Genomic DNA, 72,089 nt, shown 5'->3' on the forward strand with positions numbered 1-72,089 from the left:
ACAGACTCTCCGACCTTCTATTCTTCGTTATGTCTCCAGTGTACAGTAGTTTATGTAGTCAATTAAGAAGGCATCTACCTAAAAACTAAAATGGAGTTACGCATAGTCTGTACATGTATACCCGGTATAACTGTTGAGAATCAGAGACATAATATTCCTCCCTTTTACTTCGATATGTGAGATAGGTAAGAAATGTCAAGATGTTTTGACAAAATGTCATGTTTCCAACCTTTCCGAATATCATTCCATGCGGTGATGTCTACGCCAGCAACAGCCTTGCCCTTCTAGAAGCACTATTTCAAACCTCATGATTCCAGTCAAGATTAATGGTGAAAACCTCTCGTGATGATGTCTCCAAGGCATCTACTGTATCTGAACACTCGAGTGCTTTTGGATCGTGCCACCTACGATGATAGTAGATTACACACTGTTCACTGACTCTTATATGAAAACAGGCTAGAATCACATCTAAAAGCAATTTCCATGTTGACCAGAAGCTTTTTGTACGTTTGATGTAATTTAACATCAAAGGTAAAATGACGTACTCCTATTTGCATCTAACAGAACGTTTCCTGAGAGTTGTGTCTAACCGCTACATGAAATCACCCGCACTTATTATTTGAGGCCATGTTGAGACTCCCCTCTTTCCATTATAATGACAGCTAAATTGGGAATTCTACCGAATGTGTATTCATCATCGTAGTTTGTACAAGACAAGAAATGCACCTGTTGATATAACATTTTCTGTTGGTACTTTTTCAGTTGTTATTCTAACACACACACACACACACACACACACACACACACACACACACATGTATATTGAGATAAATTGACATGTCCTGTTGATCCTTTACGTTAGGCCACCGTGTGTGGACATCTTGACTCATGTTATACGTGGGTGTCGTTTCAAGGAAGGCTCTCAATCCATCCTTGTAATAACGAATGAAATATAGGTACCAAGGGGCCTATTTAGCACAACCCATCATCTGACCCTATTTCTGTACAGTTGATGAGAACTCGTGTTCCATAAGTCTCAGTCACGCATAGCCGGCCGAATATAGCCTACTGAACACCGCCGAATTTACCTCAAACATTGTTAGGAGTTACATTGACGAAGTTTAGACATCCAGGTAAAACAATATTCAAATACAATTCAAACTCTACTACTGGATGGGCCATGGATCAATAACGGAAATAACTTCCAGACGTTTCAAGTGGCATCCGTCACTCTTCTTCAGCGTCACTAAATGAACTGAAAGCACAAGTTGATTGTTAGGAGTCGGTAGCTATTGGGAGCATGGAATGATATTTGTTCTAGAATTCAAGCCAATAGTTACGATGTAATTTTCATTCGTCTCTTCAAGAAAGTCCAGACTCTAGACTTGTTAGATTTCTTGTCACTGTGCCATCACGGTACAGTACGTACAAGCCGTGACTACTAATGTGGGAATGGACAAACGATGTGTCGTATCCGCAGGCCTCAGTCTAATCCTTTCCGATGTAACCTATTTCTGTCTAGCCGCTTTAATAATGTGGGTAAGACGAACGGCTCAACTCTGGGAGTGATGACTCGAGGATTGGGTGAACAAGTGAGGCGTAGTAATGAAAGTCATGCTGTATTAAGTAAAGACTACGTGTTCCATAAGTCATGCTGTATAAAGCAAAGAACTCGTATTCCATAAGTCATCCTGTATAAAGTAAAGACTGCGTGTCTAGTAAACCGTCATGCAATCAGCAGTCTGAACCCTGTAATCATTAAGATAAGGGATATCTTACTAAAGAGAATGAAGAGAGAGTACAGGGAGGAAGAGAAAGGGAAAGAAATGGAGGGCGAATAACATCAGAGAATTGACCAACATGACACTAAGTAAGACGTTAAGAAAACCGATAAGGGTGGAAAAAATTGGGTTGTCAGGTCATTTGGGCTGCCCCAAAAGTCGAATGATGAAAGACTAAGGGATAGATGAGATGCACCGGCTGCCACAAGTTTCTGCTAGTTGATTCTAGTGACGCGTCGACGATGAACAAGAGTGATGGATGTCACTCGAAATGACCGGAAGTAATCTACGGTCTTAATCCGTCAGTAGCATCATTGCACAAATCCTATATTACAGAACATTTTAAAGCCTACGTAAAGGCACAACCGAGTGAAGAAACTGGGCTTTACGCATGGTTTAAGGTGTGCGTAAGGGTAAAGAATGAATCCTGCGCATTGAATGCAAAGAAATGTTATAAATACATGTAATGTAATTGTCATTCGTCTGAACTATGCGATACAGCAGCCTCTAAAGGTCGGTGGCCAGGCTGTTCTATGTATCTTCGTTAGTGTTAAGCACACGTCAATTTACAGGTAGCTTAATGGTGTCTTTGCGGGGAATTATTCCCTGAACACTGATGGAGAGACTGTAGCGTTTCTTGGTACAGGATTAGCACAAATGTATGGGATTATCATGACCTGAATAAAGTGTAAATGGGTCACTGATGTTTTCTACTTACTGACGAGAGATGGATCGAGGTTCGCTGCATTTTGTCATGTTAAAATCCAGGTAAATCGTCTAATGCAATTAGCACATTTTGTTGTCATCACTTCATACTTGAAGCGTTTGAATTAGCACAAAAACAAGCCAAGTAGCAGAGGGATCTTATAGCAAAAGTATTCTTAATGAACCTGCCGAATTATTTTCAGAAATTAGTTCTCTGCAGCTGCAGACTTAACGGAAGAAATGTTGAATTATAATTTGTAGTTTTTCGTTCTTAGCACTTGATGCTCCTCCCTTTTATCACTTGACATTTACTCTATTCTGTTGAGTAGCTCACATGCCCTTTGTTAGTTCGTTGGCCTGCAAACGAAACCACACTTCTTCATTATCCTCTTTCGTAACGTCCATTCATAGTTAAGGCATCCAAATGTCAGCGAACCCTGTGTTGCATAGTGAAGCTTTCTGCGAAAAGCCTCTTTCAAAGGTCATGCCGCTACTACGGACGTCAATTATTAACGAGAACTCCCACGATCCTTTGAACTGAAGTTATGTGCAGGAAATGACAGTAATTCGGGTAACTTCAGAGAATGATTGCAAGGCGGTAATGTGCTACCAGGCGGTCCTTGCGTTTTGAGTGGCGGATACAAACTGGAGCTTTTATTGATTTGGCGGAGCAGAGAGCTTCCTTTAGATCTATAGAAGCTGTTCGGGGAGCGGAGGCAGGTGGTGCGGTGTTTTGTGTCGCCCCCGGACGCAGAAGTGCGCTGTTGATACAAAAGGATCTGGAGTGACTGTTGTTGTTATCCTAAGTGAGTACATGCGAGACGTGCGGCGGTGTGCGCGGGGCTCTTCGTACTGTGTAAGTGTTTGGTCTTTTCTTTAGTACCATCAGCTTCGTACCCAGTGTTGTGAAGTTTTCATTGCGCTCTTAATGTATCATAATCAGCATATGGCATGAGTCTTTATGGCATGAGTATCCCTCTTTAAGTGCGCTCCTTCGAGCATTTACTCAGCGCAAGCTCCCACTGCACGAGATTCTATCGTTCAACACACCCGATATTGTGTACCGGTACTGATAAGTTTGAACTGTTGACTGTGGGAACGTCATTGTCTAGGCGGGGGCGGGTGATGGTAGGACACTGCATGCACAATTCCATGGTGTATCTTGTAAAGGATAACAACTCGTGCAAGCCTTCGTCTTTCCAGTTTTTTTGCCGAGTACAAAGCGTGCGGCACGCCTCTGTATGGCTTCCAGGTTCTTGATGTTTTTCTGGGTGAAAGGGTCCCACACTGTCGCCGCGTGTTCCAAAAGAGGTCTTACAAACGCTTTGTAGGTCCTCTCCTTGATCTTGGTGGAACTTACCTTGATACCTTACCTCAGAAAACCCAATGACAATGTTTGATTGGCTTTATTTGCTGAGTTGTTTGTGTTTTCTTTATTTGCTGTTACTTTGCAACTGTTACGAAGATGCCGGCTTTGGTGAATCATAGAATATAATGATTGTATGTCTGCCGAGTGCCTATAGTTACTGGTGCAGAGTAGTTGTATGAAGAGGCAGTAAGGTGGGCGTGGGGTATGACCTCCATTAGGACAGCCATCATGGTCTTGCGTGATGCCCTGGCTCTGGGTTAAAGAATGGCTACATAGGTTATGAGAAGTAATGGCTTGGAAAAATTACACTGGACAAAAAAGTTGCTACCCACTTTTGGTATGACACTCCAATGAGATATGAAAACAGACTAATTTAGACGAATGTTTCCTGTGGATTGTTCGTGATTATCGGATCCTTTGTTCGTTTTTTCACCAGCTTTCAATGTTCTCTATTTATCAGTTGTCATCATTGCACTTAACTTGTACTTGTTGAGGTCTTCACATATTCTTATGCGTCAAGTAGTCTCCGTCGACTCCACAGCATCCTTAGATCCAACATTCACACCATTACATCTGCTAAGTTCGAAACTTTCCAGTCCACGTTTGTTTACAGTTCTGAATTGTTAATGCTCTCTCGTTTGTTGAATATGAAGATTTGCCTCGATCCGCGTTGTTTGAAAGTTGCCAAGCTGCTTGGGGCACCAAAACACCTGCCTGGGAAAGGGTAATACTTGTTAGCCCCGAGGCTGACCATTCTGGCGCCTGTGCGACATTTCTCCCGGGTTTCCACTGACACCCTTTCTGGGAGATTTACTGGTTGATAGATCACACGATTGGGAATTGCCAGGTTTTCGTAATATAATGTCATACGGTGTGCCTTCGTGATCTGTGAGGCTAAAGATACTCCAAGCCCAAAACGTAGGGGAGGGTAAGAGTGATTGATCGAGTTTTGGATTGCCTCTAGATGGCATACCGATGTGTTTCTCGCCTTATGGATGACCAGGTTTGCTGTTTAGGCAGCACGTCCTTTAATTTATGTTGCAGAATCCGCTTATTCTCAGAGGTATGACGTCTGTCTTGTCATTTTTTTAAAACCTCGTTTGGCCAAAGTTGAAGAGGTCTACACCGGAGCACTGTATGAGAAGTTAGATTCTTTTTGGGCTCTGTCAGACTGTTTGTGTGAATGAAAAATGAATATAAATCTATATATAAATATTTCATATCAACAATATACACAAATACCATACTTTTCGCTCCCGGAAACTGCCTAGGCCGGGTCAAGGCTAGGGCTGGAAATTGTGGCCTTGGTATAATGATAACGTTGAGTATTTCATTATCATGGCGTGACGGACGTTAACAGTACTGCAAATGCCTGCATTCAGGAATGTGACAGTGATCGAGTGTTGAGTGGGTTGAAGACCTTAGACGGACCCAGTATGTGGCCTACATCTTAAGAACATCATTGAATTTCCTTTTGCTGGTCATCCTGTCACCATGAAGACGTCTTCTTATCATCAATGTCCAGGTGCCCTACTGCCACTTCCTCCGTCTCCATATTGCTATTCGCTTGCATAATTCCGCAAATTAGCAAAGTAATGTCAAAATTCATTTTTTTCCGTTAGCTGCTTGGATTGTGATGCCAACAAGGTAATGTATAACTGCTGGTAATTATACAGTATGGGCCGTGATATGCAAAATGTTAACACTTCGGGCCCTATCTATTGTCCCATGCTGTGTTTTACTGTATACACGCACTGAAGCACTCCAGCTGTAATCAGCATGACTACAGCATGCAAGGTAGCTGACCTATGGTACCATAACGCTCGTTAAAAGCCAATAAAAACGACCACCGACTGATCAGAACGAGTTTAATTTAAAACTAATAGTTACAAACCGTTGAACTCTTATCATTTCTTTATATGCACAACTGCACCTTTGACCACAATTATGGCTCAGATGTATAATAACGAGAGTAAACTTAAAATAATGATAGTATTTGCTGTCTTTTTATGAAAGCTTTAAACTCAAAAGTTGTGAAAAGTGCAAAAAGCCTGTCCATAACTTTGAGAGTTCGTTCTTACTTGTTGTACAAGTTTCTTGGCCGTATATCTGTATGAAATATAACAAATTAAAACGGTAGTACAAACCGACGTTTGTTATGTGACATTTGAAACCTGTATGAAAGCAACCTGTATGGACGCTCAAACCAGCTAGTACAGGGCCCAAAAGGGAAGGAAAGGCGACAAAAGCAAACAAAAACTACTCTCTAGTACGAGTTTCAGCGTTATCAATTTAGTCAAGGTGATTAATAATCTGTTCTCCGCTCGAGTTGTTGCAAAGTGAAAATGGACTATACCTTGTATCAGCCTGTAGATACATATTAAGATTTAGTGCCCCGTGGGGAATAAGGCCGACAGCTTGACGCTTGAGCAAGTCTTGATTTAATACCACGCTGATCACGATAGATGGCATGATATGTAGCACACTGTATGCATCGCTTCATCCTCAGTAAGGTGCAAAATATGTAATACTTCAACTAACCGAAGAGTATGTTAACAGGACATTTAAAGCATTGAGGTGTTTAAAATGTCAATATTTGTTGACAAAATGGCCTGTTACCAAGTTTTCCAAATGTTTTGGCTACTACAGACGGTGATTTGTACGCCTGCTACAGCCTTGCCCATCTAGCAACAGTAGTTCAAAGCCCGTGATGATTGGCAAGATTAATAGTGAAACATTGAAATAGCTCGCTACACCTCACTGAAACAAAGATAAGCAGTCCCTTCGTGCTGTCCCTTCGTGCTGGTGGTCCCAAAGGCATCCATCTATCTAACACGCTGCCGTACTTCAGCCATAAATAATTTGGTCTCTGACAGCCACCCAGATGTACCTTCTTCTACATTCGTACCTATAAAGCTAGACGGATGGATCTGTGTTTACTAATGATAGTAAATTACACACTGTTCACTGACAAGATCTCACTAACTTTTACAATATGCAAGAGTCATATTTATTTCAGCACTTTCCAGGTTGAACGGAAAATCTTTCAACGCTTGATGTACTTTTGCATCAGAGGTAGAAGGATCTCTTGGCATCTAATAGAACGTTTACTGAGGGTCGTGCCTAACGTCGACCCATTGCCATTACACGAATACACCAGCACTTAGTGTAACTTTCGAGGACGTGTTAAGAATCCACTCTGGGAATCCCACCAAATGTGTATTCTTAATTGTAGTATGGAGATTTGCATTACACATGTCTCCTCTGTGGCAGAGAAGATGTGTAACTCTACAGCTCCCTTCCACCAATCTCTACAGTAGTCAAGCGCCGTGGGTTAAGCCAAGCCAGCCATGTTACTCGGCATGGCGAACCAGGTGGAAAACTGCTTCTCTGGTCTCCAGAAGCGAAACGGAGAAGAGGCCGTCCATACTCCACATTTAAGGACATATCTATTGAGTTAGAGACTGGTCTGTATGGAAAAGAACTTGTAGAAATAATAGTTGATACAAAACGCTTGAAGCTGAACTACGTTAATGCTTCAACTCTCTAAGTACGATCATGTATGTGTGTACGTATCTCCTCTGAGACTGAACTGAGAATCCCCCGCCCACAGTAATATGTTCACGTCCCTTCTAGGCTTTGTATTTCCAGGCGCCTTTCAGGCAAATTTGATCACGTATTTGCTTGGAGTAACGCCTTCAGATATAGACTTGTGTGAACTGAACTGAACCGGAATCCTCAGCTAACATAAACATATGGTCGTTGCCTGAGGATCATCAAGTCACAGGCTGCATGGGGAATCCTCACCTACGATTTAGTACACCGTCAACATTTGTAGAGCAACGCTTCTCGGCACCATGCAGAATCGAGAATCCATGCGTGAAATTGAAACTATAGATAAAGATAAACTTCTCGTGCGAGTTGTCAGGCTGAACTGACATTTCTAACTTTCAAAAGTTTCTTTATGTTGAGCCGCACCATGTTGAGAATGTTCATTAATATATCAGCAGCTCAACTGGGAAGCCCAGCGAACATCTTTGAGTTCATGCTTTATCTTTATATCATAGCTCGAAGATTTGCACCACGCATCACTTCTGAGGCTGTTCTTAAAATCCCTGCCTACAGTCATATGCTGGCCTCATGTTTAGGTTTTGTACTTCCAGGATCTTTTCAGGCAGATTTTATCATGTGTATTTGGAAGTACTAGACCGGCGCCTTCAGATACTTGTCTCGGTTACATAATTCACAGCTAACTTAAACATATAGCCTGTTACTTTAAGCGATGCTTGCTACGCCTGCAGCAGCTTTGCCCTTATACCTGCACTACTCCAAACCTCATGATGATTGGTAAGATAAATAGTGAAACCTTTCGTGCTTGTGCTCTCGAAGGCATCTATCTAAATACGCTCTCGTGCTACAGCCATAAGTACTTCGAGGTTTGGCAGCCACCCAAATGTACCTACGTCTACACTCGTACATCTAAAGCTAGACGGATGGATCTGTGTTGGCTAATGATAGTGAATTACACACTGCTCATTGATAACATCTCCCTAACTATTACAATATGCATATTTTAGCACTTTTCAGGTTGAACGGAAAATCTTTCAACGCTTGGTGTACTTTTGTATCAGAAGTAGAAGGACTTGGACCTCTAGGCATCTAATAGAACGTTTACTGAAGGTCGTGCCTATCGTCGACCCATTGCCATTACACGAATACACCAGCACTTAGTGTAACTATTGAGGCCGTGTGGAGAATCCACTCTTTTCACTGAAGTTAATATGAAATATCAACACCTAAACTGGAAAGCCCAGTGAACATCTTTAAGTTTATTCCTAATCATACCTTGAAGTTTGCCCCGGCCGACCATTACTGAGGCTGTACTGAAAATCCCTGCCGACAGTTACATACTGTCAACATTTTAGGTTTCGTACTTCCACTTTTCAGTATTTGATAATGTATATTTGGACGATATAGACTGACGCCTCCAGATATATACTTGCCCCGCTGAACTGTAATCTTCAGCTAACATGAATGTATAGCCTGTTACCAAGCTCTCCATCTATTTAGTTACTCCAGACGGTGATTGCTACGCCTGCAGCAGCCTTGCCCTTATACCTGCACTATTTCAAACCTCATGATGATTGGTAAGATAAACTGTGAAACCTTTTCCGTCTTGTGTTCTCGAAGGCATCTATCTAAATACGCTCTCGTGCTACAGCCAGAAGTAATGCGAGGTCTGGGACCCAGACGAATGGAATGTACCTACTTCTACATTCATACCTCTATAGCTATATCTAAAGCTAGACAGATGGTTCTGTGTTGCCTAGTGATAGTGGGTTACACTGCTCACTGACAGGACTCCCTAACGTTTACAATCGGCAAGAGTCATATTCTAGCACTTTCCAGGTTAAATGGAAAATATTGCAACGCTTGATGTAACTTGGCAAACTCGGCAAACTTGGTAAATGCCTGGAAGATATCTACTTGTCACGCTGAACTAAAATCCCCCCTAATATAAAATATATAGCCTTTGCCTAAAGACCGGCCACTATTCAACTTTCCATACTGCGAGGGGAATCCTTGCCTACGGTTTATAATGCATGGCCAACCTTTGCAGAACTGCACTTCTCTGCACCATGCAGAATTGAGAATCCACGCGTGCCGTCAGAACTGGATACATGAAAGCCCCTCGTGCTACTTGCCAGACTGAAATGTTACTTCAAACTTGAGCTTGATAACCTTGACTATCCTTAATGTAACTCCAACCTTATCAGAATTGTGTTTCTCGGCACCGGTACCTTTTAAGGATGACTTAATAGTCCACGCTTACCATTGGAGACAAGTCAAGCGAAGCGCTTTTTGTTCAATTTGTAATTTCCATGACAGAATCGTAAATCCTCCCAAAATCAAATCAAATCCTCCTCAAGCCGTAGCTCAAATCCTACCCATTGTCCTGGCGTGACCCACACTGCTGCCCCGGTATCATCTCATCATTACTGACCTTGATATGGCAATTTCAATAATTTGTCTAGCCTGCTGCGACGCCAAATGATCTTCAAATCTATTGGAGGTGGCTGTGGATCCTTTCAGATTGGAGTTGTCCACATTTCAATATGGATCGGAGGTCGGCATTACCCAAACTACCACAAATTAGATGATGCCCTACCGGATGTTCAGGGTTAATGTGTTTTTTATTGCAACAATCGCGTTGGCCAAAATGATACCTTGATTGAGAGTCGTATTTCGTCCACAAAAAACCTACGGCCTGTGTCATTTACAGACTATGAGGCGCCTCCTTGTCTTAATTTACTACCATCCTTTGAAGACATATACCTCTTACTAGTCTTAGCCTATTCAAGACTGATCTTAGGCTCACTGCCATTGCTTGAAGTCCTGCAGCCCTTAGCACCTTAGCAAGTTGGACGAAAATCCCCGCTAACATTAAGACATTGTGGAGGCACCTCTCCATCACTTTACATGCGGAGCTGCCGATCCACATCCGCCGTTAGAATTGAAGACCAGCTCTTCGTGAGCTTTTCATTTTAAACTTTGAATCCAAGCCGAGCAGACGTTAACATGAAGTCGCGTTCGTATCCTAATAGCATCATCCATCTAGGCTATGAAAGAAAGTACATAATGGGTTGGAGTTCAGGGCTACGTTCGTCCAAGAGCAGAGCTTCAAAGTAGGTCATGAAAACGACTTAAATTTTCAATATTCTATGTCGAAACTCCTAGCTACCCAGGGATGCGTGCCTTCATTTATACAGTTCGTACATAGAGAACGAAAAGAATGTTGGCATGATATTGATTCTGTAAATGACGACCTAATTTATATAATTAATGGGGAAAATGCCATAATTTAATGATGGTGACTGACGAGAATGCCACTATATTTGGAAGTTAGGTGACGATGAGTATCATTAAACATAGCTTATTCAAATCAGGACCTCATTTGAATAATTTATGAAGAAATACTAGAATAGACTTCTATGTTAACTAAGAGTTATTGGCTAGAGAACATAATCAACTCGTCCCGTTGAGGCATATTTTTCCCTAAAGCCGGACGTTTGGTATCTATTTGGTTTAGGACAGAACAGAAAAAACAATTTCCTACCGATGACTCATTCTTCACGAATCTCCAGATCTAAACATGGGTAGGTCCAGGTCTAGAGGCTAAACATGGGTAAGTCTTCCGAGCATAATTTCCGGTGTTTTCGTCCGTTCCTGGACACGATGCAATTTACACACAGGTTTCCAAGAAGCTGACCTCCAGGAGTTCAAAATTTACATGTTCACCCTACAGGAATCGCAGGAACGGACGTGAGCAAGACGATGGCCAGGCCGCGGCTTCTCAGCGTGGTGTGGCTACTTTTACAGGTACGGGGTTTCCTGTTTTTACCAACTGGTCTCCATCTATCTCTATTGACATTATCATAGTTCTCTGTGTATTAATTGTCTCTTCTTTTTATACCAAATGTTTCTTCTGTTCCTGCAATTAGCCCTCGGACATGAATTTGCAATAAAACATACATGTGTTAATTATATATTCATATGTCCATTTTTTACTGTTAGGGGATAACTTCTTTTAGAACATACATCTGTATCTCTCTCTTATATTTTAATTCTATATTGTACTTCATTGTACTTCTATCTACACATACTGGTTGCTAGATTTACAAGGAATGATTGACAAGGAATAGCTGTGATGTTAGTACAAATTTTTGTATTCAAATGCTTCTTGTTACTGACACTAACTATACATGCCAAGTTTTTGCCAACTCATAATCGACAAAAGTTGAATTTTACCACACAAACATACGACTTCTGTCTTATACAGCTACTACGTCTGCTATCATGGGGTTTTACCTCTGTGTAGGTAGTGGATAATAAATAGACCTACATTCTCCATCATGAGTGGGTTTTGTGATCTTGGTAGAAACGTACATGTATTTTAGACCTTTTAGCCTTTAGAGACGATGTCCATTTATAACTAAAGAGACCATACTAAAGACTTATGACGCAAACGTGTGTTTGCGGCTGAACGGTAAAGTTCACAGTAATACATCTCCGTATCCCTGTAGGCGGCCTTATTAACCTTAAGGCGCCGTTTCTAGATCCTTAAGCCCATTTCTCAATTCTGCCTCGATGTTAAGGGATGTGTAAGGAATGGGTGCCAACATTACATACGTCGTGCAAGCGTAAATGTCAATTGAATTTTGGAGTGCGCGAAACGAGAACTGCCTATCGCGACTTTGCAGCAAAACGCTTGATACATTTTGCACGTCCATTTAGAAAGGCATAGATAATTGAATGTGCTCATTTCAGTCTTTCCGCATGCCCTACAACTCCAAATGAACACTTTCTGAACTTTTCAGTGTTACGAAGTACGACGATAATTTTGTCATTAAGTCACACATTGAATTGCTTTCCTCATAATCTTAAGGAGCAAAGCTCTATAGCTCTCCAGCCAGTAATCAGTTGGCGGAGGCTAACTATCACTAGTATTAGTATCTTGCCTCCAAAGAACTTTGCCTGTTACTTTCGTCACACATAGTTCATGAAATTGTCTGTATCTGAGGACTAAAGGAGTGTAGTTGACTGGCCAATTCCTGCTGTAGTGACGGGAAATGATGACAACATTATCGTAAAGTTACACCGGCAAATGTCAATGTCATTTTGCAGTCCGAGAAGCAATAGCAGAGCGGACAAGCAGCAAATGTAAAACGCATTGGGATTGTCCACTGAGTTACGTTCCCCATACATATTTCACGAGATTGCCTGGGTAGTAGTATTTAATAGGTAACGTAGTTGGGTTTATGTGTGCAGTAGGAAAGGATACCGTACAAGCGTAAATGTCAATTCGATTTTGGAGTCCTCGAAAGAAGAACTGAACGTACGATCTGCCTATCGCTATCCTACAGCGAAACATGTACACTTGAAACATATTTGCTAACGTAAAAACGCATGTTTAATTGGATTTTTATAAAATTTTGGAAGTTACGAAAGTACAAAAAAAAATAGCATCGGGATTTATTCTCCTCATGCACAATTCACAAGACCGCCTGGACAGTAGCACTAGATGATCGTAGCCGGACTTATTTCTATTGTAAGTACGGGAAATGATGGCAAAATTACCACACAAGTTTGTCTTTGTTTGAGGAACTGGATTGCATCACGCAGCGCATTGCTACCTTATGGCCGAACACTTAGGCTCGAAATGCACTGTAAAGGAGAAACGGCATGTCTAATTGTGCTCATTTCGTGTTTTGGTTCGACCCCAAGCTTCTTGAAATGGGCAATTATGAACTAGTGTGAGTCACAGACATAATCATCCCATTTAGTAGCTCATTGGGATTTCCAAGAGTTACTTCTCGAAAAACACATTTGCGAGATTGCTTGAGACAGTAGCGCCTACGTTCTGCGATGGGATTCAAAGTTGCAGTTACGGTCTCCCACGTACGGGTGAATCCACGCAGTGGGCGTTAAAGTTTTATATGTGCAAACTGAAGTCTACTGTGAGATGTGAAAGAAACAAATCTGATTCAGATCGTTGAAAGGGAAAATGCAATCAACACTGTAAAAGGATTGTTGCTCAGGTTAATTGATGTTAAAGTCTCGCTTATTTCGAGTCTTAATAACTTGATGATCCTCTGTCCACAGCTGCATGTATGGGTCTGTTATGGACAGTCTTTGCGGCTGAGGGAGTACACATTAGACGATATCAAGGAACTGATATGCTACAGTAAGCACAAGGATGTTGGTACAGGTTCCGTGGGTAAGTCTATAAGGTATATCAGTATGGACAATGCTAACTTGTTATATATTCAGCTTGTACATAATGAACGCTAGAAATCGCTGATAATTCATAGGCAATGCAACGCTGTGTTGTTTCATACACGAAAGAAATCACCTGGCAACTTCAAAGTTTAATCGACCAATATGGCGGAAGGTTTTTACGCCATGGTCAAGTGAGTGCTGACACTCTATGATGTAGCAGTTCAAAATCTACTACTGGATAACATATTACCTTCGGTGGATAACATATTACGTATGGAGAAACCAATTAAAACAAGAAAGGCATTGGAGCAAATGCAGCAGATGGCTTCACCACATCCCCCGTACCAAAAATGGGCCTGCACCCTCCCTCACAAATGGATTGGTCTTAAATCACCCCTGTCCAAATTGTGAAGTGTTCCAACAATCTATACCTCCATCCAGCAATGGAATATTCCAACGCCTTTTGCAAATGTCAGGTCATTTGGCCCCAAAATTGAATCCATTTTACGACATGGCAGGGAAAGAAGGAGAAACACAAGGGAAAACAATGCTTTACAGTTCGTGGTGTGGTGAAGTCATAATGACAAAGTCGCTGACTCGTAAGCACAAGTGTCAGTTTAGATCAAGTTATCGCTTTATAGTGCACCTTTTCCCATCTCGTTTGACCAGGTGTGATGTGCAATGCATCCTGGGACGGTCTGACGTGCTGGCCGCCAACTCCCACAGGGAGAGTTGTGCGCATGTCCTGTTTCTCCGAGCTGCGCGGCATCCCATACGACACCAGCGGTAAGCTTAAAGACACTCAATGCAATTTTAGGGCAACTAAATAAAAAAGAAATTCTAGATGATGAATTCTTTCTAATATTGCCATTTATTGCCACTTCTTAGCACATTTTCGACATTTCTTACTTCAAGCGTTTGAAATAGCCCCAAAATAAGCTACATGAGGAGTCCCTTTACTATTCAGCACCACCAACAAATAGCTAGAACCAGCTTTCGAAATGAAAAAAGCAACCGTGTTTCGTCAGCAACATCGTATTTTTGCCTCACAGAAATCAGTTTGCTGTGGGACAGAGCTGATTCAACTAACTGCATGAAAAGACCAGAAAACTGACTTAGAAAACCCAGTTTTACTGCCCTGAAATCGCTTTGGGGGCCTTAATGGTAATGAAAATATAATGCAGCGGTAACTCAACTTATTTTCATACTGAAACTCAGTGGTATTGGCTGCTCTCAAGGAAGTGCAGAGACGTTCAATCAAAAAAACTTCAGAAAGAGCTGTAGGAGAAAGACTACAAAAATCAAAGCGATGGCGTCAGGAAGGCTAGCTAGGTTAAACGCGTTAACATAGACGGGCGGACTCTCCGTTAAAGATGTTATGTACCGAGCCGTACTGCGCAGTCAGATAACGTTGCCGCTACATCAAACACTTATAGTAACTATTGAACCAGACGCTGCCGATTACTTACAGCCGTCTCAGAAACTGCCCTGCGGTGGACAACCAACTTCTTTCAAGTTCCCCACGTTCTGCGTAGGTTGTAGAATGATGTAATAAAGTATAGTAGACCTTATCTCATAAGACAGACGTCGTTATGGGATAACAGAACACTACTTCTCCTCAGGTGCACTGCTTTAGCTTCCTGGAAGACGGATCGAGGTCTTATGGTGCAAATCTAGCAATTCATTTGGCAATATGCGTTGAAAAGGGATAAAGACTGCTATTCAGCCAAAGAACTCCAATTCAACAATAGTTGAAGTAGAAATGCATTTGCCCTTTAAGAAATGCCCAAACCCTAACGGCATCCCTCAGATATTTTTTTGTATTCCATTTGAAATTTTCTGTGGAAATCACCTTTTGCACGACGGGAGTCACATTGATGCGAGTGGGCTAATCAATTCCCGTCATGCAAAACTCTTAAGGGGGGGGGGTCTAGAGGAGCTGGGCGGCGGGGAACAAATATACTACCGGCCCGAAGAGAGAGCCTATGAAGTAGTGCAAGTTTGCACAGAACAAAAGTGAAAGCAACTAAAAGTTCTAATCGGGAACTATGCGGCCCCAGATGCCTTACTGAGGGACGACTGTATTACACCATGAGCTAGATGTTAACTTGAGGAATGACTCCACTCTATTTCTTTCAGAAAACGCGACAAAGTTCTGCCATTTGAACGGCACCTGGGCGAAGAAGGCTGACTATAGTCACTGTCGTCCGGTCAACAAAAACTCCAGCGTGGATGACAGTAGCGTACGTCATGCTCTGCTTTTGTTCAGCTGATTACATTTTGCATGAGTAAAAAGAAAGCAGCTTATTACACAATTGTACATACAGAAATAGTCAATACGGCTATACGAAAGTTTTAAGAAGGTATAAAAAAGATTCATATCAACGCACCATCAGGACACATACTAAACATTTTTAGAAAAATACTATGTACAGGCAAGCATAACACGTTACCTTATTAATTATAAATGAAAGATTCGACTGAAAGCTCATCCGTGTTCAACCTGGTAGAATACATAGACCATAAATTTTCGGTCGAGGTCACCAACCTTGGTCAGATGTATGATGCACTCGCTGACCCTCCGGAAGTCGGAAGCGTGATGTCAACGTCAGGAGTGCATCAAAAGTGGCGGGAAGACGGAATCTTCCACCGTCACCCTCTCGAACCGTGACGGTGGGAGATTCCATTTTCCCGCCACTTTTGATGCGTTCCTGACGTCATCACTTTGCCGACTTCCGGAGGGTCAGCAAGTGTATCATACATCTGACCAAGGTTGACGAGATCGACCGAAAATTTATGGTGAGCTTCCTTCTTGTGTTGGAACAAAGCCTGAACTCTCTAACTATAATCATATGAGCATTGTGAGCAATGGGAGCAATTATGAACAGTTTTGAAATCATTTCATTATACCGCACGCAGAGCGCTAATGACCAAAACGGAAGATAGATTATATTCAAAGACCCGTAGCTAAATGCACCCAAGCTGTTTTGAAGTGATTGTCGTATTTCTTCTTTCAGAGACATTGGGAACAGCATTTGGAGAACGCCAAGCTACTCCAGGACATCGGACATGCTATCTCTCTCGTCTGCCTGGTCTTTGCGTTTGCCATGTTTGCCTATCTTAAGTGAGTACGTTAATCGAGGTGATATTCCAATGGCTACAAGACAGTATCAAATTGGCAGATAAAGCAAGACAGTATCAAATTGGCAAGACAGTACTATGAAATTGGCAAGAAAAAGCAAGACAGTATCAAAATTTGGCCAAAAACAAGACAGTATCAAATTGGCAAAAATATGCAAGACGGTATCAAATTGGTAAAAATATGCAAGACGCGGTATCAAATTGGCAAGACAGTATCAAATTGGCAGGGCAGTATCCATATGCCAACTGAAGTTTGGCTGGCGTAAAGAATACAAGTGGAAAAAGAAAGCCCGATAAAAACGCTCGAAACCACGTCAAGGATACGCTTAAGCCTAAACTTCTGCTCGGAGAGTAGTTAAGTGCCTGTTGATAACATCCTGAAAGCTTCGAAGGTCGAACTAGGAAACAACCTTGATAAAAATCGATGATGTTTTTGTACGGTGACGCAAAAGCGCATCGCAAATCTAATTGATTGTATCGCTTGCGGTAAATTGAAAGCTTATCCTGTCCATCCACTATGTAATCCTTTAAATGCTCTAATAATCCCCTTAAATGACAACTAACAAATCAATATATGTGCCAGGTAAAGACTGCGATTTGGTTGAGTCGGTAAAAAAAGCTTTAAGCCCGATCGGAGTACTCGAGTGTCTGTCAACAGAAACTCCGATCGGAGTCTGTCGGTACATATCTCGTGAAAGCTACATGATATAGTTACTGCCTGCTATTGCCTGCAATCAAACTTTAAGATATTTTTAGTTCCTTTTCGCTGAGAAGAAGTGAGCCTCATAAAAATGCAAGCCAGCGTCTGGGATCAGCATCTCCCATGTCCTCCCCAGTGCGCTCGTGACAAAAATACACCAAGGTCAGACTTTAGTGCGTAACAACATGCGTTATCATCGTCCCGACTGACTACCTCATTATTTCCCCATTTTCTGACGGGCTTGATGTTGTACAAAGCCCCTTAATGGGCCTTTGGACAGTAGCCAAAGTCACACTCAAGAGAAACTGGTAGAGAAAGAATACGCCATATAGTGTTGTACATGTGTGCTGCGGTTTCAATAACACATCACATCACTAGATAAAACGTGGCACTGTGAGGGCATCTGTAAATGCACGCTTATTGTACTTCGTAATGAAACCAAACAGGGGTTTGATAGAGATAATAACAAAATGAAAGCAGATCTAAATGTACCATTATGGTGTCCCTAAAGTTGACATGAAAGGTGTCGCTATTTTACGGTTCCTTTACAAGGACAAGCTTCTCGAATTGAATAGTATGTTCCCTAATAATTACCAGTACAATACTGCTGGCTATAGCTCTCCTTCAGATCATTATTAAGTTAAGTGGAGAATGGATCAGGATGTTCCCGTATAACTCAGTCATGTCACGGTTGTAGTGATGCATACTGCATAGCCTCCTATGGAATTTTGAGCACTTTGCACGATTGATAAACCCAACAAATTTCTAAGTGATCTTTAACAAATGTGTTTTTGATATGCAACTCACAGCACTACTACACGTATCTGTTGGGCATTTTGCTCCATATTCAATGCAGGCAGTTTTAATTACGATTTTCGTCTGATGAAACCAAAACGGCATTGATTAGAAGTATATATGACTTTTTTGTTAGGAGCATCCGCTGTACGAGGAACAACATCCACTGGAACCTGGTGGCAACCTTCATCCTCAGGAACACCAGCTGGTTCATCATTCAGGCGGTGGTGACTGTGGAGGCAGTGCGGGACAAAAGTGTGAGTTTAAGTTCATTACAGGTCGGTCTGTAAAGGGATAGTTCACATGCTGGCCGTGCAGGGACACAGTTTATATTTTAGAAGTCGTAAGCTGGGCCGCTTCAAACGTTAATGAGGTCGCTTTGTATGCAAGAAGAAAATGATAACGTGCGCACAGGGCATCATCGGCGTCTGCAATACGCCTCGCACAGAATAGAATGCAAGAGTGGGTATTTCTAAACCCTGGTACATCTCTTGTGTATATTCTTTAACACGCTGTACTTTCTGTGTGTTATACAGTGGTACTGCCGGGCAGTGGTCACACTCAACAACTACTTCAGCTCCACCAACTTCTTCTGGATGTTTGTGGAGGGCTTGTACCTACACATCATGGTCGCGCATGCGTTTAACACGGAGAAATTCGACCTGTGGGTGTATGCCATGGTGGGGTGGTGTAAGTCTGAACACTTTCCGCTTCTATGCAGGTTTCCTAGGACTACTTGTCGTTATGGTAGAAAATATTAAATATATGATAATACATAATATATCTGTGTCGACTATGAAGGTGTTAAGGTGGTCTTATGGCTAGGGCTGTGGATTTACAATTCGAATGTTCTGGGTTTAAATGCCCGCCAGGCCCTATTCTTGGAATATGCACTTATTCCCCCACTTGACTCAGGTAAAATGGGTAAAAGGTGAATTTACGATAAAGAAACTCCTATAATGGCGATGCAGAGACAAAATACAAAACTTTTCGAAGAGGTACATCTCTTTGTATGCTAATCCTCGTTGCAGACGTTGCAAAGCACAATATAACACAAGGGATTGTATGATTGATTAAAATCGATTTTTGTATGTGTATGTATATATTATATATATATATCCATGGTATATGTAAAGAATAATGAGATCACCTCAGTCTGGACGCGAGCACACGTACTGTCCATTAACGCAGCCAGATAATGGCAGGAGCGCTTTTTGTCGCCTGGATAATGGCCACAAATGGCGATTGTGGGGACAAAAATAATGAGATTTTTTGCAATGACAAACAGGTGTCATACCAAAAGTACTGGCACCATGCGGAGTCCGATCAATTATTAACGTGTGGAAAATGTAAGTCATCCATTTAGAAAAGCTGGCGTCGAAAAAAAGATTGAAAAGATTTCGATTCTAGCGTTGGGGATGAGTAGGCAACAACCAGCCACCTGAGTTGTGAAGTACAACTTCGAGACAATATCACGAATGCAGTTCTTTGCACTGGAAATATTTCTATCTTTTAAGTAGTTTAAAGGTAAAGTAACTCATAGTGGAATAAATACCATCTTCTCACACACCATGCGGTCTATGATATGTACTCTGTTACAAGATTAAGGCACGCAAACGTGTTTTCATAGATGATCACATAACGCTCAGGCGTGAGCCAAAAGACATGTTGGTGAACAATCGACATCTACTGCGGGTTTGGAACGGCAACATAGACATTCAATATATTCTCGATGCGTACAGTTGTGTCAGGTACATTGCGTCATACATCTGGACGTACATCAAAAGCATCAAGGAAAAATGATAGTCAAGGCATACTGAATGATTACATACAGATATGTTAAGTGGGCTTACTGTTGTTCTAGGCGTCCCAGTGCCCATCATTGTAGCGTGGGTTCTAGTGAAGGTCCTAGCACAAGATGAAGGGTAAGTGTTTCTTTTGTTTTGTTTTTTCATTACGTTTGCGCTATACTGATTTATTTTGAAAATAATGAACACATAACAAGGAAATTTGAATTGGATATTAACTAATATGTATAAAGTAATAATCAATATATGCGAGGGAGATCAATAGCTTACATTATTCTACAGACCTCCCTTTATCAACTAACAATTCAAATCATTGAAAAAAAGATATATTGATATCAGATATGACTGAATATCTGTCCACAGGTGCTGGATCTCTTCAAGCTATTATGACTTCATCTTCCACGGACCAATCATCCTCATCTTACTGGTTAGTTTTTTTTAACATCTTCAGAGTTAACTTTTATTTATTAAGCTTTACAGATTAAAAAAAACTGTGAGGAGCCGGCAACAGAAAGCTGGTTTCTCTACGAGGCCGGCTCCAAAGAGTTGGTCAACTATTGCAATGACAGCTGTCGTGCTGGTAAAATCAGTTTTCTTGCCAGTGACATATGTATGTCCAGTGTAGAGATTGTGATTTGTCTGGAACAATTCCTGATTCTACTGGTAAAGATCGCGACCGGTCACCACTAACCATGGAACTCTCATCAATGATGAAAGATCCTCGCCATAACACATTTATGGCGAGGATCTTTCATCATTGATGAGAGTTCCATGGTTAGTGTTGTCTGCTATTTGTATACAAATACTAAACTGCAAGTAATTCCATCAATCTAAAGCGACATGAAAAATTCTGACTATCTTTCAGGGCTCCGAATATTACCGATTCTACCAGATCAGAGTCACTACTCTAGATCTGACATACATGAAATTTGTACATATCGTTGCAGGTAAACTTCATCATACTCGGAAACGTTGTGAGAATACTAGTCTTGAAGTTGAGGGCAAGTCCTGAGCATCGGGAGGCCACTCACTACAGGTAGGACACTCAAATTCTGCATGATTTCCCATATGTCAATCTGACCTTAGCCTGGCCTTCGCAAGGCCCTACTAAAGCCCCTGTCACACATTCAGATTATTCCATTTCCCCAAACACCTGACAATCAAGGTTCGGAGCAGTCTGATCAAATTAATTATTATACGAATTGAATCTGATTGTGCTTACATGTACAACCCTTTGTACCACTTACTGTTCCCCGATGTCGTTTGTGTGCATCCATGTAGCCCCAACAGTCCGGGAGGATCTGCCTCTCCAAGGCGCGCTTCCTATAGGCTGCGCTTCAGGTACATAGAGTACCTTTCTATTGGCCAAAAACAATTCCCTTTAACGTTTATTCTTTGTAACCCGTGAAGGAGGTCAGTGACCTCCGGCGAAGTATTGCGGCCAGTTGGTTTTTATGTGTTCGCAGCTGTAACTCACGATCCGTTTGCTGCTTTGGTCTTTGTATGGCATGTCGTCTGCTGTATGTGCGGGATGATGCACGTTGTTTGATTCAAGATGATTTTATTAGACTAGATAATGTAATATTGCAAAACGACACCCCATATTGAGGGTTTGGAACAGTCCCTATCTGTTTTTGTGGGTGGCCTGATCATGATGCTTGTCTGTTGTTTTGAAGCATCAAGGCGGCCAAGGCTACAGTTGTGCTGCTGCCTCTCCTCGGGGTGACCTACGTGTTGTTTATAGTCCACCCCAGCGGACAGGGAACCTCCAGACTCGTCTTCATCTACTTCAACTCCTTCTTCCAGTCATTCCAGGTACAACTGAACTGGTTCATGACGCTTTCATTTCATAGCAATTGTAATGTTTGCAAACATGCTGTTTATGCCCGGTTTCGTCATCTCAAGAAAATACCAGATGTCTATCACCATGGTAACTGGTGCTATAACAGAGACACTGCCGTGTTGGATTACATAATGCAGCATGTTAGAAGGGTTGCCTTCTCACTCTCTCTCTCTCTCTCACTCTCTCTCTCTCTCTATATATATATATGTGTGTGTGTGTGTGTGTGTGTGTGTGTGTGTGTGTGTGTTTGTTTGTGTTTGAGTAAAACAAAGTAGTACATAGTTCATTGTACTAGACCGTGGTATTTATAAAACAAAGTAAGCTTGATGGTAGAATTGGGGCCTCCTAGTATATATTCATGGTACTGCAATTGGTCTTGATTGATATATACTACCCTGTAGGAACTAATCCATGATATTATTGTATCCATCATCATCATATCTACGTTATATGTACTTCTAATTAGCCTTGAGGCGTGTGTTTGCAATAACCGCATTATTAACTTCTTCTCTGTTCTGTTTTCAGGGATCCTTTGTGTCAATCATCTACTGTTTTACCAACGCCGAGGTAATGATAATTCATCAATCATTTTCATATTTGATCCAAACATAAATGTGATAAAGTCTTACTGAATCCTCAGCATGTTGGAAGCATGTGAAAAGACTCATTTGGCAGCCTTAATGTACGCTTAATGTACACTAAATTGTGACCTAGCAAATGGAATCTTGTAAACTCTCAGTCTCTCTGTCTGTCTCTGTCTGTCTGTCTGTCTGTCTCTCTCTCTCTGTCTCTCTCTCTCTCTCTCTCTCTCTCTCTATATATATATATATATATATATATAGTTGAGTAATATTCCCCTCTCCACAGATCCGCAATGCTGTCAAAAGAAGGATACACCTCAGCCGCTGCAGGCAGCAGGACTTTGTCTAGTGATCCTTAAAAGAACTGCAGAAAAACATCTATTTTTACAGCTGATGGTGTATATGACACACGACGAAGCCCTTAGGGTACGGACCACAGGAGAATAGGTAACAGAGATGTCAGGCTAAATTGTGCATTCCAATAGCGTCATGTCAAGGTCATTAGTTACCACGCTATGATTCAATCAAATTGAGCACAGCGGGATGTATGATGCTCACAGTGGGTTGTACATTAAATTATCAGGAAATTTGAAGAAATTGGGATATATCCGATTGATTCAATCATGTGTAATGAGGTGTCTAAGGATGATGCAAAAAGGTCTTTATGCTGTAACGGTAGTGTACAAGGCAAGTGCAAATGCATAAGCTGTATTGTACGTGCATATTAGGATTTGTATATATATGGTGACAGTTGTCTGGGCTCATAGATCCATAAATGCACGGTACGAGATACTGGGAGGACCTGTCTTGTAATGTACTTCGTTGCACACCAAACATTCCGTAAAGGTATGACATTGTACTCTGTGTATGAATCATAGTCCGTCTGCGCTGCGATGTCATGTTTCTATATACATTAAGATATCCAACGTGGATGTTCACTAGAGTGAAGGAAATTAAATATTTACGCGTTATTCAAGATAAAATTCCGTGCAGTGATAGCAATACATGTTCTGAATCATAAGCAGGATTTTGTGTCGTGTTGACGGAATAAACTTAAAGTTGCGTTGTGTCTGATGGAGAAGTCCTTTATATCGTACTTTTCGTTCCCAACAGCTGCCGAGCTGCCGTGCATGGGAATTGTGACCTCAGCATAAGATACGCGCACAATATTAATGCACATCATCTTTGACATATTTATTGCTTTAGTATTGGTAAAGAACCCCACAAAACATCCGATCAAGTGATAATGTTTAACCAACCTTTGTGATCTCCAATACATATAAACAAATGACCACAAAAGCATGCAACAACCCAAACCATAAGGGTGACGATATTATCACATCAGCAAATCCACAAAATGTACAACTCAATGAAAGCGTTACCATCAACATTAAATTTGTTCCACCTGTCCTGTAGAGCTATGGCGACGGTCAAGTTCCTCATACAAATAATACAGGAAGTGAACTTTTACACCTTACAAGGGTTACACGTACATTTCTTATACCTTATAATGATATGCTTTAGTCTGAAGAATTGTAGATGTATAAGTTATGATTACCATATATATAACCATAAAGAAACACTACTTACGTTGTTCACAAATGAGCAAGATGTATAGTACCCATAGGTTACTTTCAAGAGTAGGAAATTTCCAATTAAGAGGCATAATACTGCAAATTCATAATCTGTCTGTTTCCATTACAGTAAAGCAACAATCAAACCTTTTTTTTGTCAGAATAAAACATATTCATACACGAACACAGATAACGCTAAAGATCTATAGTTATGCTTACACTGACTATTGTTAGTTTATTGTAACATATACATACGCTAACATAGAGATAAATAGAAATATAGTGATACTTACAGTTCATTCTAATGTCATGACGTCAACTCCACAAGCAGCGAGGATAAAAGGCTAAAATCTAGATTGCGCTTCTGTACACGAGAGGGAATGTTCCGAAGTTATTACAATTAATTCTTCTGTAGGTACGAAAACACTACAGTCCTTTATACACTTACAATGTGATACAGATTCTTTAAATATATATACACACATCAATTTTACAAAGTTTTGAAATATAATACCTTAAAATATACCATGTGCAAGGACATCATCATATAAACAATTGATTTCTTGAGTATTCAACTGATGGAGTGTATTAAATACTGTTCCATCGAAAAAGGTTATACTTGGTATGAACAGTTTGTTTAAAATAGAGTCATTCTAATGCGCCAGAATAGGTCTGGTTATTTTTTCAATTAGTGGAAAAGGCTGATATTTCCATATGTCCACATTTCGACAGGTGACCTTTCTGAACCTTATAAAGCAACCCAAACCTTAACTGTGGCGATAGCCAAGTGGGTAGAGTGTTCAGTAGGTTGCGAGTCATACAAAGACTTTATAAGAATGACATGTACTGCATCCCTGACTGTGTGGCTAATATGAGACGGGGGTTCGCCATGCCTCCATCAGGGTGATTTGTAGGGAATCACCAACTTCCAGATGGTGAACAGTCGTACACCGGGGCATGTCACTGCTCTTTTTTGAAAGGCGTGGTGGCTCTACCCAAACACGGGACCGCCTATTACGCTTTATCATAGGGACGTCCCTACCCTAAAATGGTACTCATTTTCACCTCACGATCTTGGATACAAGTGCCACTTATTATGGCATGTACAAACTAAGAAAATAGAATCTGATTCCTCATTTATCCGTCCATGCCTTCATTCGTTCACTTAAAATGCTTCAGCAGCATTCAAACAACAGATTCTGTACATGTCGTTCCGACAGCTGGATTCAATCGAAGGATTGAACACTAAAATAGAATCTTATCTTTTTGACAGTTTGATATCCAAAGAGTCAAAAGCAAGCTGTCACTTAATGTATAACCATTTTGTTCCATAAATAATTTCATCAGGATGGTGAATGATTGAATAGCAAAGTTCCTTATTCACAACGTTTTGGCTTACATTCTTACTGATAATTGTTTTACTGACATCGAGCTTCAGTGTCACCTTCAGAACCTGTACCACCTAGCTTCAGTGCACAGTGAGCCAGTACCACCTAGCTTCGGTATACAGTGAACCAGTAACTCCTTGCTTCGGTGCACAGTGAACTAGTCATAAGAGCCCTGATGAAGATGACGGGCACCCATTGAAACGTCAGCTCTTGTTAAACAAGTGTCGATAAGAAAAAAAACTTTGCTTTTCCACTGTTATTGTTGTTTTACAACGGTAGAAGAAAACCGTGGACGTCTTACGCCGTGTGGACGATGACGCTCTTCTCGTAGGCAGACGTGTCTCGTATGCTGACGTTCTTGTTGCCGTTGCTGGGTCCGGCCGTGATGCTCGTCATGGGCATGTGTTTGGACGGAGGGGAGGCAGACGTGCACCAGTGCTGGTCCCGCCAGATGTCCACATGGCGCTTGATTGTGGTCTGAACCTACAAACGAAGGAGGAATGAAGACCTTCATCATCCGTATTTGTCTAGGCCCCACAGGGCCAAGTACAAGTAACAGAAATGTAGATTTTACAAATATATATATACAGGATAGTGTTTAGCATGACAATCTAGTTTGTAGATTTTTACTACTCTCTATCCAAGCTGATGTTAAGGCTTAAACCAGTCGGAATTGCCCTGAGGAAGGTGACAGACGTTCACCAAAACGTCGGCTGAATAATACTTTGTTGTGTAAAAAGAGTCTCTTTACTCAGGCCTGGGCATTCTTACCTCTGTGTTCGTGAAACAGTAGATGATGGACACGAAGCATCCCTGAAACACAGTCAGAGGAAACGGATATCTTGAAAGTCATCTGTGTTGTTAGAAGTCCTTAGAAAGCAAGTTTAAATTGTTATTTCCTATATATACGTGAAAATCGTCAGCATAAGATTGATAATCGAAGATATATTCCAGTAATCTGTACCTGAAAGGACTGCAGGAATGAGTTGAAGTAGATGAAGAAGAGTTTTGATGTTCCCTTGCCGCTGGGGTGGACAAAGAACAGGATGTACGTGATGCCCAGCAGGGGCAGCAGCACCACGGTCGCCTTCACCGCCTTGATGCTGAAACATGGAGGAAAACAAGAGTTCCACGATCTCATACCTTCGCCAAATGATGTTAACCCTTCGGGTGGACGAATTGATTTTGCAAATGATAGAATTTCATCATTTATTATGGAACTTAGATCCTGATTTGCATAATTATTATTCATTCATGACAAGCATCACTTCCGCTACCTACATAACAAAAACCACGACAACCTGTCAACCGGTTCTTTAGTAATCCTCCTTCGATGATTTTTCAACAAACGCTCCTGCAGTTCCAGGACAAGCTGCCAGGAGGACTAAACTAATTCTAAAATTTGTGACTCTAGAATGCCCATTGCCTTTTATTTTCCCATTTCCTTTCTGAAAAATGTTGGATGATTTCGATATCACATATGCCCTTACCTTGATTGTAACTTATAGGAAACACGTGACATCCTTTGAGTCGTGCCGATTCCATCTGCCGAGTACTCGCTACAAATTCAAACACACGTTTATTTATTTATTTGCTGAATTTTCAACTTTTGGATGGGCCGAGCTATAAAAACATGAAAATAATCAGTATAACAAAATTTTAAGATAATAAATTTGTGATAAAACATTGTAACACAAGTAACCGAAAGTATACGTGAAAAAATGCATGTGTTAAACTGACCTACCCAAGATCCATCTCCAGAGACACGGGATTTGATATACAAGACCTCAAATCAACCATGGCGGACAGATCCCTGTGGAGTACAGTGGTGCAGCAACTTACCCCGCCCGACAGGGACGACGGATGATGATGATGATGATGTTACATGAAAACAGCCGACATTGCCCCGACCTAACCCCGACCTATTCTTGATCATGGTTGGGGTAAGGTCGGGAGGCCATATACGGATATGTGTGGCTGAGGATTAAGTCTGTGTGCGTGCTTCTCACCTGTAGTGTGTTGTATCCAGGTTGTTCGGACTTGCACGCAGCTTCAAAACCAAAATTCTCACAATGTTTCCAAGGATGACAAAGTTGACCTAAGGAGAAATAAAGCATACATGACGTATTTCTGGATTCCTTGACAGATGCAGAACTTAGATGTTGTTGTAGTGTTTGCGCAGCTGTGTGGCCCAAGGCTACCGAGACGATGAGGGGCGCCGCCATATACACCATATGGTGTGGGACAGAAGTATACTGAACTTAACTTTAAAAGTTCAATATAAAAGTTTATTAGTGGAAGTGTGGGGATTGTGATCTCACCAACAAGACGAGAATGGTGGGTCCGTGGTAGATGAAGTCATAGTGGTCCAACCCTCCAGAGGTGTCAATCCAGCATCTGCAGTTCACAATGTTGTAAACGTTTTGTTAACTATTTTCATTATTATCTTATCTTCATTATATATGCAGACCAAACTGGGCGTCAATATTGTTTTGGCAACTGGGTTCAGGTTACTTTTCGGGCCAGAGAAATCGGTTAAAGGGGCTCAAATATTTGAAATACGCTTCAAATAGCTACACAATAGTGTTACAAAGAATTCTTATTCAGAGGTCATTCTGGCCCATTCCGCCTCTCGTGTGAAGATGGTCATTGTGGATGCTTCACATCTATACGATGGGGAAAACTGCTGGTAAGCATATAGATTTTTTTTGTCCTTGAGAATATTGACTTGCAAAGTTGATGGAGGTGAAAAAAGTAGAGTCAACATGTAGGAAATCGATTGTGAACGAACTCCATCACTTAAAGCGCACTCCATTTCGATTTGAGCATCCTGCCCTGGGTGAATACGTCTCTAAATGCAAACGAAAGGATTTTCACGACCTTGAGGGCTCCATTGCTGGAAATGATGACGATACCATGCGCTACGATAGACAGACTAGCAGGTACGAGTAACGCACCTATTTCACAACTAGCCTCTACCAGGCTTCTGGAAGTGGCTGGACAGAGGGGGACACCTAGCTTCAGTGCACAGTGGACCAGTAACACCTATCTTCAGTGCACAGTGAACCAGTAACACCTAGCTTCAGTACACAGTGAACCAGTAACACCTAGCTTCCGTGCACAGTGAACCAGTAACATATAGCTTCAGTGCACAGTGAACCAGTAACACCTAGCTTCAGTGCACAGTGGACCAGTAACACCTAGCTTCAGTGGACAGTGAACCAGTAACACCTAGCTTCAGTGCACAGTGAACCAGTAACACCTAGCTTCAGTGCACAGTGAACCAGTAACACCTAGCTTCAGTGCACAGTGAACCAGTAACACCTAGCTTCCGTGCACAGTGAACCAGTAACACCTAGCTTCAGTGCACAGTGAACCAGTCATAATTTCCATTATGAAGAGGGCGGACAGTCATTAAAAATTCAGGCCTCGTTAAACAAAAGGTGGTAAATAAAGAATTTTGCATATGTACCTTTCGTTCTTCAGGAAGATTTTCACCATCATCCACGGGACAATGATTGGAACTGGAACGCCTGGGGTAACCAATATTGACAAATGCATATCAAGAAAACTTTTTTTTTGATAAATCTAACATGTCATATAGGCAACTATATATCACACAGAAAGCGCACTTGCGTGCAAAGAAAGATGTAGATTATATAGATTTAAACTCCTTTGCGAGGATTTACGGTCACCACCTCTGCCTTTTCAAAGCTAAGGATGCATATGTACAACACTAGCGCTGTATATGTTCACAAGACGTGCCCTTGTACTTTGCCCCAACCTTGTTCGCTAAGACATCTGTGAGCCCGGGGGCTTCTTCACAACTCCATTCATATGTAATTTCTTTTAACTCAAAGTTAAGAAACAGAAAATGAAAAACCTGTCCATCCTCTATCCGTGGAGACTTCTACGCCCCCCAAACCCCAAAAATATACATCAACACAAGGCTGAATTTGCACGAGAAGTGTCCTTGCACTCTGCCCCTATCCTGTTTGAATTGGCAATTCCACTGATCTGTGTGCTTCTTTAAAGATCCCTTCATATGCAATGGTGTCTTTTTATAGTTCATTTTCCTGCGCTATTCCACCTCGGGCGGAATTTGTGTGTCCATCTGCGATTCGCTGTCGACATGTCCTTGAAAACTACTGCCTTGACCGGAATTACATTACATACAAACGTCCTGCCCTTTTGAGAGGATTCCGGGGCAAACCATCACCTTAGCCTCCCCCTGCGCTGCCCCGATATGTACTTGTAATGATCGCAAAGTTTGTAAGAAGGGCGTAAAGTGCTCTCAGTATGACCTGTTCTCTGGTGCCAATCTTCCAGGTCCCCGTACTTAGAGCTCTACTTTGATGTCAAACCCTCGAGGACGTGTTCTAAACGTCTCATCAAGTTTAGCTGAAATGACTTTAATCTAGACTTGGCAGTAAGGGACTTGATTACAGAAAGAATCATTATGGAAGTTATGCACTTAAGTGTACAGAAATATGTGGATGTACGGATTTAACTCGATGAAAAAACATATTCAGGGCTATTAGCTTCCTCGGTTCACTGAGCATCGTTTGTAGCTCTTTCGCTAGACATACATAGCTGAAAGTTTGTCTTTTCTCTTCAAGTCGTCCAGAAATTTAAATGATCAGAATCAGAATCGTGATTTCTTTCAGCTTAGATGTACATGTATGAGACATGAAAACATGGCCGTTCTCAATCTATGGGCACTTCTACATACAATTCGAAAAGAATACATCAACACAAGCGCAGTATATTTACATGAGAAGTTCCCCTGTACTTAGCCCCTATCCTGTTTGAATTGACACGTATGCTGATCTGTGAACTTATTTCAAACAAACTCCCATCATATGTAATTTTACGCTTGCTATATTCAATTCCAGCCTGGTGAGACGCCATGGTTCTCGGAGTAATCGAGTATGAGTGAGTGAGTTTGAGTATTCCATATTGGGTGGTATTTGTGTATCCATCTTTGTTCGAATTCACTCGACGAGGTTCTCTATCATTCAAAACTCCTGAATTGAACGGCTGTTGTCACTGCAAGGAATTTAGATTACGTGGACTTCCGGTCCTCACAGAGGCTTAGTCTCCCCCTGTTCACCCTGCATATTCCTGCAATAATTGCAAAGTTTGTAAGGAGTCACGTTTTTTCTCAGTATGAATTGTGGTTCCCTGCATTCCTCCACGTCTTCGGTACTTAGGGCTCCTCTTTGATTTCTACATCTCAAGGAGTTTTCTAATGGTTTCCCTTCCCAGAAAGAGCCTTACAGAAAAGATATTCCCCTTAAAACCTCTCATCTCTGTGCATGTAAAATGCAATTTCAGCGTAATTTGAAGCAATAAAATCAGTGCAGCAAGCTCCTTTATGATCTCGTGCTTAAATATGGCTGTAAGGTGAAAGTATGGCTTCTCTCCGTGATATTTTACACAAGACGTGATTTAATCAGTAGATGAATTAGCTTTTCGTACCTCGAGGGTCATTCTATAAGCTTCTGGTTGTGATCCGAATCCCTACCCTATAAGCTTTTCGTGGAAATACTCCCACAGTTTTAATGTGCGCCAAGCCTTTGAAATTCACTTTGTCCCATCCATAGTCAAGACACACGCCTGTGCTTTATTTCTAAAGACAACTTCCGTTCCAGCGAGCGTTATTATATGTAGAGGGATGAAATCTATTATCCCCATCTAACCACCCTTGGGGTGCTCCCGTGTGTATATATTATACCATTCATACTTCTGCTGTGCCCTGTACACTAGGTTGTGCAAAAAAGATTATTGCATGTACTCACACCAACCAATCAGCGCGTAGACCCAGAACTTGATCCGCTCGGTCCCGAACGCATGCGCGATCATGATGTGGAGGTAGAGCCCCTCGACGAACATCCAGAAGAAGTTGGTGACCTGGAAGTAGTTGTAGAGGGTCACGGCAACCCGGCAGTACCACTGGAACAAACAGGAGTCTCTTCGTGAATACAGACATGTACATACACAAATACTCTACAAGCAGAGGTTGGTGGGGAGATTGTTACCAGTAGTGTGATAGTGACAGAAAAAAAGGGGCATTTATTAGAAAGGTAACAATCTTCATCATCAACGTTTGTAGAGTAGACACAAATTCCTAGTACAATCAAATGACAAAAATATATTTTGATTTCACTTGAACACACTCGTAGGGTATAATATTTTGGCATGTCCACTTCCTGAATGGCACTTACTTACAAAGGAGTTTGGTTGCAATTGATTCAACTTACAACTGTGCTTTGTAAAGAAATGACAAGAAAATTGACTTTTTAATCGTCCTGATATTACATAATGCAGCTGTATATGTACGATTTGGGGGTTTTCTAGTGCAACCCATCACACTGCAGCGATACGCAACTAATGCGGAAGTAACTATGTCACTGCAGGGCATAAAAAATCAAGGGTCTATGACCTGATTAAGACACCAAATTATTGGGAAATATTGTGTAAAGGTGTCAGCAGGACAAGACGTACGCTGTTGTCCTGCACGGTCTGCACATCCACCACCTCCTGAATGATGAACCAGCTGGTGTTCCTGAGGATGAAGGTTGCCACCAGGTTCCAGTGGATGTTGTTCCTCGTACAGCGGATGCTCCTATATTAGGAAACACACAGCATTCGTAGCCAACTGAAAGTTTATTGCACAGCATCGGACGATATGAAGTTGTAAGAAGTGTTTCATTGTATAGTTGAAGTATATGGACCTCATGTGAAGTTATCTCCTTTATTACTTATCAATTAGTGATTTGCAGTGCATCTTGTTATCTTTCGTATATGTTTTTCCTGCAGGACAAAAGGAAGAATAGTGACTATGTATACTAATTGTGCATCCAAACTGAACTCGCCAATTTTATCAAGCAAAATTTCAGGCAAAGCTTTGTTAAAGAACATAAGCTAACTACATTGCCACAATGTACAGTGCAGGGTCTTTTATATAAGTCTACCGGTTGTATCAATCTAATACAATACACCCGCACACGCACTAAGCTGTGCAATGTATAAACTTTATGTAAAAAAGACAAAATAAAGTTTGTTTGTTTGTTTGTTTGTTTGTTTGTTTGAACAATTATTGATTAATTAATGAATAAAGACCTTGATTGTACAAACATGCCCACTGGGTTAAGTACAAAGGTTAACTTGAGTACACAAATATATACACAACAAGATCAATCTAGTACTAGCACTACAGTCGACGTCTGTTACATAATTTCGACTTCTCTTCGCTTCTCTGTGATGTTGAAAAGATAAGAACATACAAGTTTAAGGATCGGGGGTTTGTCTAAGTTCATTAAAAATGTGAATTTGTCTGTATTACATAGGTGTGTAAAGTTGGGAAACATCGATGTTATCCGTCTATAAAGTTCAATTCTCGCACTGTTATACAAACTACATTCTACTACGAAATGAAGTTCATCTTCTATTCTATCTAGATTACAGTATCGACAAATACGTTGTTCCAGACGAGTGAGAAGCTCAACTTAGCCTGCAGGACGGTTTTCATTGAGGTCATGAGGGAAGAGATAAGTTGTCTGGTCTGGGATCTCGAACCAGACTGATAATTACAGACCTACTCTCGGTGCTTTACATTATTCATAAACAGGCTGTATATATATCCGCCTAATATCTTACATTAGGGTGGGCATTAGGTTGAAGCACCTAATGCCTGTAATTTTCCGGAGGCGTACTTTACTGAGTATATTGAAATGTCACTGGAAAGTGTGAAGGTCGCATGAATGCTTTTCGGTGGAAAGCAGAGCCACTCATCATCTTATAAATTGAATGTTAATAAACTAAAACGTTGAATACATTATTCATACTACAATAATTCTGAAGCCCACAAGCCCATTTCATATTTAATGATTGACTAACATTAGACATAAGTGGATTATTACAGCTTATCATACACCATAAAGGTATTGGATTTGTAAGGTAATTTGTAAAGTGTTATGCCAACTATTAACGTTGGAAAACTGAAAGGAGGAAAGTACAAAGGGCACGTAAGTGGTTTGAAAGGCAGTCCTGAAGATGTGGAATGGTTAAAAGCAAAGTTCTTCCCTGTCTCGTAGTTTCCGGACCTTTTACCGTCGAGTGGAAAAACATGTACCAATGTCAAGGATAGAATCTCAATAGATAGGCGCTAATGTGCATAGCAAGGACATGCGCAAACTTGAAGCTAACATGCAGTTTCTGAGATCGTAACGTAAATATATGATGACATTTCTCAAATGGCATCACCGAATAGCGCTGATGATGAGAAGAGAAATATTACTTGAAACTTTCAAATCTCGTTTTAATGATGTGTGCTATATGTAGCTTTATATATCGTGATTTGTTGGTGAATGTTAATTTATAGTTTTCATCTTGCTGTGAGAAATTATTCAATTCAGCCTGAATCTGTGATATATTTTTACTTTGATATTTCTATTTTGATGAAGCACCCTTCGTCTGATGATGATGACGACGAAGCACCCTTCGTCATCATCATCATCATCATCATCACCATCATCATCATTAGATAAGTATTGCCATCATCATCAACCAAATATAGCAGGGCTTTATACAGTCTTGGTTGTACAACAGTCTCTTAACTAACCTCAGATAAGCAAACAGGCCGAAGGCGATGACCAGGCAGACCAGGGAGATGGCGTGGCCAACATTGTTCAGCAGCTTGGCATTCTCAAGATGGCGCTCCTAGCCAGGACAAATAATGAGAGACTTTATTGTAAATACAATTACGGTAAAGGTGGTCCCGTAAGACCTGGCAAAGAGAATCCTGCAGGGCACTCTGGGAGGAGGACGCCGTCGGGGAAGACAGAGAAAGTCCTGGCAGGACAACATCACAGAATGGGTATTGCTGAACCTGCCTGAAAGGATGACTGCCGCAAGAGACCTGGAGGCATCCTCCCTTCTGCCCTGTCCCCCCAACTACCAGGAGGTCAAGGGACAAGGTAGGTAGGGCCCGAAGCCTTTTTTTGAGGGCGCAGAGACAGAGGGTTTTTACCCCATTGCTGTGTCTAAGGCTGGGAGTTGTAAGGTGGAGCCTTTCCTTGTTTTTACACCGCATTTTACCTCTCCAACACCGCATTTTACCACCCTCAACCATATCCTTATACATCAAGACATGTTTGATTGCAAAGATCTCAATACCACCTTCCACAGTATCTAGAGTATATAAGTTTTAACATGGATACGTTCATGGAATAAATTTCTTACCATTTCTGCGTTCTCAGATTTGCTGCTAGCGCTGATGGGATGGCAGTTGTCGATGTAGTTCGCCTTTCTGGCCCAGGTGCCGTTTTTGTAGCACAGCTTCGTTGCATTTTCTGCCAAGAAAGGTGACTTACTATTAATAATAAGTCTATTCATATTACCAAGACATTCTGACAAGGGGCACGGTGCGGCGAACAGTAGTATAAAAAACTATACAAAAAGTATACAACTGAACTATTATAAAAAAAACGAACCGAATTTAGCACTTCACGTGCACCTGGCACTTGCCACAAGCACGTTAACTCATCGATGTGACAGAAAGTGCTTCATGTACTTTTCACAAATGTGTTTTTATTGACGTCGTGTTTGCTGAAGCGAACGACACTAGAATTTCACTACGCATCATGTGTAGTCCTTCACTGTCATGTCTTTACGGGGAAGATAGACGTTTATTGGTGGGGAAGACCTTTTCTTTCTACCAGTTCAGCTCGTCTAGACCCTGAGAATAGGTCTGTCAGTGTTTTCCTGCAATTACGCCGCTTACAGCTAACGTTACATGTAATGGGTGTAAAAGCTGGTTTGACGTCAAACGTTTGTGTTAAACGCCTCATCAAATGGCCGACAAGGACCAAACTAAAGACCAGTAAATATAGTACAGCAGAACCATTTCCCTCAAGTGAACAGTGTAACAGTGGCGGTTTATAGGCGCTACCAACTGACCTGGCCGAGGGGTCTAGATCTTTTAGCTGAATGGTTAGAGCGTCGGGGTGTCAACTGGTGCCCGGGTTTGGCGTGGGTTCGATCCCCTGCCCGGGACCAGGAGTGTCTTTCAGTTTCTACTCCCCTAATTCTCAGTGGTTCTTTGGGAGAGGACGACAGCTAACAAGGCTGACACTCATGCTAATAAACATGTGGTCTCTAATGAAACAATTGGTATAATGAAAATAATCTTTTAAAAACAATATCCTCTTGATTGTATTTATTTTGCAATAATGTTTAAAATCTGAACTCTTTTTTTGCTGGTAATGTGTGACATGTCAGCACTGATCGGCACCTGTAGTGTCATACTGTATCCCACGAAGCTGTGCGGGACAGGGCATGCTCACTAGTGTCCCAGCGGGAGCCGGCGGCCAGCACGTGATGCCGTCCCACGTGGCGTTACAACTGGGACCTGAGATGGGCAGAAAAAATAAGAACAGCACCAGTATTATATAACAATACTTAACAATTTGAACCTCATGTTATAACAATATCTATTTATGTCACAATTATTTCGCAGTTTGGGACCGCATTGTTAGCAGTATAACCTAGCTTCCTTCTGTTAACAGTGAACTAGTAACACCTTGCTTCAGTGCACAGTGAACCAGTAACACCTTGCTTCAGTGCACAGTGAACCAGTAACACCTTGCTTCAGTGCACAGTGAACCAGTAACAAGTAGCTTCAGTGCACAGTAAACCAGTAACACCTAGCTTCAGTGCACAGTGAACCAGTAACAAGTAGCTTCAGTGCACAGTAAACCAGTAACAAGTAGCTTCAGTGCACAGTGAACTAGTAACACTTAGCTTCAGTGCACAGTAAGCCATTAACACGTAAGCTTCAGTGCACAGTGAACCAGTAACAAGTAGCTTCAGTGCACAGTAAGCCATCAACGCGTAAGCTTCAGTGCACAGTGAACTAGTAACATCTCCCTTCAGTGCACAGTGAACCAGTAACAAGTAGCTTCAGTGTACAGTGAACCAGTAACAAGTAGCTTCAGTGCACAGTAAGCCATCAACACGTAAGCTTCAGTGCACAGTGAACCACTCCAGTAACAAGTAGCTTCAGTGCACAGTAAGCCATTAACACGTAAGCTTCAGTGCACAGTGAACCAGTAACACTCAGTTTAACGCACAGTGAACCAGCCACAACGAGCTTCATTGAACAGTGAACCAGTAACACCTAGACGGTCATCAATTAATTGATTAACAAAACGTCAACTCCTGTTAAACAAGTGGTTGTGAATACAAAAAAACCTACTCAATCTTCTTGTTCCCTACCTGTGGTGTAGAGACGAGCGTCCTTATGTTCATCCTGACACACCAGAGTCATGAGTTTAAACACGTCCACGCCATCGGGGAGTTTTATGGGCGTGTTGGCCTGAGTGCCGCTGGTGCCGACAACTTCGCACATCTGACAGCAAACGGAAGGAACAGACAGTCTTACAGTCAGCGGCAATATTGAATGGCCATGCAATGTATATTTGTAGTTTTTATTCATCAGCAATGATACATGTCATTACTTGGGCCACAAGACGGGATTTGAAGTATCCCAGTGAGACTTGAATTCTCTGAGAATAGATGAGTTGGTGACATGTCTGGGTAAGCTGTTCCAGGGATAAAACTGTTCTTGTAGATATTGGTTCTACATAGGTGTAGTTAGAGTTGCATGACTTGTTATTTGTTCTTTTTAAAAATTTTCATACTTTTATGTTCATTTTGCTGTCAGTATTACATCTTTGCTTGATAATACAAGAACTTTATTGCACGACAATGATAATCAGAAGCTAAAAAAAGTCCATAATAACTGTTACATATTTTGACGTCAATAACCATAGAGCGTCTTATTCACCGCATCATACTTTCATGAGCCACAAATTAGATGATATGACTTCTAATTGTTTACGTCTAGATGTACGTCATATATTTATTGGTATCCTTTGATTGCCCACAAATTAGATAAGCTACAGCAGATCACACATCTAAGCAAAACACAGTTATCACCAAGGATTGAGGTGTCCAAAACCTAATTTCAGTTTATCCTAGAACTATTGCAGATTTGATTATCACCATGTTTTCAAACCTTTGGGCAAAAATAAAGGTGTTTTTCAAAAACGAAGATGTAAGATCTTTTGATTGCTTATAAATTTCATTAATTGTTGTTGTTTGGGGCCTTCAGTCAAAGGCGTCGCTAATCTAATTGCATCCTGAAACGGTGATGGTGTCAGAAGGACTAAGTATCGGGATGTATTGTAAGATACATAAACATGACATTTGTATAGAATTTAGGGATTCTGTTAATGAGCATGGATATGATTTTATGAACATTCTCATATATTTCAGGCGATAACGAATGAGTTACTTTTTCTGGTAAGTTTGGTGAGTCTGGTTCTGGAGAGTCGCGGCATTGCCTAAAGGTGGTTTACCGGTTATGCCAAACAAACAAACAAACAAACAAAAACAAAAATGATTTACCTGCAGAATGCAGTAGAGAGTCGCGGCAACCGACCACCGTACCGGCATGGTGCCTGGGGGGTTTGCCGCTAACTACGTCACAGGGTGATGGAGCACGGACGGAGTGAGTACATCAGGCCGCTCCACATCCGCACGCTCTGACGGGTGGGACGTCACGCTACGGCAGCCTACACACGGCCGGAAACACGCAGACGTGGAAATATCATTTCATCGCTCGAGGTCTTCCGGATGGATGAAACATACGGCTTTGCATAGAAAATGTAATATGAATACTCTTTGTAACACGAGATACACAGTAGGGGCACTGAAGGCTCACCAGCAACGTGAACAACAACGAAAACATGATGAACACAAACTGTCAAGTCCCTTTTTTAGTATTAGTATTTAGTAGTAGTATTAGTATTTAGTAGTAGTATCATGTAGTAGTAGTGGTAGTATTAGCAGCAGCAGCAGCAGCAGCAGCAGTAGAAGTAGTAGTAGTAGTAGTAGTAGTAATAGTGCATGTAGTAGTATCAGCAGTTGTAGTAGTAGTAGTAGTAGTAGTAGTAGTAGTAGTAGTAGTAGTAGTAGAATAGTGGTGTGTGTTTAACTACCACACTCTTTCCCAAATACCGAGTGCTAAGCAGATAACGCAATTTGTACCACTTGTAAGTCTTTTGTATGATCTTGGATGGAATTCACGACGTACCGAAAGCAAGGCGAACATCCCACCCACTTGGGCACAGCGCTGGTGCGCCGAATATAGCTAAGTCTTTTTAATTAAGGACTAGAGATCGTGTTAGACGAGACAGCTCTGATCCGCCCATTGCTCCCAAAGAGGTTCTTAATGGCCAGGATTTGGGGGGCTTGCTGGTTTCCATGTACATGTATGAGTCGCAGCGTGGTTTGGTAAACGACGCGTAAAAGTCATTTCCAAAGATAGCCGGCGCGCAGCTGTGTGGGGTGGTATTTTCTATGCTGTTTTGTATATATCTTTCCCAGCATTCACCACAATAAACGTGGAAAGAAAATTTAAGTACATATTGACTTGTGACAACCCCTACATGCTATACATAGGGATATATATTAAAGACTGTATGGATATTAGAAACTCCTCCAACGATTGTATAAGTTGAGACCTATCTCATACTAGCCACCCACTTTTGTATTAGGTTAGCCTTATGAAAATGTAGTTGACATGTACTTGCTTAAGTTAGTAGGTGCCATACTTTGTACACTGTACAATTGTTGCGCAATAAAGTTATATACTCGTCTTTGAAATGTTAAAACACGTTTTACACTTCGAGAAAGGCTATGTTAACCATTACATGAGGGTGCTCCCATTGTGTCTTGCAAAGCCAACACGCTAATCGAAACAGCCCGGCCGGGCCCCGCCTTGGAAATGTGACCCCATCATAAGCCTAACGACAGAAAAAAGCGTATAACGAAGCTATAATTGTTCCAACTTAAACGACTTCCCAGAGGTTGGTATCGCCTGGAACACCCGGCTGTGGTTTGTTGTAAAACCCGCGGGACGATTTCACCGCGTCACCTTACGGCCAAGGTCACCACACAAGATAGGAGGTGGTATTCAGCATGCTGGTAGTCATAAATGAAGACCTGTCCTTGATATTTCTATTTATAGACCTGTCATGATTATTCATCATCTGTAGCTTCATGGGCCTGGAAGTAAATTTTAAAGGCTGGATTTGACAACACTTTGTCTGGTATAAAGTCTACATACGAGCCGACGAGGCGACGCCATGTACCATCCGTATAAAGGTACTCGCGCAGCTAAATGCCCTTTCCGGCGATCTAAAAGCTTTAAAAGATTTTGTCGGCTGTGAAAAACACATAGGTCATACATTTGTTACAGCTAATTGAACCCGCATTTGTGTACAGGCAAACCTGTAACGTTACTGGTGACAACCTCTACTCTACTAAGTAATACATTTTTGACGTGTTTAATGCGATTTCTTTTTAGTTCTGATGTCTGTTTTTTCTTCACCAGCCAAACGATAAATGCATACTACATATATCCTGCTATACACAAGGACACCCTGACATATGGCAATATGTGATGCTGTTTTGATGGCCCCTTGTATATTTTTCCATTGATACAGTCATTAAACTGTCCCCAAATGATCTTCATGGGCACTGGATTTCTGTTGTATCGACTAGAGTGTCGTCAAATAGCTACCATCCGGGTAACGTTTGATCAAATAACCTGTTGCTCAAATTGACGCAGACGCAAGCTGAGAAACAACACTAACAACCAACGCCTAGTTAAAACCGCTGTCAGAGCTAGTGCACCTTTCCTTAACCACCAACTAAGCAAAATCTGAGTTAAATCAGAGTCACAACATTTTGCAACATTCTGCTGGCTCACGAACAGTAGCCAATCTCGCCGAACACCAGCAGACCACGGCCGACCTTGCTCCCGACCGACTCACAACCACATGGTTGGAATAGTTGATGAGGCTATGTGTGACACGGGCTTAAAAAGACGCCTTCGATTTGAACGATTAACATTACACATATATATATATATATATAGATCACCCTTCCTTGGAAGTATTGTGAACAACTCCTCTTGCCGATTGACGATACTACTGAAATAAGTACTTACAGTTCAGAGATTTTGAAGCCCCTTAAACATCCAGTGTGTAGATGTTACTCCTCTGTCGCACCACCAGTGTCTACAGATATTACACGGAGGAAGCGCCAAATATACCTTCATAAACACTCTCAAAACATGTCTTAGCCACAGGCAATACCGCAAGACGAAATAATGGATATCCTTCGAATATTAACGACCACTTCTCGGTCTTTCTTCTCATGAATAAGTAATGAGATGGATGAATACATGTAAATCATTTCTAAAGAAGGTCGACGTACAATGTAAGAGCGATCATTTGGAAATTCTTATGGTTGTGTTGAACAAAGATGTCACTCTTCACACATCATAGCATATACCGACACACACATGTGAGCTTTCATTTTAGATATAAATACTGACTCATGAATAAGTAATGAGATATAAATACAGATGTTATTGTATCTATTGTATAGTCGGATCAGGGCAACGCCTTAGTGGTTAGGCTAGATTATTAATTACATGTATCACTAAAGAACAGAAAATGCCAATTCACCGCAGTCTCACACCCGCACGTCTCAAACAAGCGTAATGGATCCCACAGAGACGGGCTATTAAAAGGAAAGTGATCTAGATCCAGTTTTAGCTCACTGAAGAGCTAACCTCCCACTGGTTGTGACAGTGAAGACAGGCTCTCACACTTGCTCTGTGTACAGTATTTACAGGATACAATGAACAGCAGACCACAGCTTAACGCCCCGTCCCTGGGACTAAATAGCCTCTATCAGGCTTCGGGAAGCGACTGTAAAGAGTGGAAATCGGCCAGATAGAGAGATAACATGCCAGAGGTGTTGGTCTGCTAGAGTAGAGAGTAAGCGCCGCCATCGAACATATAGTAATTAACAAAGCTAAGATATAACACTACATAGAAATAGCACAAGAAATGCACATTATACAATATAACAATTGCTGCTGCTAAAGCACTTTGTATACGTAAATGTGTGATGGCATGGTTATGTGGTTTAACGGCCATGGTGCAGGTATTAACCAGCTATCCCCTTGTTATTTGCAAGTATGTGATCAAAATTTATTATATATAGCAAGGAGCTTGAAAACCACTGTCGGACGTGTCCCCACCGGGGCCCTGGATTCTTTTTTACTGGGAGTTAAAATCAACCCGGGGACCGCTGACAAAAATATACCGTAACCTAATTGTGACCACACCGTCAGTTCCCTTTCCGGTGCCCGGACCATTTTAATTACATTTATAGGGTGCCTACGGGGTATCATCACTCTGGGTTAGCGATATAGGTTTTTCACTGGAAACGAAGGGTGCCACAACATCTGCTGTCCTCCCGACTTCAGAGCCCGGCTGGGGGCTACACCACGCACGGGCACCGGTGGAAGTATCTGTATCTGTATCTGTATAGCCGGTATAACCGCCTTTCGGCGTAACACACTAGGAAGTGTGACCTAAGCATAACGTGCTTTATGCTAATGTCACATTTCCAAACCGGGGCCCGGCAACGTTTGGGAACGAAAAGTACGCTATGAAAGAGAAGAAAACACAAAACGTTTAGAAACTAACCATGAGTGCTATCATATACTAGTCTATAGTCTTTAGTGTTATAGTATTGACATGTTAATTTTTCGTTGATGCAAACTGCCCGGCCGGGCCCTGGTTTGGAAATCACACCTCTGCATAGAAATCTATTCCCTGAATTATGCCCCAGACGAGACCCCGAATTTACCCGCATTACGAGTTACCCGTATAGCTGCCAAGTGCTATTCCCTGGACCCAACCACAAAGCTCTCGTCTTACATGTCCGGCTAAAATTCCGGTTACGTCTGGTCAACTCTTATTGAAGTGATACCTCCAAAGACGTAACCTACAGAAATCAAAAGACCAAAAACACTTAGTGACGTTCTTGAATGTATAGGCTTTGTACACATTCCCGCGTCAGTACATGTAGATAGGAAAGTAATATAATTAAGCATGCATGGAATTCTGAAGCCGCATTTGCGATTCATAGAATTTGATGCGCTCTTCGGGAAGATTTAAGTCAAGAAAGGGAAACGCGCAACACTGGCGAGTTGGAGGAATTTCGGAAATAAGCCGGCTTATCCAGTTTGAGCAGGTTAGCCACAGTTCTGGCCAGGCAGGATGTATGACTATAGACCTTGAGATATACCAAATATAACTGAATCTCTCTACTTACTGGAAATGGTAGCATATCGACCCTGCAGAAATGGGGTTGAGAGAGAGATGTACTTCTTGAAATAAGTTTGAACAGTTATAGGCCTACGAAAATTAATGTTGTGTTTCAGATTCAGATTCAGATTCAGCTTTATTCATATTGGCATGGCATGTTAAAAGTTTAAAAAAAAACATGAATTGAGCCAATATTTGACAACGTTTAAAATACACAGAGTAAATCGATAAAAACTACATTAAAATGCGATTAAAAACACTGTACACTGACAAAATATAGTATTTCCTCGTTTTATTCTTAGGCCTTAAAAAGTCAGGAAACGTTCCGAGCGAAACAGACATCTATCTAGTTTCTTTTAAATTAAAATTTAATTAGGGTCCATGAGTCAGATTCGGCCATTTAATAGTATGTCTTCTACGCATGCCATGGTTTCAACACTTAAGGCTTTGTAGAATAGTAATTAAGTAAACGTTATGAAAAAGGGCCACATTGATAGATATTCCAGCTTTCTTTATCTTTTGGGTTAGAGTTTTGAATAAGAAGAATTACAACGGACAAAGACATAACCTTAACTTCAGCTTACCAGACAATTCAGATTAGGAGGGATTTGTTTCAAGGAAACTTGGGTAACTCTTGGGTAAAGAGTCAACTGTCTGGTTTCTGTTTGGTGAATACTAGTTTTTATCGGTATCTCATTGGGTTGTTTAAAGAATTCACGAAGAGGTATAATTAGGGTGGGCTATCAGGTTTTACGGTAAAAGTATTCGGGAGATTTCGCCACAGAAGACTCATCGATTTGTTTCTGTTTCGCTTGACCGGTAAACTACATCAAACCACTGTTCTGTACACCAGGCATGGCAAACATTTTAAAGGCATCCAAAGCTATTTCAGACAGTAAAACTGGATTTTCGAAGTCAATATTCTTAGCATTTTTTCGATGCAGTGCGTTGAATCATCACTATCCTAAACCTCTGCTTAGAGAGTACGTACGAGTACCATGACAACCAGCCCCGTTATTACCATCATGATAGCGCGTAGTGGTTTGTACATTCCCATAGTTTGTACCCATGGTTTGTTCTGAGAATGCTGTTTTTTCACCCACTACCTGGTCTTTACTACATCCCAGTACAGATTCTGTCATAAATACCCTACAGGGAACAGCTGGTTTCTTTGTCCGTGTTTTTCGAGCTGTTTATTTCCTCTGTTCTATTAACGTCTCCTTTGAAGTACCATTTTGTATTCTAGCTCCACCCCTTCTTCTGGTAGATTTCAGCAAAATATAATTATAGTGACAACGCAATTATGGTGACAACAAAATTATTAGTGGCGATGTTACGCTGAAATCTCCACCAGCTGTTGCACAAATTCAGAGGCTTGCTCGTTAACGAGGGTAGTGGTTACATAAACTGTCAGGGCTGGAAATACCACCTACATATGCATCATACTGCAGGGAAAATTTGAGCTGTGCAGGTATTTCTGATATCCACCCGCACCTAACCTGCACTGGTCCATGTACATGCATGCGTATGTTCTAAACAGTTTTTGTATGATCCACGCTCCCTAAATTCTGATTATGAGTGGTGCAGTTAAAATGAGTGGTGCAGTTAAACTTTGCTTGGTGCTGGTGATTTGTAATGTTACAAAGTATTGCAGTCTAATACACGTATCGCAGTCTAATAAACGCAAAGCCCTGCAGTCTAATACACGTATCTACATCCGCGGATACTTTTATCTGGTTGAGACGTGACTCCCTATCGGTATAGCTCTCTCTATCGCAGTAGAGAACCTTTAGCCGGTGTAAAAAAATCGCCGCCGCTCCAATAAGTCTGGGAACAAGGTTAGCCTAACTTTTTAAACGATTCAACCGACCGTCGTGATGCCAGGATTGTCACGACTTATGTTTGTTTTGTTTTATTTTATGAAGATTTACCGCATTTGTGGAAGGATTGACATAACAGGTCGCTATCACCTCTTCAAGATGTTCAGACTGTAAGGTTTGAACCACTCACACCGGGAAGGTCCCCTACTCTTTTCTATATATATGTGGTGGGTTCTTAAACGTGCGTGGCGTGTGGCTCTCCCCAAACACTGGACCTCCATTTAACGTCCTACCCGAGTGAAGTGAGGAAAGTCGTGTAAAGTGCCTTTGCCAAGGGCACAAGATCGGTGACACCGGGCAGGATTCGAACCCGGGACCTCTTGGGCCTGAGCCGACTACGACACGCGACTACGACACGCGACTTCAGGAAGACATGTTAGTCCTTGACCCTTATAGGCGGTTTCAACCGGAAGCCGGGTGTTTTGCGTGTTTTTCTTCTTATATCAAAGAAGGGCTAACGTAACGTCGTTTTACACGTGCGTCATGAAATATCATACTTCTGAAGGCCGCCTTTCTTTTCGCCCGCAGCTTAATTAATACCCTCATTATATGATCAATGGCGGTCTGAGAGACAGGCACGTTTTCAATCCGTGTCCGTAATGTGTTAAGCACCTGTCGCACATCCTCGACCTTCCTGCGGCCTTGCCACGGAACACCACCCAACCACGTCCTTATTTGCATGTTCATGAGACTTAAAATGGTACCCTTACCCCGCCTTCGGGGGCAATCTTACCGGATTTAGGCCACGCCTGCCTTCATATAAGAATCGAAACGGATTCAATTAAATTAGAGTCGAATTTCACCCCCGTGCACGTTCAAGCTGCTCAAATAACTGTTATTTTCTCTTGTTTTTTTCTCATTTCCGGCTGACTAAGCTATGGGAGAGAGTCAGATTAAGAGTGAGCTATTTTTAACGGAAATAGAGGGTATGGTTTTATTCCAACAGTTGTTCGGCAGTTTACATGTAGTAATCTCCAAGCAGATTATATACGCCGTAAAAAAACGGAGCTGCCGGCCAGGACAAAGCCTCGACGAGGTTTCTGACCTAGGAGGCCAGATAACATGCCAGGGGAGTTGGTCCGCTAAAGGAGTACAATTTGCCGGTCTTTAGCTGACCAACTCTCCTGACATGTTATCCGTCTATCTGGTCAAATTCTCTTTCCAATTCGGGCGAGTCACTTCTACAGCCTGGTAGAGGCTAACGATTTTGTTCCACTGTTACCCCGAACTACATAACGCGAAAAAAAAAATCAGGATACAGAATACTGACAGGGTGACAGGATTCGAACCGGTGACCACGCGATCTAAATGCCGGATTACCGATCACACAATATTTCTGTACCCACACAAATATGTCCAAGAAAAACATAGAGAAATCAATAGCCGGTACAGGATGTGGACCACTCCGATTTCAAGGTTTGAAAACATGTAGCGATCAGAAGAGATAAATTTGACGTAACGCCTGTATACCCGGGAGTAGCCTGTGTGGTTCCGTAAACACACAAAGGTCCGGCTGGCTGGGCTACAGGTGTTGTATCGAGAACCTTGATTTATCCAGATCCACGCTTTATTCCTAATTATTCGCAGCACGGTTCTGGATAATCCCCGCCTATCCAGAACCATGGTAGGGGGTAGCCTCCTTCGCAGTATTGTTGGGCGTGGGCCTTTATTTTTGTGAGCGACGCGAGTAACATGCCGCCGCGAGGGACGATTTGCTCCCTCGGCAGCAAATCGTCCCTCGCGGCCGCATATTACTCGCGTCGCTCACAAAAATAACGCCCACGCCCAACAAGACTGCGAAGGAGGCTAGGTAGGGGGCAGGTCTACGTTCTTGGATACGCAGAGACTATCCTGAACCGAGCCTGATCCTATAGCCCTAACCCATTCAGGCATATAGGTACGGTCCGTGGTATTTACAATAACAAACAATATAAGGCACAGACTCAACAAACGCACTGCATGCAGACAATAGCGATGGACACGAGAATATTTTTCATAAAAATCTTTTCACAAAAACTAAGACACTTACAGACCAGCGTTTCAGTAGTCCTAATATACTATGATAATGATTTTCGGATCCAGACAGTTGTCTTTTGTTGCGTGAAAAAAAATCTAATTTCTAACATCCAAAACAATCCAGGGAATTCAGACTCTCATAGTGATTATAAGCACAAATATAAGCATACGTGACAGGCTCGTTGTAGGCAACATACCGGCCTTGGGCATCCTCCCGGTTAAGTTTGTTAAATCGGGTAAAATGATGAAGAAAACAATCCTTCATTGTTAACAGATGACCTCCGCAGTCACGCTAGATCCTGTCCCCAGTTCCATAAATAGAACAGGGGACAATTGGGGGTCTCACCGAGGCTTATACCAGTGTTGAGAAAATATGGCGTGTATAGAATCATGCTATTGTGACTGGGAACAAGACCACAAGGTTTTGAGTTCGAATCTCAAGATAGCCATTGATGTCATGACCTAAGAGCGAATAAAGGGTGCGGCAAAATGTTCTCTCCCAGCAGACAAACTCCCTTGGCATGTTATCTCTCTATTTGGCCGATTTCTACTCTTTCCAGCCGCCTCCCGAAGCCTGGTAGAGGCTAATGAAGAACCGCCAAACTAAGACAAGCGAACAGTAACACACTACGAGTGCGATGGTCCAAGCTTGCCTCGAACCCACAGCATTAACTGAGCAGTGTCTACTAGTCCTATGCCTTGTTGGGACTGGTACCAGGCACGGTTTTGGTTAGTCCCCGCGTATCCAAGAACGTAGATTTGTTACAAACATGGTTCAGGATATGCGAAAACAACCGAGAACCATTCTGTGTACAACAGGCCGAAGTGATTTATGCCACACTAAACAACCCTCATGATAGCTAGCTGCTTGTCCGCAAGAGCAACAAAGGTGAGACACAACGTGAAGGTTTAGAAAATGTGCAAGCATTCTTTAAAAAATGGCTGAAATACATTGTAACCATGTTACTCTGAAATTTGAATTTGAATCAAACACCACCAACAGCAACATCAGAATAGTAAGTTGTACACACCACCTATTTACACCACCAACTGCTCACCTCATTCTACAGAAACTAGATCCATGTACACACTTCTCTAGCTAGATCCATCGCTCCAGATTGCTCCCCAAGGTTAATAGAAAACGCACAAGCATGCCATAATAACTGGATGAAATAACCAGGATACTGATCGAGTCAGACACAGTACGTGTACACATACAAAACATGGTGGGAACGCGAGCTGTGGAACTATATTAGAACACACTCAATAAAATGTCTCCACTACTCACGTTTGAGACAAGACAGCTCTTCCCGAGCAGACACCTAGACCACCGGCACCGTTCCGAAGCTGACTGCTCAGGCTCTGCCTGCGTAGTGAGCGACACCAGGCAGCGGACCGGTGTGATCGGTGTCTATCGAACCGATGATTGCACGTATGTACATGTGATGCCCTCCGGCGGACGCTATTTTGAGGCACTGGCTACACGACACCTGTATTTTTACAGTACATGGTGTATTTAGTGTAAACTACCGCGACAGCCAAATCCTCCTCACTCGATCGATAATTGTATAAGGGATTTGGGGATGGAATAAGGTCAGCAACTTAGCAACTCTCGTCTGTAAAATATGCGTGATAACGATATTATCATATTGTTATGCCGGGATTTTATGCTTCGGACGCAGCGGAGCAAACTGTAGCCTCGGTGAGGGCTTCCTAAGAAGTTCTGGATTAGCTAGTCTCTACCAGGCTTCAGGGGCGACTGGAATGAGTTTAGAGACTAACCAAATAGACATGCCAGGGGAGTTAGCAAAAAGAGCGCAGGGTGCCAATCTGAATGTTCAATTTGGCCAATTTCTACTCTTTCCAACAGTTTCTGAAGCTAGGTACGGTAGAGTCTACGTGCAGCTCTGGATAGAAGATATCGGCAAAAATATGGTTAGCCAGGAGGTAGAGTAACCCACGGTAAGGGTAAGTAACATTTGCGCGGGCAAACGAACTCTGTGGTAGCCAAACTCTCCCGGCAAGTTTTTCTCTGTGATTTAGATTTAGTACTTGTTAGCCCGCGTTGTGTGCCTGGTGGGGAATACATGGAATGTAAGGTAATAACAGATGCCGAAACGTTGTAAGTGAAGGACGAAGAGATTCTGTTACATACATTAGGCCACAGCAAGTAAATTTTATGGATGACATCCTCCGCAGTCTTCATGCGATAGGGCGAAAACAAAACAAGGTGGGCCAAAAAACAAGATTCCTACATTTTCAAATTTTAACATCATCAACCTTGTTAAACAAAATGATTTCCTGACAACTATTACTACGTCCATTTGTCACTGAAACAACTTTGAAAACAAAGTTTTCAATCATTGCACACATGGTTTCGATTCAGTGGGAATATCACATATATGAAAGGAATGAAACACATCACTGCATCAAAGCAAAATACCAAACAATAAAGCAGAGCCTTGTGTATTCATCTGCCATCCACGTTCCGGTATGGCAACAAAAATCAAATTTTTGGCATGTTGATCACACTGAGAGGGCAACAATTTTATTTCAAACTCAGGCGAAAAGTAATGCACGCGCTGATGTCATCCGTGAAAATCACTTGCTGTGGCCTTACACCAATGTGTTATGATGAATAAACCTGTTGCCACCCGGGATCTATTTTAAGCTCCTCTGTGTGTGTGTGTCAACATAGTTTCTGACGTGTTTTACCTCCGTGAAAATGGAGGTATTGTGTTTTGGTCTGTCTGCTTCTCTGTCTCACTGACTGTCTTTCTGTCTGTCTCTGTCTCTCCCTCCCTCTCTCCATCTCTCTCTCTCTGTCTCTCTCTCTCGCGCGCGCGCTATATATAGAAAGATATAGATATCTATATTTATATTTATAAATTAAGAGAGATTTATATTTATATTCTTAATTTATATGTATTTATAGTATATTTAAATACATATATGTTTACATATCATAATGTAACTTCTTTCATACAGGGAGGGTTCTGTCAAGTGCAGCTTATTTGTTTTTAGGTCTTAGATATTTGTCCTTGAATCAAAGTGTTGTTTTTACGGCCTGGTTTATACCATCATTATTCCTCATTATGGCCTTTCAGACGAGCAGGTTTCATAAATTTCCGCTCAAGCAAAACATGGAAATAGATTTTTGATGAACCCCCTGGCGGGAACGCGCAATAAAAGTTTTATCGTTTGCATGGCGACACGGAATAAAAGTGATGAAAGTAATTGATATCAGCGTTTATTGCATACCCAGTAAGCAATGTTCAGTCTTCTGTTTCATTGAAGTGCCTTCTTTGTGTATTTTCTGTTTATAGTTTAGAAGTAAACATTACTGATGAAGTTCTATCATACGGAATCAATTCGTGGGCGGTGACACCGATAGAAATGTACATGTGATTTCAAGCAATCTTAACAAACAAGCTCAAATATACCACGGGTTCCTCTTTGAAGACGAGATATTTAATAAGAGATGACAGACTTCTCCCCATACCCATTATAGTACTTTGCAACCCTTCAAATCCCACAGGAAAAAATAGCACCGTGCGTGTAGGTATGGTAATGCTGCATTGTGTGCAGGGTTGAAATTTAAAAGTTTGGCAGAAAAAAAATGTTTAAATCTTATATGCTACATGTTAGAGAATAGCTAAACTTTTATCGTTACCGCTGACATGATATATTCTGTACGTAGTTTGCAGCAAACATATATTCTGTATGTAGGATGACGTTATTCATACATGTTTGCATGTGGAATGGGGTGAAGCCATGCTGAATTTGCTCCAAAGCAAATGTCGGCCTTTCTAGTGTCACAGGCAGATTTTTGATCGCGGGCCAACTTACCAAGTTTCCTAACATATACGTCGGTGAAGGTTAGGCAACCAGGTAGTAAGATACGCCAAAAAACCAATTACTCAAGCAACTGGATATGGTTTTTTGGAAACGGCCAGACGTTTATTTTAGGTAGCATCCACTAAAATAGCACCGTGTAGGTATGGTAATGCTGCATTGTGTGCAGTTGGCAATGTCAGGCATAGAGACACAAAAACTGATCTGTATACGTAACTAAAATGGACCACAAAATTAGAATTTGTACTACATTACATGTATCTTTGTACATGTTTTCAAACCGTTTGTACCTTCGCAAAGGAGGTTATGTTTTTGGAAGCGTTTGTGTGTGTGTGTGTGTGTGTGGTTTAGTAGAGTCCTCAAAATTACTAGATTCTGGGCCCCCCGACAGCTTGTCATGGTACTGCAGCGGAACATCCGGTTTTGATATCTCGTGATCTGGACATGGTAGAGTTACGAAATTTGGGTAGTAGATAACTGTTGTGCATGCTCGAGAAAAAGCCGTGCGAATATTTACTATTAAAGATAAAGATCTCCCGCCTTTGACCAGTCAAAATGAATTCGCTTTCTTTTCTGAGCTACTTATACGACGATGGCAAAGTTCGGGGTTAGAACTTCAAAGTTTGCCAGAAAAAGAAGCTGACCAAGTTTCCTAACATATAGGTCAGTGAAGGTTAGACATCCAGGTAATAAGATTCGCCAAAAAACAGTTACTCAAGCAACTGGATATGATTTTGGAAACTTTCAAGAGTTTCAGGCAGTATCTATAACCTTTCGTCAGGTCAGTGTCATGTTATATGAGTAACTTTTTTTGCTTACCTAACATGCCCAACCATGATGTGAAGGGGTCCTTTTGGGGTTGGAACTTCAAAGTTTGCCAGAAAAAGAAGCAGAGAATTCGGTGAACTCGTGATGAGGATTGTATGTGAAATCCGGACCGACCAGACCTAACATATGACCCAAACTTTTAATTGCCGATATTCGCATTTCGGGTCGTACAAGGCACATTGGGTTAATGGTTACTTGTGGACTTCTGTTCCAGATAGATTTGATCACGGGCCAACTGACAATGGTACCTAACATATAGGTCAGTGAAGGTTAGACATCCGCTAATAAGATTCGCCAAAAAAAAACCCCAGTTACTCAAGCAACTGGATATGACTTTGGAAACTTTCAAGGGTTTCAGGCAGTATCTATAACCTTTCGTGAGGTCAGTGTCATGTTATATGAGTAACTTTTTTTGCTTACCTAACATGTTGCCCAACCATGATGTGAAGGGGTCTTGTGAGGACATTCATCTGTAGTAACTGTGTGCAGCTGTACGGTAGCGTGCGGGAGAGTTGTAAAACGGCTACCTGTTTGATTCAGATGCGCCCGAGATAATTGCATCCACCTTTTAGGGCCAGGGAACTTTAACACAGACTTGTACGTCATCGTTAAAGGCCCGCAAAGTAGTGAACTTTGTCCAGAAGCCAATTCCTGGACTTCCCTCACGCCATGTCCAGGAATTGGCTTCTGGTATTCATTACATTACTGAAATCTGAAAATATTTGTAATTAATGTCTCACTAGGACTCTTTAAGTGAACATGTTTTAACATGAGTATTTATACTGGCCTTAATAGGGTACATGTATGAATTCAACAAATATTTTTTGTACATGGAGATTTAAGCTTCAGTCGACAATAATGTCAAGAAACTTCATTTGTGATATCTAGGACAGTCTAAAGACCTGTTGTGTCTAAGTGATTTAGACATCTTTTTTTAGTGACTGTTCTTTGTGATTGGTCCGTGTATTTTGGGGATATGGCTGTAAAAGTTGTTAAAAGTAGCTGTGTATGTATATGTACTTCTACCTGTACTTGTTTTCACGATTTGAATAAACAGTGTTAAAAAAAAACTTTGTCTAAACAGTTCCTTACCAATATAGTTGATACGATTCCCAAAGCCCCTGTTACACATTCAGAACATTCCTCCAAACACCAGCAAACCAAGATTGCCTTAAGTTCGGGAGCAGAATGAAAAGATTTTGACCACGCCAGTTTTTCTGTACCAATCGAGTTTAGTTTAGCCTGGGTGCCATCCTGGTTACTAGTAGTTTACGTTCGCTTCCACAGTCGCTACCGACCAACGCCGTAAACTAACTAGGATAATTTGAGATAACTTTGAGTCCAAATTTGACTGCCATCCACGTACCGACCTACCCCCAACAGCAGCCAATCACCAGCCAACCATTTCAAAACTTCCCGTCCACACCCGGATGGTTAAAAGATTTGAAACATTCAGCTGGCGCAGCCGATAACAGTAGCCGATCCTGCTTCCGACCTACTCCTATCTATGGTTGGGGGAAGTTTGTATTTGGGAGGCCATATTCGGCTACAGGTATGACAGGGCCTAGGGGCGTCATTTTACTCTGATCAGCTTGCCTTGGCTCTGCTTGCCTTGGCTCTCCTGTCCTATTCTGTATGTCTGTCATTAAACGTGATCTCTCCTATATATAGCTAGCCCCTCGTTTGCTTTTGTTACAAACTAAAGGAATAAATAACGGCAAAAAAAGCAGATTCAAAACCTGGCTGTTTCCCAAAGGTGATCTCGGTGACAACCAAGTATTTTATCCAAGCCAGAAATGGATTGTTAGTTTTACACTTTAAGGCAATAGTTTGTTTCTTTTGGCCTGCTACGTACTGTACTTATGAGACAACAATGCCAGGGTTTTAGTAGATTGTTGTTGAAATCCCGCTTCAAAGCTAGGAGAACATCTGCTTCCCCTTAAACTTTAGTACAAAGATGACAGACGCGACCTCAAAATGTGCCCCGAGCCGCTGGAAACGGCAGCGCCTGCTATTGTTCGTCATTAAGTTCTGTGCTTTGCTCATAGATGCCATCTTGTATTTGTGTAATCGTCTTGCATCAAACAATTGGGAATACGATTCTATTTTAAAGCCATGTGAATGATCGCTTTTGTTTCAGAGCTGAATAATAAGGTGACGAAAGGTAGAGTTAAAATTTGAATGTTTGCCAGACAGACTCATGTACCGTGGGAGACAGAGGAGAGATGCCAACACTCCTGGGGAATTTTGGCCAAAATAGTCTTCATAACAAGCCAACTACGGACTTACCTGACCTAACATGTAATGCCGCCCTTCTCACATTCACCTTCCCTCTGACAACTAACCAACCAACCAACCAACGATGGCTGAAGTTCGGGAGCAGTCCAACTTGGTTAGATTTGAGTCCAATTAACCGCCATCCACGCTCGACCTCTGTCGACCTACTCCTAACCACCAACCAAGTTTCCAACCATGGTATATCTCCCGTTCTCTCCCAAATATTCTCAACATTTTGAAACACACGACTCGGCCGCGGCTGCACAGTAGCCACCCTTGCCGGCCACCAGCCAACCACAGCTGACCTTGCTTCTAACCTACATGTACTCCTAACCACGTGTGTGTCTGTGTGTGTGTGTGTGTGTGTGTGTGTGTGTGTGTGTGTGTGTGTGTGTGTGTGTGTGTCTGTGTATGTGTATGTGTGTGTGTGTGTGTGTTTGGTATGTAGAAATATTTTAGAAAGCTCACTGTGGACGTCATTCCGTCAAATCTTAAGCGAATACTTGTTAAAAGTTGAATACACAAATATAGTAAGAAACTTCTAGTAAGACTCAGTGATGCCTTGTCTTACTGAAGTCTTTTTGAGAAGATAACAACGCCCACGTTTCTTCCCATCAAAGAAGATAAAAACGACAAGATCCTTTAAGAAAGTCTTAAATCCTAGATGAGACCTGTAGATTGTTGTTCTCGCAGATGATTTTCGTGATAACCTTTTTCAACCCTTTCATGATAGAAGTGGAAGAAAGCGTTCTGAGATGGAGGATTATTGGCGTCGTGTCGAGGATATCTGTCTTTGTGTGCTTGTAAAAGCCCACCTGTTGCATCAAACACAGTCTTTGTGGCGGGATGCCAGCGTACGTGTTACGCATACCCACACGAAATAATACCGAACGGTTTTCTCCATCTGTGACGCCTGTCACACATTTACAACCTTCCCCCGACCACCACTGAGCCGACCAAGGTTGGCAGAAGTTGGGGGCAGTCTGACCAGATTTAGGCCACGTCTACCTTTCGATGCTAATCGAATCGAATTTCAGTTCAAAGAGAAAACGTAGCAAAAACAACATGTTTTCCTTTGCGAATCTAAATTTGGCGTGCACGTGTACGTGTCTATCGCTGCGTGGTGTGATGGTTCATTAATCAGTTACTGAAGATAGACACTTTCCCCGCAGCTATTTTAAGCTTGTTTTTACTTTATGAAGCTTGTGGGAAATTATGTCGTGCGCCCAAACAAGGTGGTGATTTAAGACCTGCGAAGCTGCAGTCATTAATAGCTTTAGGTACATGTACCTATCAAATTACCCGTGTTTTTTTTTTTGTCTATTTGCGGGTTCGGCTTTTAAAATCTCAGTAAACTCTGAGGCCTTCGGGGCTAATTTAACTACGTACAATTATGTACAGTCAGACGTTGTTAGGCTGTAGACATCTCGTCAGGAAATCGTTTAAGTTATTACAACGAGAACGGTGCATTTCCCTTTTATGATTACCTTCGCACAGTAAAAGCACAAAGAAGGTCAATGACCTGGACCAGACGGCAGTCACCATGGTAACTGGTATTGTATCAGGACACCCTGTGGTGTTGGGTTACATTAGAAAGCTAGTAGTAGGACAAAAATAGAGTTGGTAAAGTTCATTGCAAGTTCCTGCCCGAAGGTTAGTTGCAAACAACATAGAACACATGAGCGTAACTTCTATACATGTATAAGCGACTCTTTTCCAAAGTAAAACCTGCCGTTTGCTGAACGCACGGGTAAAATGTTAACACGGTGCGAAAAACGGTATTCAAGAATGATTAAATCATACTTAAAGTATGCTTACGCATTTTCTACTTTACGTGATAGATTTAAAGATTGCCAAGCCTTACACCACACCAATAGTGTACAGCTACCAAGTCTAGCAAAGTATGTGACAACATATAACCTTCCTGGCACGCCATGTATAGTAATTCACGGCAGCAGTCTAAACAGTTCGCCCGTTAAACTTCTGAAACTCGCCGAGAACGATTTACCAGAGACGGGCGTAGTCAGGGGGAATAGGCTTAAGGCTAACGCGAAACATTTTGTACAAAAACTACAACCGGCCCCTTAAATCTCCGAATCATCGATTGGTACTCACCATGCCCACCTAGCGCAACGCGGGCGCACGCCAGGAATACACCGGCAGATATCCCACGGTTGGTTAGCGTGACGTGAATGTTTCCTCTGGAGTCTGATCGACGTCTCCCAGGAATCGACCAAACAGCAGCAGAGGAAAGTTGCGATTGCCAAGCCTCGCGCTCGGGGGAATGAGGTCCATATGGTTGTCTCGTCAGGTTCCCGTTCGAGGAGGTGAAGGTTATATTGTGACGTCCGTGGCGGGAGGATGAACGCTTGTCACTTCTTTTTTCTAGTCTGCACCAGGCTCCTTTGTAGGCTGAATAAATAGTAGAAATCGGCCTAAAAAGAATGTAGCTGGCTAAGGAAGTTGGCCAACTAGAGAGGGTCCAATTTGCCAACTCCTCTGGCCAATTAATTAAATCCTCTTTTTACGCCGATTTCTACTATTTATTCAGCCGTCAAATGAGTTCGGTGGAGACTGAAATAAATAGTAGAAATCGGCCTAAAATGGGATATAAATAGCCTGGGGAGTAGGCCGGCAACAGAGGATCCAATTTGCCTGCGACTTTTTTTTCCACTCAAGCGTTTGGCCGTATTTCAATGTCACCTGATATGGTACCAATGGAATTGTCGCGTTTCTTCAGTAAGACCCTGTCTTAAGTAATACTGTCACGCATCCAGAACCTTCCGCTGAGCACCAGCCAAAGTTCGGCTGAAGTTCGGGCGCTGATAATTATAATAAATATAATTAGAGCCCTTGAAATTTCTGTACTTGTCCCAGGTAGCGTTATTTTCATTAGTCTTTTTCTTTCTTCGTTATAGCGAAGGGATATCATTAAGAAATGGTACTATTCACCTTCAACTTTGTCTTTGCAAGTTTGGAGGTTCTACAATAGGTCCGCCGTAATAGGTCACGCTCCAAGTCCAAGTTCGCTGCCCTGATGACGTCACAGCTCTGCCCCATCGCTCCACGACTCCTTTAAAACACTTTCAAGCAAAACAGACTTGACAGCGCAAAGGAAAACATGAGTAGATCACCATGTTTCGCGTGTAAATGTGCCATGAGAGCAGATCAGGTCTCGTTTTGATCATGAGCCGTGACCTGACCTTTGGCCTCCATAAGGTCACCAGACGCCCCCAGGGGGCCGCCATGTTTGGGTTCTAGAATGACAAACTCCGTAACTTTCACCTTCCGTCAGACTGGTATCATGGCTGGGAGTTCGGTTGGTGTTCGAAGTAGGCTAGCAGTGTTCGAGGGCCAAATTTCACTCAAATATACCTCAATTACACAACAAAATCTTCAGCCGACGTTTCAGTGACAGTCACCTTCCTTAGGGCAATTCTGACTGGTTCACATTGCATTGCAGCACAGGTGTAGCTGCTATAGATGCATTCCTAAACTTACAATATTTACATTATCTACACATATGCGTCAGAATTGCCCTGAGGAAGGTGACAGACGGTCACCAAAACGTCGGCTGAATAAAAGACTCAACATACGCAAATGCAAATCCAAAATGGTTAAAATTAAGGTCGGTCAAAATCCGCAAATGCTGGTCCAAGTAAGCAAATGCAAATCCAAATGGGAAAGTGGTCAAAATCCGCAAATGCAAATCCAAAATGGGAAAAATGAAGGTCAAAATCCGCAAATGCAAATCCAAATGGGAAAATGGTGAAAATCCGCAAATGCAAATCCAAATGGGAAAAATGGTGAAAATCCGCAAATGCAAATCCAAAATGGGCAAAATGAAGGTCAAAATTCGCAAATGCTCGTCCAAGTACGCAAATGCAAATCCAAATGGGAAAATGGTCAAAATCCGCAAATGCAAATCCAAAATGGGAAAATGAAAGTCAAAATCCGCAATCCCTTTTACTCAGTATCTTACCAACCTGGTGAAACTATTCACTAACTCAAAGTCAAATTTAATTTGATTCAAAGGTAAGACGTGGCTTAAATCTGGTCAGACAGTTTTCAAACTGCCAAAGTTGTTGAGTTGGCGATCGGGGCGAAGGTTCTAAATGTGTGGCAGGGGCTTTACCAAGGTCAGAGTCTTCAATCAGGATGGTTATACCATCTAAGACGGAGGTGGGTTCACCCGGGGTCACCGGTAACGCCATGAGGCCATGCTACCAGCTGGTAACAGTTGAACCTGTGGGGCTGGGTCAGCCCATGCGATGTCTGCATGTTTTAGGTTTGATGTAGTTTATGTGTTAGTACATCAAAGCCTGTTTACATCGTATTGAATTGAAGTATAAATGGGAGTTTTGATACCACACATGGTTCACATGTGAACATTCATTCCCGTGGTATATTATGTCAATATCTATCACATGTAGGCTATGATATATTTATCGTGACATGTTTGTGACAGATATTTTTGTCTTTCTAAATCTGGTGTTTCCGTGCTGAATGCACAAAGATGTTAGTGTTAATCACATATTTTTCTATCCCTGCATAACCATGGATTACATATTTAAGTGGAAAATATATTGTGCATGTTCTTTGCTTTGCCAAGTGTAAACAAGTAACGCTGCAGTTACGCGTCACGGTTACTTATAATGTTGCCAAAAAACAGTTACTCAAGCAACTGGATATGATTTTTGGTCTAATCTGGCTCTTGTATAAGATAGCTGATGGTGTTAAATACTTTTTTGGTGCGGTACAAGTAAGTGAGTTTTTGCAAGGAGGTTCAAAAAGGAAATCTCGCTGACGTTTCCAAAATCATACCCAGTTGCTTGAGTAACTGTTTTTTGGCATATCGTATTACCTGGATGTCTAACCTTCATCGACGTACTTATAATGTTGTTGCAGTGCGGCCCAGGACCTACATTGTGTGTTTAAGTCGATAGGGGGAGCACCAGGTCGGTCGACTCGCCTGGCACAGTTTCAATGCATCCTTGCGCTCTCATTCTCCAGTTTTGCTGTGCCATTCTATATATTGATAAAATAAGCACCTTTTATGGATGCGTATTCAATAAAAAGAACGGCTTTCGTTTTAGATTTATTTGCTTTTCCATCCAGAATGTGGCACGAATTTTGCAAATTCTTCATTCCGGCTGGTTCTGGTTGACTCCTGATGATTCTAAATAAGTGTTCCTGAAGTTCATATATTTAATCAGAAAAAGAATTTAGCTCTACCATTCAAAATGTTTAAAATATTCTTATGTGGACAGGAAGTATTATACGTGAACAAGGCATGAATCACCGCGCATATGTACTTGTGCACCTTTTCCCTGTACAATAGAGCCCCCTTTCGGATTATTTTTGTACTACACCTTTTATCATTTTTTTAACGTAACATCCAAACAGAAAGAAACAATTGATAACTAGTAAGCACACTAGCGTCCAATGCCTTTTTATTTAGTGCAAGCGTTTCCAGTCTCTATTTAGAAATCGCCCTTCGACGTTTGGGTTGGATTTTCAGGATCTTCGATATTGTGTCCAGAACCATCCCTTTCTGGTTCAATGCCTTAAGTATTAGGATAAGGCCACACCGATTTAATTTTATGGATGACATCCTCTGAAGACCCCCAAACTAGTGCGCGCGGGCGAAAAAAATAAAAATCCGGCCAAAAATAAAATGCTACAAAACCACAGGAATACAAACCTGGTATTGTGAATTTGGCGCATTACATAGCGACGTATACGACAGGCCCACACATGCTGGATTTTTGCGGAATATATGAATCGACACTGCTGTATGTATGTACTGAGTTCTTGAGTCTTGGAGCTTCGGTAGCCTGGCTGCCGTCAACCAGAGTTATCACCACCATGCACTACCCAGGCCTAAAGCCAGGCCAGAGCCTCGGAATACGTGATTTTTTTTTTTTTTTTTTTGTAGATCGGGCGAAAATCAATGCGCGCGCGGATGTCATCCATAAAATTAAATCGGTGTGGCCTAACGAAGGCACGGTTCTGGATAGTCTCCACATATCCATGAACGTTAAGATTTGCGTCAGGCACGATTCTGGATACGCGTTGAGTTTTAACCTTAACATTAACCTTGTCTGAGCATGGCTCTGGATAAAGCTTGGTTCTGGATACAACAGGCAACTGCCTTTTCCGTCGCACCTAAATTTTGTGGTTCCAAAGAATGTGACCATAAAGTCAAGTTTACGTGGTGTGGTCCTCCAGGAAAATTCCTGCACGATCTTGCCTTTTCTTTTATGGGTTTCGTCAAGATTTGGTTGTCTGGTGTCCAAACCGGCCTGTGGATATCGTGTCTAGGAGCCTGTTGTTTATAGCAGAGGGCGTGAGAGAAACACCGCAGACGGCAAACGATAGCCGCGGGGACTTGAGAACAGATTGCGAAGTAGAACAGTCTTCTTAAGTCGCGCATTCAAGGTATGTAATCATTTATTAGTTGTTTGCGAAATGATTTCATGGTTGCCATTCTGCAACAACTATGTTTCTGGTAGTCTTTTTAGCTTGAATATTACGGTCACCATTTGTACACAATTTGTGTGGAGAAAAGCACAACTTTTAGTTTTAGACAAAATTATTGAAAAGGCAATCATTGATAAAGTAAAATTTGTTGCAAAAAGCAGATGCAAAAAGAATATCACCATTAATGTGTTATAAGAGCTAGCTTGTTATCCGTAGAGGACAACTTTAAGGTTAACCTACATGTTTTAACCGTGAGATACTGTAATGACGTAACAGTTCCATATAGTTTGTGACTGCCATGGTCACCTTTGAACGTGCGTACCTTTTCGAGGCAATGGAATTTTCCTATTAAGGTGTAACCGACACAGACCTAAATTCAGCGAAAGGACATGCCAACAAAATGTGGGTCCCTAAAGTGACCTCCCATTTACCCTCTGGTATACGTAGAATATTTAGCTTTGAGTGCATCTGTTAGCAAAATAATGATAATGATAATACCTCCTTCTTCGGGGTTAAATTAAATGGAATAGCTGTAAATTTAACCAATCTTTGAATCAAAATGTCATTCACGCATGCCGAGTTCCAAATGCATAGTCAACATATGATCATAGAAGTTAGAATTTGAGACATATCATGATAATTTTGTTTTCCTTTAGACGACACCTTAGAGAGGTAAGATGGCTGCCATGCGTCTTCTACTTGTTGCCATGGTAACGATGTGTCTATTGCAACACTGCGTCACCAAGGAAACCGGAAAGGAAGGAAAGAGCAAGGGAAAACCGGACTCAAGCCCAGGCGGAAGCGGAAGTGACGTAGGCGGAAGCGGAAGCGATGGCCTGATGGGCATGCTGGGATTCTTCGGCGCGTGGTACCTGGCGTGGGGAGGGGTGGCGCTGGCCATCTACGGGGGCTCACGGCTCGCCATTCGGTACGAACTTTGGGAATTCAAGTAACAGCAGCGCGAATGTCTCTTCCTCCAGAAAGCCGAACTGTGCTTCTACTAACTAAAGACACAAATGAATTCAAAGGGAAAACAAAGAAAGAAAGGCGTAACAGCGTGTCTCTTCTTCCAGAAAGCCAGACTGCCATTCTACTAACTAAAGGCACAAGTTTTAAGTACAAAGTGAAAACAAAAAATGAAAGGCGTAAACGTTAAGAAAATACAAGGAGCTTCAACAAGGTAGAACAACGTTCTTAGAAAATAGCACCAGTTGCACAAAGAAAGTATAAAAGTTGAAGCCGCGCAAAACACTACCTTAGGAACACGCTATTGAAAAAAAAAGAACACTTGCAAATAGTTTAATAAGTGCTGGATGTTGTGCAGTGAAACTGTAAGGCGGTAACCAGGTACCTGAAAATTCAAGCGACCAATTAACAACGCTCTCTTTAACGCCACCTGGCGAGACATATCAAAACGCCAAGTTTCTTTTTAGCCCACAGCAGATTATTCACTCCAATGGCCATATGGATGAAGACTGTGTGAATAGATGTATTCTTATACAAGTATAATGTACCGAGGGAGTTCGAGAATAGAAATGTCGACCCTAGGGTCCAGAGGCAGATTACTGACCGCCACACCATCACGCATCAGAAAACTCATATCATTTCATATTAAACCAATAATGCATCGGTACTGAATTAGTTTCATTCCCTGCGTTTCATCTTAATAATGGATTATACGTATACTACATCACACAATTCTGTTTGCCAGTTTATAAGATCGATTGATTAAGCTTTGAGTTTGAGTTTGCAAATATATCAAGTTTGAAAATATTTCACTCGATTCACACCCTTGAAGAGCTATATAACCCTGTTAAGCCATGTGTGTAATTGACCTGAATTCGTGGTAATTCTGATATCCTATGAAGTGGACGGGGATGGCAAAACGGTTTTCTACATGTAGAGCACCCAATTAAATTTTTCATCTCGTGGCCGCACAGGTCCTCCTGGTTAAACCGTGACTAATTGTCTCTTTCCGGACACGCATCCACGTGGCTAGCTAATTGAGAAGGAATTATGTTCATTCTTCATAGTAACGGTGTCGTCCCGTTTTCTAGCAGGCGGTGACAGAAACAACCACCAAAAAAAGGACATAGGACAGAATTTTCCGTGAGCTTTATTTTACATGTACAACACATGAACAACCATCCCTAGCATATATATTGGTTTATTTCACAAATACAATAAACAGTACAATTGGAATGTTTCACATCGCAGACACAGGCTGAATTGCGTGCACATATTACATATCACTTATTAAAATCATAATGCCGCAAATATTTAAAACCCTATAGCTTACTTTCTTTTACAAACTAGTAAAGTATATCAAATTGACCTCAGTTTGCTATCGTACCATGATCGTAATCTCTAGGAATCCCTTGGAAAAAGAAAGTCTATATATTGGCCGTCTGTAACTGCCTGACCAATTTGATACTGCCTTGCCCCCAAATGAATCAGGTTGGAGATAACGACGATCCTACGACGTATTTCACCAGGGCTAACTGCCCCTGGTTTTAAATCTCATGAGTCTTGTTACATAGAAAGTGCTAACACAGAGTGACACTCGGGGTACATCTTGAAATAACCGAATAGACTATTAAGCCCCCGGGGTGACAGCTTGAGGACCACATGATGGCAACGTGCTGTGCTATTCACGGACACTTTATATAAGCTTCACAAATATCACGACCTAATTTTTCTGGTTGTTTCATAACGTTCACAAATCAAAGCCTTGTCTGTTTACTCAAACGTGCTAGCAACTGGTGAGGTGGAGAATATTTCAAGCTTCATACACCCCAATTCGCACTTGCTTTGGTCTCCGGTAGTCAATAAATAAATACAAAAATACAGTCACTGATCAAAGAATCTCTACTAACTGTTAGTTCTACGTGACTGATGAACCTCTTCTTCTATCTTTTACTCATGCCCTATTTGGCAAAGTACAGGCATACAAGTATAAATGCTGTGATAAAGTAGAGGGCGCGATTACGTTTGATCATTGAAGGTAACAAACTTCTTCTCGGGTCATCACTCCCGAGTCAGTCTGCCATACCCTCCCGCTCCAGTGCTTCCTTTGAGGGTCGGAGCTTACAGATGCAGGGTTCAGGCAGGAGGAGACAGACAAGACAGCACATCATGGTCTGCTCCTGTCCCCAATCACACGAAGTTTGTCCATAGTTCATAGTAAAATACACCGGCTTCATAAAAGTACTTTCCTACATTTCTATTATATCTCGACAATTCTTCTGCACCAGAAAGTCACAAAGGTCTGCCTTCCAAATATATTAAGAAAACAGGGGGTTAGCCATCTCAAACTCCGAGACCAGTCGATAACAGCAAACATTATATGATCATAGTATAATAAGTGTATATAGAAATGGTTCTAATGCTGGAGCGTGCTTAAAAACGTGACCAGTAGGTGAAGCATGGAAAAATGTGCATGTACAAGTGGATGTTATCGAAAGACGAGTGCCTGTAGATGGTATCTCACGGTTTCACCACACTTTCCGCTATCGTCATTGCCATCTCACATCAAAGCAAAACGCCTACTTAGCCTGATCGTGTATCTTTCTAACTGAACGGTTAAAAACAAAGTCCTTTTCCAATTGAGAGGGTGCATCCTGTGCGTCTGAAGATCTGCACCCTACAACTCATTAAGATAAACATTTGGTCTCCCAACCCTCGATGGTGCTGTTTACGTAAGTCCTACTGGACTAGTTATGTTCACCTTGATGAACTCGGTATGTTCTGGGCTCGGATCCCAGCAGGGCAGGCCCCACTGTTGTGTTATTGAGGAAGGCACTTTACACCCATTTGCTCACTCGGCTCAGTTGAAAATGATTTAGCTTGCTTCGGTTTATATAATAGGAACGTCTTCACGGATTGGACGCCCCATATATCAGAAGAAGTGCCACACCGCACAAAAGAGAACGCCTTTCCCGGTGTAAGTGGTTCAAAACCCCCAGCCCGGTCTTATACAGCTTGTACTTACTGTACAAAACCGGTCTGTTACGCCTAATGGTGGGTTACCCGTTTAGCAAAACAGTAAGGTCGCAGTTAATTGCCTTGCATTTTGTTCATTGCCCATTTCTCCACTAGGCATTAAGATGCTGTCTCTTTCAGACGATTACAGATGATGTCTTCTCTGTGTGATGAAGTGCTCTGTCTATGCTCCCTTTTCAAATCCTTTTGATGTTTTTATGTAGTTGGAGTTTTGAAAATCGTCCTGTTCATCTCATCATATAAACCCTCTCAGGTTGTGAAGAAGTTTTCAATTCCATCAGTTCATTAGCCGTCGTTTTAAGTCAAAGCTTCTTTCATCTGTCTTGTGAGAGTCATTCCGTCTGGGCAATGTTAAGAGGGTTCTCCTTATATAGGGTACATCGCTATGTACACTGCAACCGTCATGAGTTGGAAAAGAACCAAAATTGCTTTTATCTCGTTAAAACATCGCTGAAAGACAACGTGACTGAAGATGCAAACGATTATTATATGATCCTAGAATAATTTCAACAGGTTGGTGAACGATTGAATACATTGCATTTGGCAAACATTTCACAAACCTTTGTAACCAGAACCGACGTTACGCAATTAACACCTAGCTTCAGTCCACAGTGAACCAGTCATGATTGCCCTGCTGAAGATGACAGACGGGAATCCTAATGTCGACTCTTAAATAAGTGGTTGTGAGTAAAGAACTTTGCTATTCAAGTGTCCTCCTTTCACCCTTCTCTTCTTTACAAGTTCCTGTTCATGCATGATAAACACGGATCTAAAATGAGGTTAGTTACATTTCACACACGCTAAGTGAAGAGGCGACAAGTCGTCTGGATTGACTAGGGAAGGATGGGTGCGCGGAGGTCTGAAGCTTTGTACTTGCAAAGAAAGTGGTAACTCAATTCATCCGTAGATTAGTCTGTGTCCTCTCCAGCCTGCACTTGCAAATAAACCATGTCGTTGATCATTAAATTAGTTTGAAAGCTGTTTTTATCATGCAAGAAACTTCCTGGGTGATAAAGTAAGGTTATGAACAAGGTTATGTATTGGTCTTTGGATAGTTTTTGTCACGTTTAACTTCGCAGAAGGAAAACATGTTGTTTTGCTGCGTTTCTTCTTCTCAAAAAAAGGTCAACGACCACGACCAGACGGCAGTCACTATAGGAACTGGCGATGTAGCAGACAGCCTGTGGTATTGGATTACATTATGTAGCAAGTCACAGGACAGAGTTGGAGGGGCTGGTCACCATACATATGAATGAATGTGCAAGAATAAACAAAGCAGTAGTTTGCTGGACCATCCACGTCCCCATGTGAACCTTGTGTATTTGCTTTGCGAATATTACCTTTAAAGTGTCTAGTTTAGTTTGTATCCACTTTGACCGCCACCCTCCTCCCGAGCAAATAAAACATCGTTCATCATGTTGCTGACACTCTCTCCCTGAAACTGTCTACAGCCGCACTCCTCATGATAACCTAGATAAACAGAACGTGTGTGTACATGTACAGCTTACCACAAAGTCGCCTCACCTTCCCAATGATATTTGATCAAAGTATATATAATGAGACGTTAGCGTAAGTGTTAATAGCTTGCTGCAGGCTAGAGTGCAACAGCTGCCGTGTAGGACCACTTTCTATGCCTCCACACACGGCCAAACACGTGCATGTGCAATTTAAGACTAGATGACATCAATAACCAGAACCTGACGCCACTGCTCGTAAACAACAACGTTCTTTGGAGCACCAAAGCTATCGTGACTACAAACAATTGCTTTGTTTGATTCTCAAAAAAGGTTTTTCCCGAGCCGTGGTGCCAGCTTCTGAACCGGATGCCATGCTTACCATGACGTCTGTGGCAGCCTTAGATTGAATTAACAGTGGCTGCAGAAATCAAGAACTGGAAGGATGATTTGCAGACTTCAATGTTCTCAAACTCCAGAAGAGTGTATTGTTGGTGCAAATGCCGTTGTTCATATTGAATAATGCCTACTAGTATCACGTCTGACCATCCTCAGGAACTGTTCTATCTCTAGCTTGGTATCCAATCTATCGTGGTTGGGGCAGGCTGTCTTCGGGGCGCTAATAGCTTTTCCCCGTCCAGCTCAACAGGTCGCCCGGTAGTTGATTCGCCCTCCACGATTGTGGTGGGGCTATTCAATCTCCCATTGTGAAAACCTACCGGGGAACCGAGCTGAGGTGGGCGGGGAAGAGCTTCAGCAGCCCCGAAGAAAATCCGCCCTAACCGCGATAGTCTGGACACCAGGTTATTCCAATATAAGCCCAGTGTTATTGATGTCTTAATTCATCCATTGTCACTCGTCCGTTTGATGGCTCCAAACTGGTTCTTGTGGTATTCTAAACAATACTCTCCAAGCAGATCCTAGGGTGGCAAATTGGCCAGGTAGTATCCATTGGCCAAAGAGGGTCCAATTTGCCACCCTTGGGCGACTCTCTCTGGCCAATTTGATACTGCCTGGCTAATTTGATACTGTCTTTTGTCACCATAGGATCTGTTTGTAGATTTAATAGTGGTATCCGTTATCTGACAGGCAGAACTAGGTTGAAGCCATCCTGTTAGCGGCAATGCGTGGGCGAGGGTCTTAACTTTATCGGTAAATTCACGTGTTTGTGTGTTGGGCACATATAATGTACGCGTGACTAATTACTGAACAACTGTATCATGTTTTCCTCCCACTAGGTACACGTTGCACACCAATGTGTCCTGGATAATCTTATGTTGATCAATGAATAAATAAACTACAAAACTATGTAATACCTACACAGTTCCGGAATATTTCACCTGCCTTAATTCCCTACCTACTCAAGCTTCAAGAACACAAATTGTGAGGGATGCTTGAGACGTAGTGGGCGTTTCTTACTCCTCCCTTAGAGATCAATTAAGCACATCTTCACGCGACGTTACCGTCGTTTGAGATAATTCCAAGAACCCGACTGACGGTGTGACTCTTAGACGGAGATGCATCTGTCTTTCTTGGCGCAAAGATACAGATAATATGAATAACTTTGTGACGAACAAGCGGTGGGGATTTACTCATTTAAGCACTTTATTTCATCTTCTGTGTGCACTGCTAGAGAGATTAGAATATATAATAATAGCATCATTCTCGTATATTTCCAGTATCCTGCACTGTTAGAGCGATCAGAATATATAATAATAGCATCATTCTCGTATATTTCCAGTATCCTGCACTGTTAGAGCGATCAGAATATATAATAATAGCATCATTCTCGTATATTTCCAGTATCAAATAATTAAAGTGGTTAATGTCAAAGTTTATCACGTTTCACTGACGAAATTCCTTTCACTTTGAGAATTCCCTAGACCTTAGATCAAAATCATATCTACCTTCCCAGCATATATCTTCCCCTGCCAGCTGTGGCATTACCGACGTAGCCAGCCTCTGTAGAGTTCTGGGCATATAAATGGTTCAACACTAATAAGAAGTAATGGGAGTCTGTTATATCTTGAATAGATCTTGATTAGCTTGTCCCGTCATAACCCGTTGAACTAATGAAATTAATTAGACAGAATAAAGGAAGCTTAGAGTATCTACAGCGTATTAACTTTCTCAGGGAGGTACAGTAGAGTTCAATAAACTGAAAGAAAAGGTTCAACACCTGTGCACTTTGCATACTTGCTCACGACCTTAGAGGCTTCACTTGCGGTTACTGGGAAATCATGGTGATACTCCAACACAGGTTAGTTTCACCAGGCTGACGACGAGGGCTGAGGGAGAATCCTCTGCCAGCAGGGTTTGGGCACCATAGAGTTCAGTTTTCAGGGGAACAATATGTTCCACGGCTTACCCGTGAGGCCAATTACCCAGCCTATCTTTGCCAATTCTAAAGCTTATTGAGTCGATTTTCGCCGAATTTTCGGGGTCTCACGATCAAAATAATCACAATTTGTTCTCTACGTGCGTCAAAGGATGTATTGGGTTGCCGCTGTCTGACGCAGGTTTTATAAGTTTATTTGCAGTTTATTAGCCCATGGGGCTAAATGCATACATCGGAGTATGATGTAACATGTATATCATACTGAGTTACATGATACATAGAATAGAAGGATAAAAGAATAATGTAAAAATGTTGGAAATTACTAAATAATACATTCTATCTAATCTAGGTCTTGAAGATTTCTTCTCTCTTTTTAAGCAACTGGAGATGAATTCACAATGTTTTTCTATTGTGTGGTCGACCGGTCATTACTATATATAATGTAGCATCTATGTTCTGAATCTCATTATGTTTAAATGGAAACTGTTTTGCTGTGTTTCTTCTTCTTCTACAAATACGGACAATGACCTAGACCAGAAGGGTGTTACCGTGGTGACTGGTGCTGTAGCAGACACCATTTGGTTTTGGATTACATTTTTATCAAATTGCACGACAGAGTTAGAGGCGCTGTTTACCATATATATGATGAATGTTTTGATTGAAAATAAACAAAGCAGTTGTTTGCTGGGCTAGACAATGTAACGGCAGTTGCTCTTTGAAGGCCAAATGTTACGTTTCTCGTTATGCATTGTTTGTAGACATGTTCTGACAACGTGTTGTAAAAACAAAACTTTAACGAACAGAACACGGCAATAATTACAAACAGTTCTTAGTAAGCCTCTGGCAGTGAATAATAAAGGTACTGTCACATAGCCTGCTGTGGTGACAAATTATCCACATTTATCTTTATGTCTGTTTTTTTGTGTTTCGTGCTGTGTTCTGATTGCCACGTACTTTAGTGGATTCCGGCTTATGTCACCTTTCCATCAGCTATTAGAATACAGAAGCAGCCAGGTGCCTTATAGAACAGGAGCCAATTCCTGAAAGAGGCCTAGAAATGTGATTTCGTTCAACCCATCTTACAGAAAAAGTTTGACTTGATATTTTGGTAGAGGGGGTCCTTCTGCATCAGAAACAATGATTTTGTTGCTAATTAAAGATGCAATGTTAATGAGCCATATGCATATTTATGGGGGAAAGGCCAAAATCTAAAAATCAATATTTCTTCCTGAAATTTGGTACACTGGTAGATCTTGACATGAGGATTACAAAAATGTTAATTTTTTTTATATCTGACACCGTTCTGGAGATAAAGCCAATTAATATTCATTTTTAGGGGAATTTTTGCATACATTATGTATATATTACTTTCTTAATCTTTCTTAATTCATTTGTTCAAACAGTTGGGTCATTTCTTATACCTGAAATGGATGTAGCATATAATTCCTAGCATTTTGGTCTTTAAGTGATGAATATCCATCACTTCTATCAGAAAATATGAGTGTTTAAAGACGTACTACCAACCGTTACTATGGCACTACAAATCTGGGCATGGTTATCAAGGGGTTTATCAGCAAAACCACGGAAGCATCTGGACCGTGGGCAGGGAGGATTACAATGTAAACCGAGAGGCTCAAAATATCTGTGGTGGCTCTAATGCCTGGAGTCCTTTGACATTTGCCGCAGCCTATTAACTGTAGCGTATTGGTTGTTTGAACGGGTAATGCCTTTTCTCGGAAAGCTTTCCGGTGCGGTTTGCGAACGTGTCTCTAAAATCTATCTGATTAATGCTAATTGGAAAGACACTGCGGTATGGATTGACGGATTGAAGCTTAATGTTGTCTAGACAATATCTTCTGCGGAACACACTTATGTCATCATTATCGGTAAGAGCAACAGTTGGTAGAAAAGCTGTGTAGATTTGTACTACAATTCTGTAGCATTTACACTGAAAATGCCTCTCGATATTTTGAAAATGTCTACCAACAATTTCTATTCACATTCATTCATTTATTGAGGATTGTGAATGAATCCTCTGCCATCTTTGCCATCATTCAGGATGCTTATGAGAAACCCCCTCCTCAAAATCATGAATACGAATATGGCAATTATATAGAGGAGGAACACAGTTTTATCACACAAGTTAATCGAAGTCCTTTGCCATCTATGAGAACAGTTCACACATCATGTATGTAAGCTAGCCTCCACAAGGCAATCCTAAGGAGTAATGGATAGTAGGATGCCACAAAAAGGCCCATGGAAATGCTAAGATCGCAATTCCAAGCCCGCATTGTTAGTCTGGTAGAGATTACTAGTATTTCTGAGCGTCGACACTTTATTACGTCAGTCTATCTTGCTGAGACCTAGAGGGTAATTCACACGTATTTCGTCCTTACATACAGGTCGTCGCTAACTAGAATCGTAACAAGCCCAGACATTTGCACCGTCACGCAGATGGATGGAAAGGTCACAGGCAATTAATCTGAATGTGTCTTAAGTGCTGCACCACCACATCAACTTAAGATACTGCATATCAAACGGGTTTGCCATGTGTAAGGGAGGTCAAAGAGACTAAATGGATGTCGGGAAAGCGTGGGAACGTGACAAATCTCACGTACTGTGGATCACCTGCCTCTGATGCATGTTTCTTGAGTTGCCCTGTCGTCTCTCCGGAGGTTCATGCTCTAGTTCTTTGAAAAGTGGTCAGAGCTACGTCCAACGTTAAGATCACCGCTGATGCAGACCGCAAACTATCTGAAGACCAATTTTCCCCACCCTTATCGATTTACTGCTCCTCTTAGTGCCATGCCTGTCCATTTTCTGATGTTATCCTTCCATCTTATCCGTTACCTGCCTCTCTTTAATCCTTCCTGGACTGTTCCTTCCATGATGGTTTTGGCTATATGGCCATGTTACTTCAGTTTCCATTTCTTCGCATTAGGACGAAATCAGTAAATGTCGGTACCCTGTGGCCTACATATTGGTAAGTTCTTGTAGAATCCAGGTCTCTTCACGTTTTTTCTGATCACAAAGGCACAGTCTTGTTCTCAAAAAAGATAAAATGTTTGGTCGACATTGTTGGACATAGTCTTCATCTGGCTTTCTGTTAGGAAAGCCCATTACATGAAAGTTAGCTTCAATTAGTATGTGAAGAAAACGGTAATCTGAATCGATTTGAATTGATTCCACGTCTTGCCGAGATAACGGTTTTTCTGCTCTAATAAGCTGAAGAATGGCTGCAAAATAATTGAAAGGCATGACTTACCAATCAATACGTCTCAAGTACCGTACGACTAAGTGTTTAATGGAAGCAGACTGGCTATCGTCGTCTCTGTGAAGAATCCAGACGTTAACATGCCTGATATCACACAAAATTACACCTGAGAATAGCGTTATCTATTTATTCTTACTTCGTCTGTCTATCAGGGCCAAAACGCTTTCTTTTTCAACAAGGGCTACCCAGCCATTTTATGATGAAATGAATAAATCAATAGATAAATAAACAAAGATGACAAGTTTTTGTTCACCCTTGTATGGGCTTTGTCATGTCTTCTGGTCGGTAAACTCCTTTGTTTTTTTTTAAATCAGCAGCTTTCGGTTTAGAAAAACCTGTAACGTTATCAAAATATTCGAATTCGAAAAACTTTTCTTCCTTTGGATAACGGTAACGTTGATAGGAACCAAGTTGAATGTTATTCGCGTTTTCTATGATCAGCAGTGGTCCTCTTTAAAGAGAAATCTGTTTACTTGCTATGGAGTTTAGTTGACGTCAGAAAAATAAACTAAAGGATAAAATGTAATGCATTTTGGCAGCAAAGTAAGCGCCGGTCCTTGAAGTAAAACCTGATTATTTGGTTGCTATGGAGTTGAGTTGATATCAGAAAGACACTAAAATGTAATTTCTAGGATAAAATGTGATGTACTTCAGCAGCAACCAATTTCATCTGTGCATGGCACGTGTCAGTCTTTGAGGTAAAACATGATTATTTGGTTGCTATGGATTTTTACTAACAACATACTGCAACCCAATTTAAGTTAAGATTAAGTTTTTATCAAAGAGCATTGATCTAAAGGACGCGAACTGAATCTGCCAGTCACAGAAATATAATTGGCTTTCATGTGGACGCGTAAAAACGTGCTTGTCACCTCATAGTAACTCAAAGTAGGTTAATCAATGGTTGGTGCCTTGCCATTTGAAGAACTTTCGCCCAGAAGGGAGAGCCCGAATGC

General features: G+C 41.6%; 2 protein-coding genes across 3 annotated transcripts; one reads left to right on the plus strand and one right to left on the minus strand.

Moving 5' to 3' along the window:
- Positions 1 to 13,538: 13,538 nt before the first annotated feature.
- Positions 13,539 to 22,898, plus strand: LOC109474516 (corticotropin-releasing factor receptor 2-like). Its single transcript, XM_019774809.1, has 12 exons — positions 13,539 to 13,633; positions 14,305 to 14,421; positions 15,775 to 15,878; positions 16,653 to 16,759; positions 18,408 to 18,528; positions 18,808 to 18,961; positions 20,136 to 20,196; positions 20,443 to 20,506; positions 21,027 to 21,115; positions 21,756 to 21,894; positions 22,448 to 22,489; positions 22,790 to 22,898. The coding sequence occupies exons 2-12, from the start codon at positions 14,310 to 14,312 to the stop codon at positions 22,850 to 22,852; spliced, it is 1,056 nt and encodes a 351-aa protein (XP_019630368.1). The 5' UTR covers positions 13,539 to 13,633; positions 14,305 to 14,309; the 3' UTR covers positions 22,853 to 22,898.
- A 2,819-nt stretch (positions 22,899 to 25,717) lies between these two features.
- LOC109474508 (corticotropin-releasing factor receptor 2-like) lies at positions 25,718 to 38,100 on the minus strand. Of its 2 annotated transcripts, XM_019774799.1 has the most exons (14): positions 37,940 to 38,100; positions 36,746 to 36,878; positions 35,763 to 35,879; positions 34,712 to 34,821; positions 34,092 to 34,189; positions 31,973 to 32,093; positions 31,267 to 31,420; positions 28,938 to 28,998; positions 27,787 to 27,862; positions 27,475 to 27,563; positions 26,956 to 27,024; positions 26,430 to 26,568; positions 26,237 to 26,278; positions 25,718 to 25,948 (listed from the first exon to the last, which is right to left on the minus strand). In XM_019774799.1, the coding sequence occupies exons 1-14, from the start codon at positions 37,985 to 37,987 to the stop codon at positions 25,763 to 25,765; spliced, it is 1,443 nt and encodes a 480-aa protein (XP_019630358.1). In that variant the 5' UTR covers positions 37,988 to 38,100; the 3' UTR covers positions 25,718 to 25,762. The 2 variants fall into 2 exon arrangements, with proteins under 2 accessions (XP_019630358.1, XP_019630359.1); XM_019774800.1 differs by lacking the exon at positions 26,956 to 27,024.
- Between the last annotated feature and the right edge of the window lie 33,989 nt (positions 38,101 to 72,089).

This window comes from Branchiostoma belcheri, unplaced genomic scaffold, assembly GCF_001625305.1.
Source record: "Branchiostoma belcheri isolate BF01 breed outbred unplaced genomic scaffold, Haploidv18h27 scaffold31, whole genome shotgun sequence".
NCBI classification, from domain to species: Eukaryota; Metazoa; Chordata; class Leptocardii; order Amphioxiformes; family Branchiostomatidae; genus Branchiostoma; species Branchiostoma belcheri.

Excerpts from the sequence above, each read along its gene's own strand:
- LOC109474508 (XM_019774799.1), bottom strand. The coding sequence starts at position 37,987 with ATGCCGGTACGGTGGTCGGTTGCCGCGACTCTCTACTGCATTCTGCAG. Across the intron at positions 28,999-31,266 it reads CTACGCGCTGATTGGTTGGT|GCGTTCCAGTTCCAATCATT; the intron begins GTGAGTACATGC and ends TGGTTACCCCAG. Across the intron at positions 27,025-27,474 it reads CTGGATACAACACACTACAG|CGAGTACTCGGCAGATGGAA; the intron begins GTGAGAAGCACG and ends TTGAATTTGTAG.
- LOC109474516 (XM_019774809.1), top strand. The coding sequence starts at position 14,310 with ATGTGCAATGCATCCTGGGACGGTCTGACGTGCTGGCCGCCAACTCCC. Across the intron at positions 20,507-21,026 it reads CAATCATCCTCATCTTACTG|GTAAACTTCATCATACTCGG; the intron begins GTTAGTTTTTTT and ends ATATCGTTGCAG. Across the intron at positions 21,895-22,447 it reads CCTTCTTCCAGTCATTCCAG|GGATCCTTTGTGTCAATCAT; the intron begins GTACAACTGAAC and ends TTCTGTTTTCAG.